Source organism: Rhinolophus sinicus, chromosome 4, assembly GCF_057876585.1.
Source record: "Rhinolophus sinicus isolate RSI-liver-muscle chromosome 4, RSI-T2T, whole genome shotgun sequence".
Classification (NCBI taxonomy): Eukaryota; Metazoa; Chordata; class Mammalia; order Chiroptera; family Rhinolophidae; genus Rhinolophus; species Rhinolophus sinicus.
The window spans coordinates 74,476,109-74,548,197 of NC_142504.1; positions in this window are offsets into that span (position 1 = coordinate 74,476,109).

The following is a 72,089-nucleotide window of genomic DNA, read 5'->3' on the forward strand; positions in this document are numbered from 1 at the left end:
GACAGGGACGGATTCCCATTCATCCCTACAGAGCCTAATATAGAAGTGAGAAATCTTTCAATTGGTTGCCTCCTGAGATTACTTCTAAAAGGAATGATGTATATTAATTTTAAGGCCACATTGTAATTTTAACAACCTCACAGACAAAATCCCATTCTGGCCTTATTATGTTTCATATTCTCTCTGATTGCTCACGCTCTGCATGTGTTTTTTTCCCCCTTAGACTGTGTAGAGAATAATATCCACACATACTCTCTTCTTCTCTATTATATTTAAACCTGTTTAAAACTGTCCAATTTTCCACAAAATCTCATAGTCACAGCAAATACCTTTTAACCCTGTGGAAAGCATTTCTGAAAATGTGTCCCACTGAATATCAATTTTTTGAGATTCTTGGAGAAGGACATTTATGGTCAAACAGTTTGGGAAAAATTAAATTATCTGAACAACCATGTGGCTTTAAAAAATAGCTTAACATCTCTCAAGATTAGCATAGTGAAAAACAGTATGGAGGTTGCTCAAAAAATTAAGAACAGAATTACCATATGACCCAACAATCCCTTCCCTGGGTATCTATCCCAAAAATCTGAAAACATTTATCCATAAAGATAAATGTACTTCTATGTTTATTGCAGCATTATTCACAGTGTCCAAGACATGGGAACAACCAAAGTGTTCTTTGATAGATGATTGGATAAAGAAGATATGGTACATATATACAATGGAATATTACTCAGCCACAAGAAAAGATGAAATACTGCCATTTGCAACAACACAATGGATCTTGGGAATATCATGCTAAGAGAAATCAGTCAGACAGAAACAGTTGAGAATCATATAATTTCACTCATATGTGGGATATAAAACTGAAAGATCAGAGTAACCTGGATACAATTTTAAAATACAGGTCCATGGGGCTCACCTTAGACCTTCTTAATCAATATAACTTTGAGAAATTTTTATTTTTTTTTTTGTAATTTCCCTAGTATCCATGATGTTATCATCCTCGTTGGATTCCAGAGCCAGTGTTTTAGAGTCTCTGGTCTACAAAACCCTCCAACCCTTTTTTATTGATCATCTGAAAGCACCTTTGTAGCACTCTATTAATCAACTAGCAACGATTCTTCATGACAGCATTCTTTGCATTCTTAAGAAAGGTCTGTAATTATTTGGTATATTTGTAAAGATGAGAGATATACCAAAGTGGATGAAAACAGTCCATCTAGGTGGCCATTTCAGCTTTTCACTCTTGAATACTTCTATTCTTATTTGCTTTTTCTCCCAAAGCAATCGCCCCAACTTAATGTTAGTGTGTATCTATGATTTTTCAGAGCTTTAACATTTTTTGTGTACTAATGAGAAACAGGTAAAACACTGTGGGCTTCAATGATAGTAACCTTTGCATGTAGCAATAAGTCATAATTTCTTTCTTAACAGATTCACAAAAGTATATGTTAAACTACTAAAGCTAATTTATCAAAAATGTGGAAAAAATATTATTTTAGAACACTTTGGACTTTTCATCTTTATCTTCACTTTTAAAGAATAATTTTGAAGCTGGTAAATTCAAGTAAGTCTAAAATGTGTAACAAGTAATCAAAATGTGAGTTATAAATTATAGTTTATTGTATAATGAACATTACAAAACAATAACTGGGGAATGGTAGGTTACAGGATGATAAGTTAATGAGAAAAAATGTAATAGAGATTCATTTTGAACTTAAAATAACATTTGCATTGAATCTCAAGTGCTAAATATCTTAGAAATTATCAGAACTACAAGGCAATGAAAAGATTTTTTAATTTAAAAAATATTTGTTTCCTCCTTTATAAATTTACCTTCAAGATTAATTAGAAACAGCAGTTGATAATCTTACGATTTCTGACGTCTCAACTTCCATCTTTTTAATTAAAGATAAATTATGTTTTCACTTGTAAAATCAAAGTTTGCTCAATCAGCAGAAAATGAGCAAAAAGTAGATTTATAATATAACTAAAGTCATCCTATATAAAAAGATGTTTTATTACCACATGACAAAAAATAGTGTTTAGAATTTTCATGTTGGTGTTGGTAAGACAAAGCACCCATCAAGATGTTTAATGCTATCTTTTGCTCATGCCCAAATCCCATTCTGGCCTTTATTTTATTTCATAAAGGACAATGAGTACTTTATATTTTTATCCAAAATCAAGTAATGTGTCAATAAAGAGTAGGACTCCACTATAATTATTTATAGATGGCATTTATTTTCTGGCAGGTCTTTCTGTTAAAGAATAGAGAATTTTGAACAATCACGTCCCTCAATTTAGGAATAAATGATTTTCTGAAAGAGGGAGAAGTTTTGGCTAGATTTCTGCCTTAATACATGGTTTCCTCATGATTGAACCCCCTCCAATTCTAGTAAAAATGATTGAAGATACAGTGGCTGTAACCCATGATAGTGGTAACTAGAAGTTTAAGAAGAAAACAGCTGTTTGACAGAATAAAAAGTACAAGTGGAGAGCGTAGCAGTGGGAAAAGGATCACTGCAATTGTTACCAATGCAGCTTCTGTGTGTGTGAGTGTGTGTGTGTGTGTGTGTGTGTGTGTGTGTGTTCAACTTTTGTCAAGCTGATAGAAGAAAGCAATATATAATTGTTACATTGGCATACCCCTTAGATTTAGAACTTTCTCATATATTTGTTGGCCACTTGTATTTCTTCTTTAATCTAAATTGTATAATGTATATACTTTTTATCTTTTTCTTTTTTGGGTGTTCATCTTTTTTTTATTTACTTTCATTTGTTCTTCATATAGTATGAAGGTTAGAAATTTCTGTCCATTATATGTTGCAAATATTTCTTCTTTATTTTATATAAAGAACCAATAGAAAGTATAGTCTTCTTAATTAACTCCAGCTTCCAAAGTAGCCCCTGAGTTTATTGTAAATCTTTTTCCTGTAGTAGAGAGAAACCTGTTTTTCTGCATAGAGAAAGGAAGGGATCTACTGTGTTTCCCTGAAAATAAGACCTAACTGGACAAAGAGCTCTAATGTGTCTTTAGGAACAAAAATTGATATAAGACCCAGTCTTATATTACATAAGATTGGGTATTATATTATATTATGTATTATTATTATATTATATAAGAACTGGTCTTCTATTATAGCAAAATAAGATCGGGTCTTATATTAACTTTTGCTCTAAAAGACGCATTAGAACTGATTGTCTGGCTAGGTCTTATTTTCGGGGAAACACGGTATAAGTCAATGTCAACTATCCTAACTACTTATATTCTTCCTACAGGCAAGCTCAATTACATGAGAAACTACTGAAGCTGAAGGGTTATTTTTCCCCCCAAGTAATCATGCTAGTGGCAATCTTCGTCCAATAAGTTATCTCCTGTTTCTGACATCTATCATATCAGCTTCTCTATCAGTATATAAGGTGTAATTAAGTTAAGTTGGCTCCTGGTTCCCTGAAGGTAATCTTGAACTAAAAATATAGTAGTCTTTCCCTGAATAAAGCTATAGTAACTCTATAGATCTTTCAAGTCAGGAACTAAATCCTGCTCATCACAAGACATAAAAAATAAGCAATATTACATGAAGAAAACATTTGAATATTTGCTTAGAATAAAAATATAGCATCTAGAGTCATTTAAGATTTTTTTAAATTGGATTATTTGTGGGTTTTATTTTTTCTTCTTGCTGTTATTGAGTTGTATGAGTTCCTTGTATATTTTGGATATTACCCCCTTATCAGAGGCATTGTTTGAAAAATATTCTCCCATTCGGTTGGTTGCCTCTTAATTTGTCGATGATTTCTTTTGCTATACAGAAGCTCTTTAGTTTGACATAGTCCCTTTCATTTATTTTAGCTTTTACTTCCCTTGCCTTTGGAGTCAAATTCATAAAATCTTCTTTGAACCCAAGATCCATAAGTTTAGTGCCTAAGTTTTCTTCTATGCAGTGTATTGTTTCAGGTCTTATCTTTAGGTCTTTGATCCATTTTGAGTTAATTTTGGTATGCAGTGAAATATAGCAGTCTAGTTTCATTCTTTTACATGTGGCTTTCCAATTCTCCCAGCATCATTTATTGAAGAGGCTGTCTTTTCTCTGTTGCATGTTGCTGGTTTCTTTGTCAAAAATTATCTGTCCATGTTTATGTGGGTTTATTTCTGGGTTCTCACTTCCATTCCATTGGTCTGTGTGTCTGTTTTCTGCCAATACCATGCTGTTTTGATTATTGTTGCCCTGTAGTACAAGCTGAAGTCAGGGAGTGTGATACCTCCAGCATTGTTCCTTATTCTTAGGATTGCTTTGGCTATTCAGGGTCTTTTGTGGTTCCATACAAATCTGATTTTTTGTTCTATTCCTTAAAAAACTGCCATTGAGATTTTGATGGGGCTGGCATTATGGCTCTGGGTAATATGGCCATTTTTACTATGTTTATTCTTCTAATCCGTGAACACAGAATGTCTTTCCATTTCTTTGTGTCTTCAATTTCTTTTAAAAATGTCTTATAGTTTTCAGTATATAGGTCTTTCACATCCTTGGTTAAGTTTATTCCTAGGTATTTTGTTCTTTTTGTTGCAGTTGCAAAAGGAATTGGTTTTTTTATTTCTTTTTCTGAGATTTCATTGTTAGTATATAGGAATGCAGTGGACTTTTGTACGTTGATTTTGTAGCCAGCAAATTTACTGTATTATTTCTATAGTTTTTTGGTGGAGTTTTTAGTGTTTTCTACATATAGCATCAGGTCATCTGCAAAAAAAAAAAAAGACAATTTAACTTCATCCCCAATTTGGATGCCTTTTATTTCTTTCTCTTGCTTGATTGCTCTGACTAGAACTTCAAATACTATGTTGAAAAGCGGAGGTGATAGGAGACAGCCCTGTCATGTTCCTGAATGTAGAGCAAAGGGCTTCAGATTTTACCATTAATTATGATAGTAGCTGAGGGTTTGTCATCTATGGCCTTTATTATGTTAAAGTGTTTTCCTTCTATACCAATTTTATTAAATGTTTTAATCATAAATGGATGTTGTAGCTCGTCAAATGCTTTTTCTGCATCTATTAATATAATCATATGATTTTTATCCTTTATTTTGTTTATGTGGTGTATCACATTAACTGATTTGCATATGTTGAACCATCCTTGTGCCCCTGGGATGAACCCCACTTGGTCGTGATGTATAATCTTTTAATGCATTGTTGCATTTGATTTGCTAGAATTTTGTTTAGGGTTTTCGCATCTGTATTCATCAAAGATATTGGTTAATAATTTTGTGTGTGTGTGTGTTATCCTTACCAGGTTTGGTATTGGGGTAATATTAGTCTCATAAAATGAGTTAGGGAATATTGTCTTTTCTTCAATTTTTTGGAAGCATTTGAGTAGGACAGATATTAGATCCTCTTTGAATGTTTAGTAGAATTCATTAGTGAAGCTATCTGGTCCTGGACTTTTGTTTTTGGGAGTTTCGATTGACTGATTCAATTTTCTTACTGTTGATCAGTCTATTTATAATAGCTTTTCCACTTCTGCATGATTCAGCCTAGGAAGATTATATGTTTCTATGAATTTGTCCATTTCTTCTAGGTTAAAAAATGGGCAGAGGACCTGAATAGACATTTCTCTAAAAAGGACACACAGATGGCCAATATACATATGAAAAAATGCTCAACATCATTAATCGTCAGAGAAATGCAAATAAAAACCACAATGAGATATCATCTCATACCAGTTAGAATGGTTGTCATCAACAAGACAAACAGTAACAAGTGCTGGAGAGGCTGTGGAGAAAAAGGAACCCTCATACACTGTTGGTGGGAATACAGATTGGTGCAGCCACTATGGAAGGCAGTGTGGAGGTGCCTCAAAAAATTAAGCATAGAATTACCATATGACTCAGCAATCCCTCTCCTGGGTATCTACCCTAAAAACCTGAAAACATTTATACATAAAGATATATGTGCTCTGATGTTCATTGCAGCTTTATTTACGGTGGCCAAGACTTGAAAACAACCAAAGTGTCCTTAGATAGATGATTGGATAAAGAAGATGTGGTGTATATACACAATGAAATACTGTTCTGCCTTAAGAAAAGATGAAATAGTACCATTTTCCACAACATGGATGGATCTAGAGATTATTATGCTAAGCGAAATAAATCAAACAAAAAAAATAGAGAATCAAATGAGTTCCCTGATATGTGGTGTATATAACTGAAAACAACAAAGGAGCAAGGCAAACAAATGAAGAAACAAAAACTCATAGACATAGACAACAGTTTAGTGGTTACCAGAGGATAAGGGGGGCAGGAGGTGGTAGATGAAAGTAAAAGAGATCAAATATATGGTGATGGAAGGAGAACTGACTCTGAGAGGTGAACACACAATGTGATACATAGATGATGTATTACAGATTGTACACTTCACTAATAATTGTCACCCCAATAGATTTCGATTTTTAAAAATTGATTTTTTTGTTTGAACCCTCAAAATAAATTATGGATTTGGATATTTTATTTTTTGACAGCTTTGAGATATCATTTATATACAATAAACTGTATTATTTAACATGTTCAATTTGATGACTTTTTTTGTATGCATATGTCCTTGAAATCATCACTATAATTGGTAATAAATATATTCATCACCCTCAAAAGTATCTTCTTACCTATGTGTAATGTCCACTCCATGCCCAGGAAACCTCTGATGGTCTTTAATAAAGTGTCTATTCAAATATTTTGCCCAGTTTTTTTTTATTACTTTCATGATACCTTCTTAAGTTTTGAGAGTTCCTTTTAGATTCTCCATATAACTCCTTTATTACATATATGCTTTACAAATATTTTCAACCAGTCTGTGGTTTAATTTTTATTCTCTTAATAGCATCTTAAAAGAACAGGAGCTTAATTTTTATGAAATCCAATTTATCATTTTTTCTTTTATGTATATATTTTTCTTGCCATATCTCAGAATTCTTTGCTAACCCAAAGTCAGAAAAGTTTCCCTATCTTTTCTTTGTAGAAGTTTTATAATTTTAAGTTTTATATCCAGGCTAATGATTTATTTTGTGTTATTATTACATATGATATTGTTATGAATCAATGTTTGTTTGGGATTTATTGGATTTTTTTTGTTTTAGCATATGTTTATGCGATTATTTGACTATCATTGGATGGATGCTGTTCTTTCTCCACTGAAATGACTTTGCACATTTTAAAAAATCAGTTATGTGTGTGTATGTGTCTATTTCTGGACTGTCCATATATGTGTATATCTATTTCTGGATTTTGATCTATTTATCTGCTCTTGCCAATACAAAAGTGTCTTGATTACTACAGTTTTATAATAAGTCTTAACATTAGGTAATATTAATTTTCCAACTTCATTCTTCCCTTTACAAATTTATTTTGGTAAAACTGGGTCCTTTGATTTTCACGTTTTCATTTAGTTTGTCACATTTCACAAAAATTCCTGCTGGTATTTGATTGGAATACTGTAAATTGTTTACATCAAATTGGGGAGAATTTACATCTAAACAATATTGAGTCTTCCAATCTATAGATGGTACATGTCTTCATTTATTTAGATCTTTACTTCCTTTCATATGGCTTCATTTTTTCAGTGTGCATGTCTTTAATATCTTTTGTCAGACTTAACCATACATGTTTTGTTTGATACTATTGTAAATAGTACTTTAAATTCTTTCACATATGCTTATTTGGTATATAGAAATACAGTTGAATTCTGTGCATTGAGTTTATATGCTGCCCTCATGCTAAACTCATTTTCTTAGAATTAGTAAGTTTTTTGGTAGACTTTTTTGGATTTTTCTACACAATCCTATTATCTATGAAGAAAGACAGTGTTACTATTTCTTTCCAATCTAAATGCACATATTGTCTCTTTTTCTTTAAGTGCAATTTATTATGCATTATTTTTGCATTATGACAGAAAAAAATAATGTCATATGAGGTTTTAAAAAAAGTAGAAAATATTATTCTGAATGTTGACAGTAGAATTTGCTGTTGGTAAGAGATAACAACCAAGTTATCTAAATGTACTAAATCTCAGTTCACTTATGAAATGGACTAACACAGACCTTTGTATATTATTGAAATTCAGTTGATATTAATCCACTGATTATTTTAAATTAAGATTTTAATTTTAATCCCCAGAATAACCACTAACAAAACTACCTAAAATTATCTAATAAAAGAAACCAAAAAAGGGGGACTATAGGATCAGAAACCATAAAAAACCTTTTAAAAACTAATGAAATGACAGATGCAAATGCTACATTACCAATAAGTACTTTAAACGTAAATAGAAGAAACATTCCAATCAAAAGACAGAAATTGTCAGACTGGATTATAAAACAATATCCAAATATGCTCTTTATAGGAAATATTAAAATATACAACAGATTTAGTATAGAGGGAAAGAGATATATAATGCAAACAATAACCACAAGATATCTGGATGACTATATTAATATCAAGCAAAATAGACTTAAAAAATAGTTACCAGAGCTGAAGAGAAACATTGCACATTGTAGTTCCAGGATGCAGCGAGCTCAGAGCACTAAGCTAGGTCTGCATGCTGCGCCTGCACGGGCTCTGTCTCTGCTCCCTTCCCTCTTCTCCTGCTCGCGTGATTTGCCGACCTTTAGCTGAATTCAGTAGTGGGCCTCTTTGTCTTTCCTGTCTGCTGTGCAGGGAGTCCTTTGTGGAGTTATAGTTGTTCCATTTGTTGTAAATTCCAGGGGGGGTTGACAGAGGCTCACCTCATGCCGCCATTTTGATCTCTTATATTTATTTTTAAATTTTTAAAGAATTGTTTTTCAGTTACTATTGACATACAATATTATATTAGTTTCAGGTGTACAAAACAACAGTTAGACCTCACAAAGTGATCACCCCAATAAGTCTGCTACCCATGTGATACTGTTCATAGTTATTACAATATTATTGACTATATTCCCTATGCTATACTTTACATCCCTGTGAGTATTTTTTCAATTATAATTGATATTATTATTTTATATTAGTTTCAGGTGAACAGTGTAGTGTTTAGACATTTATACAATCTATAAAGTGATTCCCCTGATAAGTCTAGTACCCACTTATACATGCATGACACTATACACAGTTTTGAAAATATTGCTGACTGTATTTCCCAAACTGAACTTTACATCACCATGACTTATTCTGTAACTACTAATTTGTACTTCTTAATCTTTTCACCTTTTTCACCCAGCTCCCCAACACCCCTCCACTCTGGCAACCATCAGTTTGTTCTCTGTATCTATGAGTTTGTTTCTGTTTTGTTTGTTTGTTTATTTTGTTCTTTAGATTCTGCATATAAATGAGATCATATGGTATTTGTCTTTCTCTGTCTGACTTATTTCATTTAGCATAATACCCTCGAGGTACATCCATATTGTTGCAATGGTAAGATTTCATTCTTTTTTATGGCTGAGTAATATTCCATTGTACATATGTACCACATTTTTGTAATCCATACCTTGGCTGTTGTAAATAGCATTGCAGTAAACATGGTGGTTTCTATATGTTTTTGAATTAATGTTTTGGATTTCTTTTGGAAAAATACCCAGGAATGGAACGGCTAGGTCATAAGATAGTTCTATTTTTAATTTTATGAGGAATCCCCAAACTGTTTTCCATAGTGGTTGCACCACATTATAATCCTACCACCAGCACATGAGGGTTCCCTTTTCTCCACATCAGTGCCAACACTTATTGTTTGTTGATTTATGATGAAGGCCATATTGATATGTGTGAGGGGATATCTCATGTGGTTTTTATTGGCATTTCTCTGATGATTAGTGACGTTTAGTATTTTTCCACATGTCTATTGGTCATGTATATATTTTCTTTGGAGAAATGTGTATTCAGGTCCTCTGCCCATTTTTAGATAGGATTGTTTGTGTTTTTGTGCTGAGTTGTATGAGTTTTTTAAAATAAATTTTGAATATTAACCCCTTATAGATGTATCATTGGTGAATCTCTTATCCCAGTCAGTGAGATGTCTTTTCATTTTGTTGACGATCTCCTTTGCTGTGCAAAAAGTTTTTAGCTTGATGTAATCCCACTTGTTTATTTTTTTCTTTTGTTTCCTGTGCCCCAGGGGATAGATCAGAAAAACATCAGTGAGCAAACATATGTTGTCTCCAAGAGACACATCTCAGCTACAAGGACAAGCATAGACTCAAAGTGAAAGGGTGGAAATTGACACTTCAAGCAAATGGTATCCAGAGAAAATCAGGTGTAGCCATAATGATATCAGATGAAACAGACCTCAGGGTGAAAAAGGTAACAAGAGACAAAGATGGACATTTCATAATGCTAAAGGGGACTATACAACAAGAAGACATAACAGTCATCAATATTTTGCCTCCAATCAGTGAGCACTGAAATATACCAAGCAACTACTAAAAGAACTAAAGGGAGAAATTGACCAAATCACAATTATACTAGGGGACTTAATTACATCATTGACAGCTGCAGATATATCATCCAAACAGAAAATAAATAACAAAATAGCAGCCCTAAATGACACATTAGATGCAATGGACATAATTGACATATATAGAGCCTATATATGTCTGATCCTAAAACATCAGACTATACATTTTTTTCTAGTGTACATGGAACATTCTCAAGGATAGACCACATATTGGGACATAAAATCAGCCCAAGCAAATTTAAGAAGATTGAAATCATACCAAGCATATTCTCTGATCACAAGGCTTTGAAATTGGATATCAACTGCAAAAAGAAAGCGGGAAAAAACACAAATACATGGAGATTAAACAACATACTTTTAAAGAATGACTGGGTCAAAGAAGAAATTAGAGGAGAGATCAACAGATACATAGAAACAAATGACAATGAAAATACATCCTACCAAAATTTTTGGGATTCAGCGAAAACAGTTTTAAGAGGGAGATTTATATCATTACTGGCCCATCTCAAGAAAAAAGAAAAATCTCAAATAAATAACCTCATGTTACACCTAAAAGAACTAGAAAAAGAAGAACAAATGAAACCAACATTTGGCAGAAAAAGGAAATAACAAAAATCAGAGCAGAACTAAATGAAATAGAGAACAAAAAGACAATAGAAAAAAGTAATGTGACAAAGAGCTGGTTCTTTGAAAAGATTAACAAAATTGACAAACCCTTGGCTAGACTCACTAAGATAAAAAGAGAGAAGACACTAATTAACCAAATCAGAAATGAAAAAGGGGAAGTTGATGTAATACAGAATTGTACACCTGAAATTTATGTAATTTTACTAACAATTGTCACCCCAATAAACTAAAAAATAAAGAAAAAAAGGGGGAAGTTATCACAGATGCCACAGAAATACAAAGGATCATCCAAGAATACTGTGAAGGACTATATGCCACCAAATTCAATAACCTAGAAGAAATGGACAAGTTCTTAGAAACATATAGCCTTCCAAGGCTGAACAATGAAGAACTGGAAAATCTAAACAGCCTGATCACAAGTAACGAAATTGAATCAGTCATCCAAAACCTTCCCAAAAGCAAAAGTCCGGGACCAGATGGCTTCACTAGTGAATGAACAAACCTTTGAACAAACCTTCAAAGAGGATGTAATACCAATCCTGCTCAAACTCTTCCAAAAAATTGAAGAAGACTGAGGAATTAGTACTTTTTATTTTGGTTAGTGCTCTGCTGATTAACTGGATTAGCGAAATATGCGTAGCCTTGAGAAAGGGAACAAAGCAGAGCCATTGAATTAGGCAGTGAGGGGGAGAAACAAAGAGAAAACAGCTAAATAGTAAACTGTGAGGTGAATCAAACTGCAGGCTAAGTTATTGATTTCCTAAATTTCACCCTTACATTCTGATCTTTGGCTCAGTGCTGGTGGGTTTCCCTTTCTTTTCTCTCAATTGTGTGGCAGGGGAAAGGAAGTGCCTACCTGAGCCACCCTCTACTTTTGGGTAGAGGGCCAAGAGTCCCAGAGTCTGAGGGCTCTCTGGTTTTAAGTAGTGGATCTAGAGACCCTGACATGGTTTACCTTCTACTACAGGATAGAAAGCTTGGAGACACTGGGCTTGCTGCTGCTGCTGCTGCTGACAGTTTGGACTACTGTTGCCATCCCATGTTGTATAGGGAGTGGATTGCTGGTGCGATTCCATTGTTGCCACCGTTGTGGACCACTGTCATTGGGTATGAGTCTCTCTACTGAGTCACTCCACTGTTTTCCTTTCCAAGGTTTTTAGCCAGACAACAGGTCTTTTTGTTGATTTTCTAGACCCCTTGGAGGTTCTGCATTGCAGGCCTCTCTGCTGCCCACGGTGGCAACTGCTGGAACATATGGGAAATAAAAAGAAAATCCAGGGAACTCAGGAAGATATTGTGATGCAAATATGTCATACTTCAAGTCCATCTTTCAGATTAAGTGATTGTTTACCGAGTTATTTACAGAATATTTAGTTGTGCTTAGGGGAGAAGTGGGGAAAAATGAGTCTTCACCATCTTAACCCAGAACTGAGATTCTTCACTCCTTTTTTAATATCAAATTTGTCAACAATCAAATACCTCTCCAGTTCTTTCTCTTTCCTACCTCATTTTCCACTTTCAAATCTCTTGAAATACTTTAATTTCAGTTGGGCTCTTTTACAAACTCAGACCCCTACTTAATTCCACGTAGTTGGTTTCTTCTGTTAAGTATCCCATCGTATTAGGCACTGTAGTGATTATTTTATGATCCAAATAACACATTTATTTTGACCAAATATAAAATAATTTGGCAGTAAATTATTTGAATAACTACCACATATTTCCAAACACTAATGAATTATTCTGTTTTACTTGATTATTACTACAATTTTATATTTTAGCCTTGTGATATCTTTAATTTAGTTCCCACCCTTCATGTCAATAGACTTATTTTCAAATGAAAATGATAATGGATGCTAATTACACTCAGTTCTTACAAATCTATTCAATTTTTTAAATTTAATTTATTAATTTTTCTCATGATTTAAGAAATATTAAATAGTATATTTTCATTAAATTTATTGGAGTGACATGGGTTAATCAAATTACAATGGTACCTCGGTTTTCGAACGTAATCTGTTCTGGAAGACTATTCGAGTTCTGAAATGTTTGAAAACAGCTGACAGCTAGGCCTCAGGATCTTGCACTCAGCAGAAGCTGCATGACATGTTCGACTTCCGAGGTGTGTTCAAAAACTGGAGCATTTACTTTTGGGTTTGTGGCGTTTGTAAACCGAAATGTTTGTCAATGGAGACATTCAAAAATCGAGGTGCTACTGTATATAAGTTTCAAACATACAATTCTACAATCTATATATCTATATATCTATATATTGCATTGTGTGTTCACCACCCAATGTCAAATCACCTTCTGTCATCACACATTTGACCCCCTTTACCCTTTTCCTCTGGTAACCACTAAACTGTTGTCTGTATCCATGAGTTTTTACCTGTTTGTTTGTCTTGTTCATTTGTTGCTTTCAGTTTTATATCCCACACATAGTGAAATCATATGGTTATTTTTTGTCTGACTTATTTTGCTTAGCATGATAATCTCCAGATCCATCCATGTTGTTGCAAAGTGCAGTATTTCATCTTTTCTTATGACTCAGTAATATTCCATTGTGTATAAATACATCTTCTTTATTCAATCATCTATTGAAGGACACTTTTCTTGTTTCCATGCCTTGGCCACCATGAATAATGCTGCAAAGAACATAGGGATATATATATATATATATATATATATATATATATATATATATATATTCACAGAGAAATATATTTACAGAGAAATATATATATGTGTGATATATATATATATATATATATATATACGATATATATACTCATATATATATCATATATATATATATATGATATATATATATAGCTCATATATATATATCATATATATATATATATATTTACAGAGAAATATTTTCTTTTTAGGGGTTTAGAAGAAAAGAGATTGCTGGGTCATATGATAATTCTATTCTTAATTATTTAAGAAACCTCCATAATGTTTTCCATTGTGGCTGCACCATTCTGCATTCCCACCAGCAGTGGTATGAAGATTCCTTTTTCACCACAACCTCTCCAACACTTGTTATTATTTGTCTTGTTCATAAGAGCCATTCTAACAGGTGTGAGGTGGTATCTGATTATGGAATATGATTTCAGTTTTCTTAAATCTGCTGAGGCTAGTTTTGTGTCCCAACATATGGTCTATCCTTGAGAATGTTCTATGTGCACTAGAAAATAATTTATAGTCTGGTGTTCTAGGATGAAAGGTTCTTTAAATGTCAATTATGTCCATTTATTCTAATGTGTCATTTAAGGCTGATATTTCCTTATTGATTTTCTGTTTGGATGGTTTATCCATAGCTGTCAATGGCATATTTAGGTCTCCTTCTATAATCGTGTTTTTGTCAGTTTCTCCCTTTAGTTCTGTTAGTATTTGCTTTATATATTTTGGTGCTTCCTGCTTGGGAGCATATATATTGATAAATGTTATGTCTTCTTGTTTATTGTCCCCTTTATCATTATGAAAAGTCCATCTTTGCCTCTTGTTACCTTTTTTATCTTGAAGTCTATTTTGTCAGATATAGGTATGGCTATACCCACTTTTCTCTGAATGCTGTTTGTTTGAATTATCATTTTCTACCCTTTCACTTTGAGTCTATATTTGTCCTTGCAGCTGAGTTGTGTCTCCTGAAGGCAGAATATGGTTGAGTCTTTTTCCCACTGTCATGGGACAATGTGGTGGGTGATGGGGTTCCAAGCCCCTGAAATCCCAGTGTTACCTCTGCAGCCAGATGCAATGCTGCACTGTCTAAGCTGTCCCAGGTGCCCCCATTGGGATCAGCTGGAATTGGTGGTGGGGGGGGGGGGGGGCTGAGAAATGCAGCTGGTGTGTTTGTGGCTTTGTTCTCATGCCAGTAATGGCTATTGCCAGAGCTCAGTTGCCTCACCTCTGTATCTTCACCCTTGTCACTGGGATTAGCCACAGTGTGCATCTGCCACTCAGGAACTGTCTCTTCCAGTTCTCAGGGCTGTAGATATTCTTCCTTGTAACCTGACACTCACTGCTACAGTTTCTTCTGGGGCCTTCTGTTCGCTCTTGGGGAGTCCAAGGAGGGTGGGTGGGGGCAACCAGTCTCCTGGCTTTGTTTTCTGCCTGGCAATAGTGGCTGCTCTAACACAGCTATTGCACTTCTGTATTCAGTCTCTGCCTCAATTGCTGGGTTCAACCATATTTATGCCGATCACTCAGGCAGGAGTGCTTGCGGCCACTACAGCCTGAATCCTTCCCTCTTCTGGGACCCACAGTGAGCTCCAGCCTATATCCATGGCACCTGTCTCTGCTCTTCTCCTTTTCCTCCTCCCGTTTACCCAGTTCACCAACTTTCAGATATTTCCATGCTCAAATCTCTCAGACGTGTTTGCATGTTGTGCAGGGAATCCTTTGTTGAATTATAGTTGTTCACTTGCTGTAACTTCAAGGGCAGAAATCAGGTGGGACTCTCATGCTGCCATGTTTGAGAACTAATATTAAACATTTTTTATAAACACATTTAAACACACAGTCATGAGTTTTTCTCTTGTTTGCTTAAGTGCTGATATAATTTTATAGTTAGGTATGGCCCATGAAAATGTATTTTTTTCTCAATTTTATTGTAAAAATAAAAGTCACGCATTCGTTCAATGTCATGTTCCCATCTCAAGTAGATTTATTTTATACAAATTTAAAAAGTGCATTTTGACCCAAGGTTCACATAACAACACAATGTACAGATGGTTATCTTATGATCATATGGTACTGTAATCTCTGACATTCATGTTATAAAGAACACTATGTCACTCTAAGCAATAAAACTGTAACAGTAAGAATAAAATAACAGTTAATAAGGAAGGAAAGAAAAGTTATATGTTTTAATATGCTTAATAACATCAAAATATAAAATTATACACTTGTATGTAAACATAATCTTAGCATAAAATTCAAAGATTGGTCTACAAATTTTCATGTTAACTTATTATTCTGACCAAATGAGTCAGTTAAAATGAGTATAATAATTTAACTAAGCAGATGTTCATCAATATCACTTTTCAAAATGGAAAACAAAGTTAATTTGCCCAACACTTACCACACATCTCATTTTGGACCAGTCACATTTCAGATGCTGAATAGCCACATGGCACTAGTAGCTACCATACTGGGCAGTGCAGCTCTACCCTGTAAATGGTTTGTTTTTATGCACTGAGACTTATTTATCCATGTATCTTCCTTTATTCATTCTCTTGGAAGAAAATATAAATAATTTGGATTCACCTATTCTCATTCCAGACTTCACACTTACACTTCATACTCTTTATTTAATATCCAGATATCATTTTCCTCCTGACTGCTTGCCAAAATACATTTGCATGGATTTCCATGGTCAGCAGCATTACTACTGAATTGTTTATTGAATACTTTTTATGTATAAAACATGTCATTAACTGTTTCTTATGTAATATCTAACATTTAATTCTCACAAAATACTGTGAAATATATATTATGACCCCACTTTTAAAAAGAAGGATCTGAGACTTGGAGAGATGAATAACTTTGACACAGTTATTAAGTGATCAAGCTGGGATTCAACCCCAACCTATGTTCTTCTCCACTATCCACTGGCATGTCAAGAAGCAACATACAGGATTAACTGGATCATTTGTTATGGTAGAGATCTTCCAGAGAGTGACTATAAAAGAGTATTGATATGAAGTTGTTTGACAAGTGGTAACAGAGAAATGAAAAGATGTCAAAAAATGCAGGTATCCAAAGTAACATTCAAAACCATCCTTCCAGAGGGGGTGAAACCTGTGTTAGTTTCCAGCAAGATTTTTCTTCCTTTTTGAAGTTTCCTTCATAATGTTAAATAGTGAACTTACATCTATTGTGATGCTGTGTTTTTGCTAGTTCTCAGTTATTTGATGTCAAAGTAATTCCATGGTTCCATAAATAAATACAAACTATACCAACAAAATAAATGTGATTTTTGTGTGTGAGCTGTATAAATTAATGAATGTACATTTGCATGATCTTCTATCATATTTGAACTATAAATTAGATTAAAAGCTAACATTTGCCAAAATGTAGGTTGTTTGTTGTAGTCTGTTATTTCATTAGTTATTGCTGGATTTTTATATTTAAAAAAAAAACTGATTTTTACTATACTGTAGGAAATTCTAGGGAAAAAATCCATATATCTACTAAAAATTAATGACTGCCTCATAATGTTAGTTTCACATTCTAGTTAAGGTTATATCATTTATTTTTGTTCTGGTTGCTTCCTGATAGTCAAAGTTGCTAATGAAAACTCATTTATGAATTTAGCATTATAGGAACAAATTAAAGATCATGAGATCATGGGTTTTTGCAGGGCTCATTGTGCAAATGTTCTGTAGTAGTTTAAACTTTCTGTTATTAAAAAAGAAAACCCTTTGATGTATCACTAATTGGTTTTAACACCATTGAAGTAGTGCTGAAATCAGTAGGCAAGAAATTTCTAGCAGTAGGTGGAAAAAGGATAATTTTGAGAATCACCATATGCTTGGAGAATTTCAGGCATTACAACACACTTCCAAAAAAGAAGGCAGAACTCAATTTTTCTATTTTTTAATTATATTTGAAACAGACTCATTACAAATGCTATAAAACTACTGAAAATATGCTTGCTAATTCTAAAAAAACTTAAGTTGTTACTTCACAGTTTTTATTTTTGTAGACACAACTCCTTGCTTTGACTACTTGTTGTATGCAATACATTCTGACACTCAATATGCAGTGAAAGATGTAGTAACAAAGATAATTTTTCTGTAGCAATTTGTGCACACTTAAGTCAATATCTGTGTCATAAACTACCATACTCATGAAATAGGAAATTGGGTCAGAAAATTGCCCTCAGGGACAGAAGGTCTTGAATTGGGTTGTTTGATTATTTAATATCTTAGTATATGCCTTTCTAAAATCATGGTTTCTTTCCTAAATTGATCAAATGAATAACCTCTTTCAACTCATGGGAGTAATATAAAACTCTACTTTTTTTTTTTTTTTTTTTTAATTAAATTTATTGGGGTGACAATTGTTAGTAAAATTACATAGATTTCAGGTGAACAATTCTGTATTACATCATCTATAAATCCCATTGTGTGTTCACCACCCAGAGTCAGTTCTCCTTCCATCACCATATATTCGATCCCCCTTACCCTCATCTCCCACCCCCCACCCCCCGCCCCCGTTACCCTCTGGCAACCACTAAACTATTGTCCGTGTCTATGAGTTTCTGTTTCTCATTTATAAAACTCTACTTTTACTACTAGAAACTAGATATATCTTTCTTCATTGACTATAATTTTGGACTAGGAGAAGTCATTTTCTTCCTGACATTCTGAGAACTAATTTGTAAATAGAACATATGTGTCATGTTTCCCCAGTAATAGTAATATTTTTACATTCAGACGAACATATCTGTTCCCTACTCCACTTGGTGACTAATGGATGCATTCATTTGTAATGTTAGGAGTACAGCTTGTTATCCTGGAACTGACCCACCATCTTATCCTCATTTACACTATGTTGTAAAGAACAGTGTTAATTGATCCATTCACACTGTCTTATAATCAGAAACTTCTACTTTAAGCATAAAACTCATATCCCCTCATCTTCCTTCATAAGTAAAAAAATCCAGGTAACACATACAGGTTTAACAGGAAGATTTTTTGTTCATATCAAAATTCTATGTGTGGTTATATTTAATATCAGTATAATTTGTTGCCAGATTATGGTCCTGACGACATTCTAAATTCTCTTTTCCAAAGTTATATCATCCATCTCTCAGCCATCAAATACAACTCATAATTTCACTGGGATTCCTTTTATGTATACCCGTTCATATATTTATAATTTTCCCTCTGTAATATTTTTTTCCTTTCCATTAGCATTGTTAGCATTTCAATTCAGACTTATCACTTTGTATCTAATTCTTTAAAATCATCTTTTATCAAATTTATACATCTTCTCTCTCTTGCTAACCATTCTTCCTGACGTCAGTTAGTGAAATAATGCTCTCTTAAATTCAGAATGGCTCATACTTTTTTTCCCAGAGCCAAACCTTGGCAGTCCTTAGAAACTATCGCATACTCTACATTGAGAAAAATTATAAGAATCTAGAGAAAGGAAAATAATTTTTTTAAAAAATAGATACAAGACAAAGAAAGAAAAGATAAAAACAATTGAAAACAAAAATAAAAAATATGAAGACAGAAATTATTTTCCCCAAAATGATGGTCATATTATATCTAAATACTTCTCAAACCATCCTTCATCAGATGTAAGGATTGATGTAAAATGTTTAAAAATATATGTTTTCCTTGTTCTAAATGCATTATTTGAGACTCCAGACATAACTCCAATTGGTTTGTTTAATCAAGAAATATTTTTGATCACGGACTGTTGTAGGAGCTTAAAGATGGATCATAAAAGCTGAATTTGCTTATTTTAGCACATTTAGCTCTTTGAATATAGACTTTTAGTTGTAGAAGATGCTCATTAAAATTTAAAATATGACCCAGTCCTCTTTCCCAAATTCTAATTCTGTACTTCCAAATGTAAATGATGATCATGTATTCTTTTTATGCTGTTGATCATTGTCTATTCTTGCACTTTGGGGAAAGATATTTTTTTATTTTAAAAGTATATTTACTGATATGAAGTATATTTATTGATTCAGATACTATAGAATTCATCCATTTAAAGTGCAGAATTCATTGTTTTTAGTGTATTTACAGGATTCTATAACCATCCCCACAATGTAATATGAGAACCTTTTCATCACACCAAAAAGAAACCCAGATACATTATTAGCAGTCATTTCCTCCATTTCCAAATCCCATTCTTGCACAACCACTAATAATATACTTTCTGTAAAGTTTTGTGATATGTATGCTATTTCCCTTACTTTCAAGGAGTTTTCAGGACAGTGTCAAAAAGATACACATATCTATGTCAATAACTGTGAATTTTTTTCTACATCTTTTGAATGTAACAGAAAACTGAAAGCAACTGGGACTGAAATGAAAGATTTACTAAATCACATTTTAAAAAAAGTCAAAAGGTAGAAAATCCAGGGATAATTTATCAATTTCATGAAATTATTAGAGACTCCACCTCCTTCTGTTTTTCTTCTCCAATATTGTTACACATGCTTTCCTTTCTAATGGTTATCTTATGATCCAACATGCAAGAACCAGAATCTCAGGAAGAAATAAAAGATGAATATAGGAATGCTAAAGTGCACCTCCACTTGCTTTAGGTAGGCTTCCACCTACAGCTCATTGGACAGCATTTAGTCACAAATCTGGAGGGGAGGCATGGTTATTGAGGGTTTATGGTTAGTGGCATTTCCAATCTGAATTAAAATTTGGAGAAAGAAGAATTGAAGTAAGTGTTTAACATAAAATAATGACTATTACTCTAAAAAAAAATGAAGAAAAACTTCTCTGGGATTTCAAAAGCTATAGATAATACTTCCAGGTAGGTGGATGAGGCAAAGTCTTAATGGAGTCTTAAAAAATAAGAAATATATTCAGATATTGGGGGTAAAGTATCTAATCAGAAGAAACAGTACTAACAATTGTGGATCTAAAAGTACTTAGACTCTACATGGATATCACATCAGAAAAGGTTTCAGTTTCCCTGATTCTTCATTGTATTCTGGCTTACATCATTTCTCACAGTAAGTCTGCTATAAAAGGGACTTCCAAAGTGAAAAATAAGTTGCTCAGAAAAACCCCTATCCTGAAAAACAATAATTTAACTAGAAAAAAAAAATAACATTTTTTAATCACTTCAAAGTTCTAGAAATTTTCCTAAAAGCATATAGAAAACAGACAAATATTTAATCAAGAAAATCTACTAAATTTTGGTAAGAACAGTGGAAGTTATGCTCCCTTCTTTGAAAGCAGAGTATCTATATAAATTATTTAGAATTATTTGGCACAGGAGATCTGCCTGTTCCCTCTATTTATTAATTTATTTAATCATATATGTATATGTATATATATATATATATATATATATAATTATATGTAATATAATTATATATAATATAATATATTATACCGGTATATATGGACTTGCGGATATTTATTTTATACTTGGATTATAATCAAGTACTACATTATTATTATTATTATTATTATTATTATTTATTTTGCTCAAATTGTTTCAGTTTTGGACACTAGTTGATCTTTAAGTTGGTTGCTGTGCCCTTTGACATATCCCTATCAGCTACTTTTTTTTTTTTTTTTTTTTTTAGCACTTTCTTGTTTTCTGGCACTAAAATGTGTTCCATGCTCACATTTTATATTATCCACTGTAGTTCTAGAATCAGCCATTTCGCCAGAAGCCCTGGTTCCTCTTATTAAAGAACAGTGTTAAATAACAAGATCTGTGCACTGGATTGGATTGTTCCTATTGAGGTTGTAAGGTTTGCGGGGAGATAATAAAGCTAAGAGTCAGGCGGGTTGAGAAATGTGAGTGCTTTATTCTGTGCCCCCGGGCGAGGTTCACTCGTCCACAGACCCCGCGGTGAAGTCACACCCAGGGCAGAGCGAGGGAGGCATATATGCGGTTTTTGGGGTGGGGGTTGGCTGAGTGAGGTGGCAGATGGGCAGGCCCCCCCTGCGCAGATCCGGCGCGAGCAGCTGCATCCGGAGTTGTTTATGGCACCAAAGGTCTGCTGTCTCTTCAGGGAAATGCCAGGGGCCCCAGTGTCCGTCATGCGAGGAGGGGTCTGACTTGGCAGAGGGGTATGACTTGGCTCCTGGCCGCTTTGACCATGCCGGTAGCTGACCTAACAGAGGTGTTGTTAGTTTTAGCTTTGTCACCTGATAGAAAAAAGAAATGTGCAAGTGTATACCAACTCATGAATATACACATATGTACAAATATTCCCACATAAAACCAATTATAATCTATACTTAGCTAAATTTGAGTTTATACTGATATTTCTGACTCTAATCAATTACCATATATATTATTCTAACTTTCTTCACTTGCTTATCTGTAAAATCTCACTCCAACAGTGAGAAACGAGGCTCTCACCATCCACCAACGTTTTACTTAAGTGTTCAATTCAAGTATACATGTATAGCAGTATCAAAATTGTTAACTCACACCCCTGTGGAAAATGTTATCAATTACAGTACAGTGTTTTTTTCTTGTTTTTTTTTGTTTGTTTTGTTTTGTTTTTTCAAGTTCTGTTGCCATTAGTTTTACAGATTCCTCTCATTTCCAAAGTTACTTAGGTCGGCATCTTTTCCTGCCATCCTTTTCAGTGAGGTTGCTTCTTATATTTGTGATACAGTTGGATTGCCATATCTTACTCTGTATTCCTTCCTGGGATTCCCTAACTTCATAAATATTTTTTTGAATTGTTATATATTGGGATAAACTTTATGCTGTAACATTCTGAGTTTTGAAAAATGCATTATGTTATGTATCCATTATTAAAGTATCATAGAAAACAGATTCACTGCCTTAAAATTCCCCCATTCTTTATCTAGTCTACCCTCTATCCCTCTCTTCAAACCCCTGGCAATGCCAACCTTTTTATTGTCTCTGTAATTTGCCTTTTCCAAAATGTTACATCATTGAATCATACAGTATACAGTCTTTTCAGACTGGCTTTTCCATTTAATTTATATTATGCTTTTCATGGCTTCATAGCTCATTTCTTTTTGTCACTGAATAATATTCTATTTTCTGAATATAACAGTTTTATTTATCTATTCACCTATAAAGGACATTGTGGTGACTTACAGTTCTGGGTGATTATAAATAAAGCTTATAAAAATATTCATGTGCAGTTTTTTGCTTGGATATAAGTTTTTTACTTAGTTGGGTAAACACCAAAGAGATCACTTATTAGACTCTTTGGTAAGATTATCTTAGCTTTATAAGAAACCACCAAATTCTTTCAAAATGTAGTTCCATACGACATTCCCAGTAGCAGTGAATAAGTTTCAGTTGTCATGAATCTTCACCTGTATTTGGTAATGTCAGTTGTTGTTGTTTTTTCAGTCATTATAGTAAATACGTGTAGTGGTATCTCATTGTCCTTTCAATTTATAATTCCTAGTACCAAGTGATGTTGAACATTTTTATATATTTGATTGCCATTCATATATCTTTATATCTTTATATATATAGCCATTTATATATCTTTATATATATATATATATATTGCCATATATATGTATATATCTTTATATATATGTATATATATACATATATATACATATATCTTTAGATTTATGTTTATATATCTAAATAGATATTTAGATCTTTTGTCCATTTATTAATTGGGTGGTTCATTTTCGTATTGTTGAGTTTTAAGTCTTCTTTATATATTTTGGATACTTCCTCAGATACCGTTTCCCTGAAATTAAGACCAGATCTTATATGAATCCTTGCTCCAAAAGACACATTGGGGCTTATATTCAGGGGGTGTCATCCTGAAAAATCATGCTAGGGCTTATTTTCTGGTTAGGTCTTATTTTCCGGAAACATGGTATGTGTTTTAAAAAATAATTTTTCTCAATCTGCTGCTGTCATTTTATCTCTTAACAGTATGTTTCAGAGAAAAGAAACTTTTAATTTTAATACAGTGTCGTGCGGGAGACCCTGCTCACTGCGCCATTTGTCATGCAGGGCGTCCGGTGGGGTCTCTGCTCCCGCTCCCCATACAAGAACGCAGGACATGGTGAGGCCAAAAAGGAACACCCACGGAGCCATAGGTAGGGGAGTCATACCACTATATTCTCTCTGGCGTCACTATACTCTCAATGGAGGCTGGATTCACACTGTCCTCAAACTGCCATCCACACTTGCCAGCCCAGCCACCATCTTCTTGCTAGCCCCCATTCTTTCTCTCTCTCTCTCCCTCTCTGCTAGCGTAGCCACAGCAGTTATATTAGCGGCTAATTGGCTAACTGGCTACAGCTGACGGCCATCTACTACCCGAGTCAGCACTCCTCCACGTGAGGCCGAGAGCCTGTAAACTACTTTCTGGGGCTCTGTCCCCACATACAGTCTAACATTTTTTTTCTTCCATGAGTCATGCTTTTTGTGTTGCATTTAAAATCTCATGATTAAAACTATAGATATCAAGATTACACAGATTTTCTCCTATGTTTGCCTCTAGAAGTTTTACAGCATTCTTTTTTATATTTAGTGCGGACCACTTTGAGTTAATTTTTTTAAAGGTGTAATTTATCTAGTTTGATTGATTGATTGATTTTGCCTTTTGATGTCCAATTATTGCAGCACATTTGTTGAAAAGACTATCCTTTCTCCCATTGAAATGTCTTTTTTCTTTGTCAAAAGATATATTTGTATGGGTCTGTTTCTGAACTTTGATTCTAATCTATTGATCCATAGGTTTTTCCTTTGGCCAATACTGCACTGTTTCAATTACAGATATCAATTACAATTGATATCCTGAAAATATTGATTCTTCTGATCCATGGATATGGAGAATCTGCCCATTTATTTTGATATTTTTTTCTTTTTCTTTCAACAGAGTTATAGTTTGTCTGTTTTCCACATATAGATCCTACACATATTTTGTTCAACATGTAACTATTTCACCTTGTTTTATTCCAACAGTGTTTTTTTGGTTGTTGTTGTTTGTTTGTTGTTGGTTTTTAACTCTAGGATTTTCCCCATATGTAATCATGTCATTTGTGAACAAAGAAAATTTTTCCTTCTTTTTCCCCCATTTTTATACATTTATTCCCTTTTCTTGCCTTACTGCATTGGTTAGGATTTACAGTATGATGTTGAAAAGAAGGGGTGAAATAGAACATCCATGCCTTGTTTCTCAGAGGGGAAAGCATTTAGTTTCTCACCATTAAGTATGATATTAGCTGTAGTGTTTTTATAGCTATTCTTTATCAAGTTGAGGAGTACCCCCTCTATGTTTCATCTCTTTTTGCTATCAAAAGTATCTAATTTTCTATATTAAATCAGAAAGTCTTCCTTATTATGTCATAATTATATAAGAGATTTCAAATAAAATATCCTAACTTTGGAGACAATTAATATATTTTAATGTCATATTTAAAGTTATATTCCACTAAATGTAATAGTAAACAGTAGGAAAGTTAATAGAGTTTCTTACTGAAATAAATGACAGAAAGCCACATATAATTAATGGTGCTATCATTCTTTTACCACAAAATAATTTTTAAATGGATGAAACAATACACAGGAAACAATACAGTAATAAACTAAAATACATTCATTTGCCACCAAATATTGTTTAAAATGTATTCACAACACTTTAGAAATTTGAAAAAATAATGCAACAAATTACTTGATGTGGGTGGGTTGCTTGAGATTAATGAAAGTACACATTTTTCACATTTCTCAGTTTATGGATCTGTTAGATTTGTTTTATTTTTTTATTTTATTTTTAATTAACGTTTACTAGGGTGACAATTATTAGTAAAGTTACTTACATAGGTTTCAGATGTACAATTCTGTAATACATCATCTATATATCATATTGTGTGTTCACCACCCAGAGTCAGTTCTTCTTTCATTACTATATATTTGATCCTATTTACCCTCATCTACCACCTCTCTCCCCCCTTACCCTCTGGTAACCACTAAACTATTTTCTGTGTCTATGAGTTTTTGTTTCTTCATTTGTTTATCTTGCTCCTTTGTTGTTTTCAGTTTTATATACCACATGTCAGTGAAATCATATGGTTCTCGACCTTTTTTGTCTGACTTATTTCATTTAGCATAATAATCTCAACATATAACATTTGTTTTAAATAAAATTAGAGAATCAGAGCAGATGGGTTATAGAGAAAAACTGTAAGTGTAATCTTGATGGAATGGCTACTTTGACTAGAATACAAACGTATTCCAAACAGAGAACATCACACACCAAATCTATTCACTGAGTCAATTATAAGCAAGCTATGGCAGGAAATGAGTGCTTCTTCCATTGGGTCTATGCATTTCTATTGCTATATTTTTCAAGTATAACTGCCAGTAAAATTAACTATTGTAATAAAGAGGACATAAATTAAAAATTGATTTGTCAAATAGTGTTTATGATACCTTTAAAATTTTCCCATATGTTTATATTTTAAAGTCTAAATATTTCTTAGTACAGTGGGATGTAATTTGAAAATAAATAAGTGTACATATGTTGTTGAAACATTGTGCTCATTTTTTTTTCCTGATAGGTGTATGCAATCACAAAAGTTTGGAGACCAATAGTTAAGACAAGGCATGCATCTCCTAATCTGTCTGATTTTAATTAACTAACAATAACAACAAAAAATACTCACTTTAAGCTTGTAAACTTTAAATCCATATAGGATTTTTAAATTTATGAAGTGGTCTACATCGTTTTTCAATTATTTTGTTTACTACTAGGTGTAAAACAGATATTTTTACCATTTTGTGAATGAGAAATTTAAAAATTGGCAGAGCCAAGAGCTCATATAAGACTAACAACTGACTTTTCTACAGAAACTTTGCAGACCAGAAGGGAGTGGCAGGAAATATTCAAAGTGATGAAATATGAAGGTCTGCAACAGAGATTGCTCAAGCCAGCAAGGTTATCATTTAAAATTGAAGGAGAGATTAAGAGCTTCCCAGAAAAGAATAAGCTAAAGGAATCCATTACCACAAGCCAGTATTGCAGGAAATGTTAAGAGGGCATCCTTAAGCAGAAAAAAGGTAAAAACAAACTAACTAATGAAGACCAGAAATATGAATAATAAAATGGCAATAATTATGTACCTATCAATAATCACTTTACATGTAAATGGATTAAATACTCCCATCAAAAGACATAGGGTGGCTGAGTGGATAAGAAAATAAAACCCATGCATATGCTGTATACAAGAGACTCACCTCAGATCAAAAGACACACACAGACTGAAAGTAAAGGGATAGAATAAGATATTTCACGCAAATGGAAATGAGAAAAAATCTGGGATAGCAATACTTATATTGGACAAAATAGGCTTTAAAATGAAGGCTAAAATAAAAGACAAAGAAGGGCACTACATAATAATAAAGGGATCGATCAACAAGAGGACATAACCATAGTAAATATCTATGTACCCAACATAGGAGCACCTAAATATATAAAACAGATATTGACTGACATAAAGAGAGAGATCATCAGTAACACTATCATAGCAAGGGACTTCAACACCCCACTGGACAGATCCTCCAGACAGAAAATCAATATGGAAACAGAGGCCATAAAGGACACATTAGACCAGCTGGACTTAATCAATAATTTTAGAGCATTTCACCCCAAAGCAGCAGAATATACATTCTTCTCAAGTGCACATGGAACATTTCCCAAATTAGACTACATGCTAGGCCACAAAATAGGTCTCAATAAATTTAAGAAAATGTAAATTATATCAAGCATTTCTCTGACCATAGTGCTATGAAATTAGCAATCAGTTACAAGAAGAAAACCAGAAAACACACAAATACAAGGAGGCTGAACAACGTACTACTAAATATAAAATAAAAGGGTCAAAAAGAAGAACAAGTAAGAAATCAAAAGATATCTTGAGACAAACAAAAATGAAAACACAATGACCCAAAATCTATGGGATGCAGTGAAAGCAGTCCTAAGAGGGAAACTCATAGCAATGCAGGCCTACCTAAAGAAACAGGCACAATCTCAATTCAGCAGTCTATCTTTATGCCTAAGGGAACTGGAAAAAGAACATAAAAAAGAAAAAAGAAAAGGAAATACAAGGAAGGAAATAAAGATTGAAGCAGAAATAAGTAAAATAGAGACCAAAAAAAATACAAAGATCAGTAAAACCAAGAGCTGGTTGTTTGAAAAGATAAACAAAATTGACAAACCTTTAGCCAGACTCATCAAGAAGCAGAGAGAGAGGACCCAAATTAATAAAATCAGTAATGAAAGAGAAGTGACAACAGACATCACAGAAATACAAAACATTTAAGAATATACTATGAGCAAGTATATGCCAACAAATTAGACAATCTGGAAAAAAATTGACAGTTTTCTAGAACCGTACAATCCGCCAAGGCTGAATCAGGAAGAAACAGAAAATCTGAATAGGCTGATTACTACCAAAGAAATTGAATCAGTAATCAACGAGCTCCCAGCAAACAAAAGCCCTCGACCAGATGGCTTTACAGGTGAATTTTATAAAACATTCAAAAAGGATTATCGCCTATTCTCCTCAAACTATTCCAAAAAATCCAGGAGGAGGAAAGGCTCCCAAACTCTTTTTATGAGGCCAATATCACCTTGATCCCCAAACCAGACAAAGATATTACAAAAAGAAAAAAGAAAACTACAGGCTAATATTCCTAATAAACAATGATGTAAAAATCCTCAACAAAATATTAGCAAACCAAATTCAGCAACATATTAAAAAGATCACATACCATGATCAAGTGGGATTCATTCCTGGTATGCAAGGTTGATTCAATATCCACAAGTCAATTAACGTGATACACCACATTAACAAAATGAAAAATAAAAATTATACAGTCATATCACTAGATGCAGAAAAAACATTTGACAAAATCCAACAGCCATTTATGATAAAACCTCTTAGCAAAGTGGGAATAGAAGGATCATATTTCAACATAATAAAGACCATATATGATAAACCCATAGCAAACATCATTCTCAAAGGAAAAAGCTAAAACCATTCCCCTTAAGGTTAGGAACAAGACAAGGTTGTCCACTTTCACCACTTTTATTCAACATAGTTCTGGAAGTTCTAGCCACAGTAATCAGACAAGTAAAAGAAATAAAAGCATTCAATTGGAAAGGAGGAAGTAGAATTGCTGTTATATGCAGATGACATGATACTATATAGAGACAATCCCAAAGACTCCACCAAAAAATTATTAGAACTGAAAAATTAATTTAGTAAAGTAGCAGGATACAAAATTAATATTTAGAAATCAGTTGCTTTTGTATACACCAATAACAAACTATCAGAAAGATAAATTAAGAAAACAATCCCATTTACAATAGCTTCAAAAACAATAAAATACTTAGGAATAAATTTAACCAAGGAAGTGAAAGATCCGTACTCAGAAAATGATGACACTGAAGGGAGAAATTAAAGAAGATACAAATAAATGGAAACATATACCATGTTCATGGATAGGAAGAATTAATATATTCAAAATAGCCATACTACTTAAGACAATATATAGATTCAATGCAATCCTTATCAAATTACCAATGACATTTTTCACAGAACCAGAACATATAATCCTAAAATTTATCTAGAACCATAAAAACCCCAAATAGCTATGGAAATCTTGAGAAAGAAGAACAAAGTGGGAGGCATCAGGCTACCTGACACCAAATCATACTACAAGACTATAGTAATCAAAACAGCATGGTATTGGCATAAAAACAGACATATAGATCAATGGAACAGAACAGAGAGCCCCAAAATAAATCCATGCCTATATAGTCATGTAATCTGTGATGATGTAAGCAAGAATTTACACTGGGGTAAAGACAGTCTATTCAATAAATGGTGCTGGGAAAATTGGACAGACACATGCAAAAAAAAAAAAAAAATGAAGCTGGACCACCTCTTTACACCATATATGAGAATAAATTAAAAATGGATTAAAGACTTAAATGTAAGACCAGAAACCATAAAACTCCTAGAAGAAAATGTGGGAAGTAAATTTTCAGACATTATCCTTAATAATATTTTTCTGATGTATCCCCTCAGGCAAGGGAAGCAAAAGAAAAAATAAACAAATGTGATTACATCAAACTAAAAATATTTTTCACCGCAAAGGAAACCATCAATAAAACAAAAAGCATCCTACTGAATGGGAGAAGATATTTTCCAATGATACATCTGACAAGGGGTTACTATCCAAAATTTATTTAAAAAATTCATACAACTCAACACCAAAAAAGGACACAACCCAATTAAAAAATGGGCAGAGGACATGAAGAGACATTTCTCTAAAGAAGATACACAGATGGTCAACAGACATATGAGAAAATGCTCAACATCACTTATCATTAGAGAAATGCAAATAAAAATCACAATGAGATGCCACTTCACTCCGGTCAGAATGGCTATCATCAATAAATCAACAAACAAGTGCTGGCAAGGATGTGCACTGTTGGTGGGAATTGCAGATTGGTGCAGCCACTATGGAAAACAATATGGAAATATCTCAAAAAATTGAAAATGGAACTATCTTATGACCCAGTAATTCCACTCTTAGGTATCTATCCAGAGAAATCAAAGCAACTATTTTGATATAATGTATGAACCCCTATGTTTATTGCAGCACTATTCACAATAGCCAAGACATGGAAACAACCAAAATGCCCATCGATAGACACCTGGATAAAGTAACTGTAGTACATTTAAAAAATGGAGTATTACTCGGCCATAAAGAAGAATGAAATCTTACCATTTGCAACGACATAGACGGACCTAGAGAAAATTATGCCAAGTGAAATAAGTCAGATGGAGAAAGACAAATATCATATGATTTCACTTATGTGTGGAATCTAAAGAACAGAATAAATGAGCAAACTAAACAGAAATAGGTTCAGAGATATAGAGAAAATAATAATGGTTGATAGATAGGAGGGGTGTGGGCATGGGGGAGAAGGTAAAGGGATGAAAAAATACAAACTAGTAATCACAATATTGCCATGAGGACATGAAAGACAGTTGGGGAATATAACCAATAATGTTGCAAAGATTTGTATGGTGTCAGATAGCACGTGTCTTATTAGTGAGACCACTGCATAGACTGTGCTGTACACCTGAAGCTGAAGCTGAATAATATTGAGTGTCAGTTATAGTCATATATATATATATATATATATATATATATATATATATATATATATATATATATATATATATATTCACAGGAAGTGGAGTCCAGCATAAGGAATAGAGTCATTGGAATTGTAACATTATAACAGCTATCTATATACGATGTTAGAGGGGTAGTAAATTGGGAGCAGAGGTTATCACATTGTGAGAGGTGTAAATGTCTATTACATCGTTTTGCACACCTGAATATAATAATAATAATAAAAAATTGGCAGAGGCAAGAGACAAACTCATTTTTTTGTTTTGTTTTCATTTTTCTCTTTAAATTTGAATTTAGAAATTTAAAAGTAGAAGTTAGAGCAATAAAAAGTATATTTATGACTTTGCACAAAACATTTGTTTCTCTAATCTGAGAAGTCTTTCTGGATCAAAATTAAGAGAGGCCAAGGCAAAAATGGGAATTAGTGGATACTATTTGGTCCTACAGAATGGTGAGCAGGGAAGAATGGATAAAAGAATATAGTTCAAAAGAGTTAGAGGACTAAACAAGGGAGTCAGACTATAGGGGCAATTGGAAGAGATGAGGAAAATGTAGATTAAGGGTTTTGAAATCATAGTAATTAACAGTTATTTTGCCTTGGAACAGTCGCTGAAATAAAACTTTCACTGCAATGATTTTCTCTTTAAGCACTCTTATCTGGAACTAGTACATAGCCATTACCCATTTGGTGGAATCAGTTTAGAGATAGTGATTGCATTGATTTGTGACAGGAAAACAAAACAAGAGCCATTATATTCTTCTTTGATCAGGCAGGAAGCACCTCTTGCCAGTGGGCCTTGATTACACATTCTGCAAGGTCGTCTTCCACCTTGTCCATGGATTCCATAATGAGTAGAATAAATATGCCTTCTTGGTTTTCTGTTAAGGGATGAATAAAGGAATCTGGTTAGCAGCTCACTGGAGCAAACAGCTTTGTTATTTACCTTTTGTCTAGTGATTCAAAGTGTCATTAAGTTACAAGAATAGAAGAAAAGCTGCAACTGAAAGCATCCTTCTTGACAATTTAACATAAAAATACTTTAAAAATGTCTCAGAAATCCAATAAACGTTCTCCAGTATCTACGATCATATATATATGTATATATATATATATGTATATATATATATATATATATATATATATATATATATATATATATATATATATATATATATATATTCACACACACATTCCAGCCTAATTTCCAGACATGGTGGACCTGAATGCTGTTAACTAATGCTATCTTTCCCGATATTTTGAAGTAAATTCAATTTATTGCTGGTATTCCAGTTTTCATCATCCCTAGATTCCAATAAAGAATCAAGAAATCACACTTTCCCAACCTGAGTGCTTTTCAGTTGTGTTATCAAAAAAGAATATCATAAATGTATCCACTCTAAAGTGAACTGCAATCGAATAATAAGGTTAAAAGTGTAGTGTCATAATTGCTAGAGGAATTTTTATTTTAACATAACTGAAAGTGTTAAAACACAAGAAAAATTCTCTAATAATATGAATGAATGTCAAAATGTAGACCTCAAATTAATTATCACATTCTGGAGGTATGCTTGGGGCACTAATATTTTTCATGGTCTTTGAGACCACTTAGGGCTCTGTTTTTTTGGTATTCATGATGTGCAGAACACTGAGCTGTGTGCTGGCTGTGCATCAACTCTCTAGTTTATTCCAGTTCATTCACAAACTCAAGGCCACACACTATTGCAGACGCTAGAGAGCTAGAAATAAAATCCAGGTGTAAAGTTGTAAATTTTTTTGATTTGTTCCACACCATTCCTAGACTCTTTTGCTTGTGCTTTCATTGTCTTATGTTTTTCTGTCTTCCTACCAGGCGGAAAGTGACCAAAATACATGTGCTGATTATTTACCTGATTTCCTTTTTCATAACTTTATTCCATCAAGCTTTCATCTGCATTTTCTGAAGGTGACCATGCATTCATTTGTTTATTATTTTACAGTCTTTATTGGTAGAAGTGCTTGGTCTTGTCCTAGGTGCTGGGGATACAATCCATATGCTATCTAAAATAACACCTCATCACCCCACACTCTTAATTCCTTTATCCTGCTTTACCCATAAACCTTATCAGTACTTGGATTACTATGTAATTATTTACTTATTTTCTGTCTTCTCCAACTAATACATAATCCCAAAGGAGTCAGGACTTTGTTTTGGTAATGTAGGCATTATCTCTAAAGCTTAAGATAGTGCATAGCATATAGAAGATGCTGAATAAATATTTGTTGAATAGTAAATGAGTGAACAAATTAATGCCACCTTTATTGTTTCATTTTATAGATGGTAAAATATTATAAGAGTTTTATAAGTGAATTTGTAATCTAGATCAATCAATATAATTTTCCCATTTTTTTGTTTTAATTAAAATGAAATTTATATAACATAAAATTAAGCATTTTAAATTATACAACACACTAGCATGAATCATCTTCAGAATGTTTTGCAACCACCACTTATCTCATGTTCCAAAACACTTTCATTACTCCCCAAAAAAACTCTGTACCCAATAGACTGTCACTCCCCATTCTTTCCTCTCCATAACACCAGGCAACTGCCAATCTGTTTTCTGTCTCTGGATTTACCTACACTGGATATTTCGTATAAATGGAATCATATAATATGTGACGTTTTGAGTCTAATTTCTTTCATTTAGCATAATGTTTTCAAGGTTAATCCATGTTGTGGCATGTATCAGTACTTCACTTCTTGTTATGGCTAAATAATATATCATTTTATGTATACACTACATTTTATATATCCATTTATCAGTTGAGGAATGTTTAGGTTGTTTACACCTTTCTTGGATATTGTAAACAGTACTGCTCTGAACATTCATGTACAAGTATTTTTCAAAATTGAGTTTTCCAAATTGAGTTTCAAAAAGAATTGAGTTTCCAGTTCTTTATGTAAAAATTTTATTACTTAAGTAAAAATTGTATATTTTAAATGCATACAACATGATGATTTGATACATATATATATATATATATATATATATATATATATATATATATATATATATAGTAAAATAGAGCTAAGTTGAGTATATGCTAGGAGTGGAACTGTTGGGTCTCATGGTATTTCTATGTTTAACTTGGAAGAACAACCAAACTATTTCCAACAGGCACTGCACCATTTTTCATAAATGTGAGAGGGTTACCTTACATTTTACATTCACACCAGCAGTGTATAAGAGTTACAATTTCTCCATATCCTCCCCAACACTTGTTTTTGGTTTTTATTTTTTTATAACCATCAGAGTGGGTGTGAAGTAGTATCTCACTGTAGTTTTGATTTGCATTTATTTAATAGTTATAATGTTGGACATTGTTTCATGTATTTTTTTTTGGCAATTCATATATCTTTGGAGAATTGTTAGAACACTGTAGGTGTTGTGGATAAGATAAGATGCCAGGAGCCCACAGAAAGAACATTAAGAAAACTATTATTGAAGAGGAACGTCAAAAGCCACCCATCGCCTTCCTCTCCTGCTTAAAAGCCTGTCTTGCTAAAAGCTAAAACAATACTGTGGAATATGGGTATTGTGGTAACACGGAGGCAAGCAGAAGAAGACATTACGAAGGTATGACAATTAAGTTCATGATCTCATCCTAGAAAAAGTGCTACATATCACATTGCTGAATATCACTACAGTCACCTTCGAAGTACTCCCCTTGGGAAGCTATGTACTGACGACAGCACCTAGTCCACCCTTCAAAGCAATTTTGGAACTCTTTTTCTTGAATGGCCTTCAGAGCTGTCATCATATTACCCTTGATGTCCTGAATGGCATCAAAATGTCTTCATTTCAATATTTCCTTTATCTTCTTGTAAAGAAAGAAGTCATTGGGAGCCAGATCAGGTGAGTAGGGAGGGTGGTGTTCCAATCCAGTTATTTGTTTACTGTCTAAAAACTCCTTTACACACAGTGCCATGTGAGCTGTTGCATTGTCGTGATGCAAGAGCCATGAATTTTTGGCCAAAAGTTCAGATCGTCTAATTTTTTTACACAGTCTTTTCAGCACTTCCAAATAGTAAACTTGGTTAACTGTCCAGTTGGTACAACTGTTTGTCCAGTTGGTACAAATTCATAATAAATAATCCTTCTGATATAAAAAAAGGTTAGCAACATTGTTGCAACAAGTTCGTGACCTTAATTTGTAGTTGTTTTACACATTATTCAAATTATAATATTGAAGATTCCAACTATTATCATAGAATTGTGTTTGTCCCTTCAATTCTGTCAAGTTTTGTTTCACATATTTTGGGACTATGTCATTATGTGTGTATATGATTGTTATTTATTCTTAAATGATTGTCCCTTTTATCAATGTATCATGTCTCTCTTTGTCTCTTGTAACAGGTTTTTTAATTAAAACCTATTTTTCTCCCTGATATTAATATAACTATTCCAGCATTGTTTTGATTGCTTTTGAATGGAATATATTTTCCATCTGTTTACTTTCAACCAATTTGTGTTTTTGGATCTAAAGTGAGTTTCTTGTAGACAACATATGGTTGAATCATGTTTTTTATTATATATTCATTTAGCAAACAGTGCCTTTCATTTGGAGAATTTAATCCGTTTAACTTAATTAATGAGAAGAAAGAACTTACCTCTGCAATTTTTCTATTTGTTTTTTATATGTCGTATCTTTTTTTATTCCTCAATTCCTCCATGATTGCCTTCTTTCACGTTTAAGTGTTTGTTTGTTTTTCTGGTAGATTATTACTTTGATTACCTCCTCACTTCTTTTTCTATATATTAATGTTAATAATTTCCTCAGTGGTTACCCTTGGAATTGCAACTAACCTCTTAAACTTATGACAATCAAGTATGTATAAAAAATTTGTTTCTATATGGTTCTTCATGGTACTGTCATCAGAAAGTTCATCTTTAGACATTGTTTTTCTATTGGCATAGATCTATAATTATTGTTTTATGAATTTGTATTTTAAATCTTAGAGTTAAAGAAATTATAAACTAAAAATACAGTACTGGCTTCTGTATTTACCTATATAGTTAACTTTATAAATGTTCTTTATTCCTTTATATACCTTTAAGTTACTATCTAATGTTCTTTAATTTCTTCCTAAATGACTCCATTAGCATTTTTTGTAGGGCAGGTCTACTAGCAACAACTTCCTTCTATTTTGTTTGTCTAAGCATGTTTTAATGTCGCCTATTTTTTAACAGATATATCAGATATAGAATTCATGGTTGAGTTTTTAATTTTCAGTACTTTTAATATATCATCCACTGCTTTCTGGTATCTATGGTTTGTGAGGAGAAATTGACTGATATTGGGAATCCTTTCTAATGACAAATTGCTTTTCTCTTCCTGCTTTCAAGATTCTCTCTTTGCATTTGTCTTTTGACAATTTGATTTTAATTTGTCCTACAGATCTCTTTGAGTTTATTCTTCTTGGAGTTCTTTGAGTTGCATGGACTTGTGGATTAATGCCTTTCATCAAATTGTTGAAGTGTTTGTCCATTATTCATTCAAATTTTCTTCCTTCTCTGTTCTCTCTCTTCTTTCCTTCTTGGACTTCCATTATGCAAATGTTAGTCAGCTTGATGGTATCCCACAAGTTCCTTTGGCTCTGTTTATTTTTTCCAGATTCTTTTTATTTCTATACTTCAGACCAGATAATTTCAGCTTACCTATCTACAGGTCCACCGATTCTTGTTTGTGCCTACTGAAATCTGTTTTTGAAATACTCTAGTGAATTTTTCATTTTAGTTAATGTACATTTAGCTCCAAAATTTCTATTTGTTCTTTTTTTAATTTTCTTTTTATCTTTTTATTGACATTTTCTATTAGTTCAGGTATTGTCCTCCTAGTTTCCTTCAGATCTTTGTCCATAATTTGTTTTCTTTAGCACTGCTTCAATACTTAGCCAAGCCATTTACAACTTTGCTTTAACCTTCATTTTCTGCTTGCACTAAGCTGGATAGTTCGGTTAAAGTCAAAGAGTAGTGTCTTCTCAGCAATTTCCAGAGCCTATACCCTGATCTGGGCATAAGAAAGGCTTTCTAAATTCCCCTGCCTACATAGGAGATTTTCAATGCTTTAATTCTTCAAAGACTATATCTCCCAGACTTTTATTGTGTCTATTGTTTGCCTCAATAGATGATGATGATGATGATGATGATGATGATGATTAGCCCCAGGTAAGAGAAGGTTATCTATTTACCTTTTGATACTTTCATTGAATGATCTCTGCAGACCATTTTTCCACACTAAAAACTATCCAAATAAGTGAAAAAAGGAAGTATCTTGAAATAATCCTTAAGGCAGCCATCAAGCAGGTCAAAACTGACAAACACACTTCTTTGAGGACCAGGTCTACTTTGATCTGATCTCTTCTGAACTAGGAACCAGGATTCCACACTGGGCATGCAGCCTGCTCACTTCAATACCACTACCAAGCCAGACAGGGGATGGGACAAAGGCAAGTAAAAATGCTGCAAAGTTCTCTTAGAATTTGTAAAGTTGTCTCTCTTAAATGAGCATTTGCTTGGTTGCTTTAAACCTTTGACTATTTTTCAGATAAAGCTGATTCTGACAGTTTTTGCTCCTTCAACATTTCTGTAGAGGGGCTTATCATTTTCACTGATGCCATCCCATGTGCTTTTAAGTTTTTAAAATTTAATTTGTTCTACTGAAGATGTTCTCTGAGGATCATAACTAGAAGTTGAAATGAACTTATTATACTTTTCTGTATTCTTTATAAGTCTTAGAATATTGTTGACCCTATGTCAGATTCTCAATAGAATATTGGATAATTGCTCAGACTCCTTATTTTATGTTTTCCCTTTAAAATACAAACTTAGTAAAAAAGACATATTGCTATTTTTATTTGTTTCTTAATTAATGTAAGTCAGAAATTCCTGGAGTCTGTCTTTTCTTTTTAATCATTAGCCTAAGTCTTTGAATGATTCCTATATATTTAGAGTCAGAAAAGAAAAAGTTAAAGGGTCAGATATTAAATATTGTAGTTTGTGTAGACCATATGATCTTTGTGGCAACTACTCAGCTTTGACATTGTAGTGTGAGAGTAGCCATGGAAAAATACATAAATTAATGAACATGGTTGTGTCCCAATAACTTTATTTATAAAGACAGATTGTGGATTGAATGTTGCACACTGGCTATAGTTTGCCAACTGCTGCTATAGTTCATAGATACATATGGTCCCAGCTCAGCTGATGTTTCAGTTTTGACCCATTTTCAACTATGGCAAGTTAAAATCTCAAAAAATATATTTAAGTGGGGGAAAAACAGAAACTTGTATCAATCCTTTCCTTTGATCTATTTAGTAACTTTATGTCAGAGTTGCCTCCCATAATCTAAAGAAATATTTTTTTCTATATTTTTGGGGAAAGTAAGGTAACCCTCTCACATTTTATGAAAGAAAATAAAAAAATCCCTCTTTATAAACTACATCATATGATGGTGTTTTTCTTTTAAATATATTTATTTTGAACAAAGCATTTTTTATTAAGTTAAGTTGCATATATGAAAAAATTTGAGACTAGGTGATTTGTTCAGAAATATTTAATTTCATAGAAAATATTTACATACTTTAAAATATTCTATCTTTATAAAATTTAAAGCCCTTCAGAATTATGTTTACATAAAACATAAGTTCTACTAATTCTGTCTTATCTATTCATACAAAATTTCAAAGACTGAATATACTGAAAACACCAATCATTAAAGGTTCACCTTAAATTGTTAAGTATATCTGACTTACTCTATTTTCCTATGAGAAATTGCATTCTTTAAAAAACAGTCTTTTTATTTCAAAATATATTAATTCTAACTAATGGAGGATTTGAAATAAATACATCGTAGGATACTAGAATTACATGCAAACTCAAACTGACCATTATACATTACATATCTACTCATAACTACTGATATCTACTCAGCTTCATAGTTTATAGCTTCTTGGAGGGCAGGTCACAGAGCATTTACATAGAGATTTTTTTAAAGATAAATGTTGGAAGTCTAACTTCTTGTGTTATTATTCTTAAGAAAACAGAATGATAGATTTTTGTCTCAGAATAACTCAAAAATTAAGATATTGTTGATTCCATATACTAAATATAAATTAGAAAAATAGACACAACATCTGGAGACATACAATGAAACTTAAGGTTAAAGCTTCTAGCAGGACTTGTTATTTTAGTACAAAAAGCATCATCAAGAGTGTGATTAATCATAGCAACTATTTTCTCTGATGATGTTTGAAGATATGCATAGTGGAAAATGATATTACTGAACTACAAGTCCTGATTCTGTTTTTGCTATTAACAGCACAGCCAGCAGGCTTCAGAACTCTACATTTTCCCAACTATCCTGTCTTTCATCCTACTACATAAGGCAAGAAAATAAGGCAGGAAAAGAAACATTTTCTCAGGCTTTAATTGGAAATACTATCTTTTTATGTGTGTGGCTTAAAACAACAGAACTTTATTCTCTCCCAGTTTTGAAGGCCAGAAGTCTGAAATCAAGGTGTTGGCAGGGCCGTGTTCCCTCCAAAAGCTCCATGGAGGGTCCTTCTTGTCCTCTTCAAGATTCTTGGAGCTCCTGGCATTCCTTAGTTTATGGCAGCATAACCCCAATTTCTGCATCTGTCTTTGCACTTCCTTTTTTCTGGTTTCTCTGCATGTTCAAATCTCCTTTCCCTTTCTCTTATAAAGACACTAATCATGAGATTTAGGGTCCACCTTAAATCTAGGATGAGAAAATACTATAGATTTGAAGAGGAAAAATGAGGGTGGCTCGTTTAAACTGATTCCACTTCCGTTTTTGGTTTCCATGATAACTCTTCTCTACTAGCCCTCCCCAAAGCAGGCTCTGCCAACTTGAAAATTTCCATACTTTGATGTATCAATGAAAGTTTACTCTAATACTATTATCTTCTTTGAAATGAAGATGAGTTTACTCGTTGAGTTTCATAATAAAGAAAAAAAACTTGTTTTGATTTTGACACAAGAGCCGACATTACTTGTTTTCAGAAACCCTAAAAACTTTTTACCTGTCCTCCCTCTAGTTCTTTCCATGCTCCTCCCAGCTAGTATCTCCTGCTGCTAGAAAACCTCTAGATCTACTTACATGGAACAATAACCACAAACTTTTGGTTTTTATTAAATCCCAATTCTTAAAATACAATAGTGTCTTATTTATTGATGACTGATAGCTAATTAATTTGATAAAAATAGTTGGTGGTCATGGTAACAATCAACAATGGTTTCAAGGATGGCTTTCTACCAAGCAAATATAATTTTATTGTGGGATATTTGACACAAAAATCACAATCAAATTAATTGAATCTATTGGGGAAACAAATAAGCACTAGAGTATATGAGAGCTGGCATTTTGTTTCATAGTTCACTTAGAGCACACAAGCCAGGTGTCTAATGCAGTCATTTTATCATAGTACTGATATACTAATAATCTCTTGAATAAATTTTTGTCTTGCAGAAAATAATCACAATATCACATATTCAATTTACTCACCAATAGGTTCACAGATAAGGATATAATTGAATTCTGAATATTTTTTTGCAAGAAAAATGGGTAGAAGAAAAAGCAGTCTAAGGTAAGAAATACAAGAAGCAAAGAAAGAAATATTGTCTTCCTGAAAGACTATTCCAAGGCCTTCAAACTGATCCTATCAACAACAAATCAGTCAATCAATTCACTTTTCTGTCCATGCATTCTAAAACCTAACATTTCTATTATTTTTCCTCTATTAAATCACAATATGCAATCTCAGTTTTTTTAAGTAAAAATATCTATAACAGCATCCAATTGAATGTGTAATAATTGTTTTTGAAAACCTAATCATTGGGAAAGAAAAAACATTTGGGGACAGTTTGCATGACCTGTAAGACAGTCCTAGAAGATAGAAGTGAGAATCAAAATAATGAGCTAATTGGCTGCCCAACACTGTTGCAGAGAATATTCTAACTTTAACAAATCATTATTAGACTACACAAATTATTGCAGGGGTTGGCAAACTACATCCCACAGCCTGTTTTTGTATGACATGAGAATGGTTTTTAAATTTTTAAAGAATTATAAGAAAACATGGAGAAGACTATGATCAGATGTTATGTGGTTCTCAAAGCTTAAAATATATGTTGTCAGGCCCTTTACAGAAAAAGTCATTGACCCTTACTACATAGTAAATAAGAGTTTGAGAGACGTTTGTTTTCATTTAATTCCTTCTTTTATAAACTGCTAAGAAGCAATGGAGAATAGTGCCTTTATAGCCTTACTCAATTTCCACTTTATTCCCAGAAGAATTACTTACCTAGTTGGTGAAAACATTTTACTAATTATAAATAGTTTGGTACCACATAATTGTGATATGCGAGATGTGTATTCTGAAGACATTATTAAAGGATAATTTTTTAAAAATAAAAAGCGTGGCTTGCATACAAAGATCAAGTAAATATTTGTAAAGATTTTATTCAATTAATTAATTAATGAGAGGAATAATATGTTAAAATGTGTTTAAAGAGTATTTCAGTGGTTAGATATGTATTGCAAATTTAAAGAAGGAACTAAATAAAGTTTAACTGAGAATAATATTTCTGAGTTATATACAAAATTGATTAGTTTTCTACAGAGCAAAAACCTGTAAGTTTCAGGGCTACCTTTTCTACCAGAGAACAATTATTTGTATCTCAGTTTCGCAGAAATCTATAAGTTGACAGATAACTTATTTTAGTCTGAAACCTTGCATCAAGACTCTTAACAGTATCCCCTGCTTGTGATCACAAGCAATCTTCAAAAATATAATAAATATAACCAATCTTACTGAATGGTTTTATTATGTTTAGCCTAATTATTTATTTAGGTACAACAAGAGTCTTAATTAATCATAGTAGACTCCTTGATCTTGCCCTGCAACTCTTATAGCTAGAGAATTAACTGCCGTCGAGAAATTTTCCTCAAGAATTTTGGATTGCCCTTCTAAAATTCTCTATTATTTGCTCTCTTATCCCAAGGTTGTAAAACCAAGCCTAAAAGACTCTTCCCATTAGACTTCACCTGCAGTACCTATACATTTTCATAAATTTTTCTCTTCTTCAGATCCACACAATTTGTTGTGATTCCTGGCTTGCCAGAAAGTGGAACCCCATTAACATCTATAAGACTGGGACCCTGTGAGCCAAGTACAAAGCCCCCCATTTTTGTTAGAAGAGGTTTGTAAGCACTAACTCTAACATGTAAAATCAACATCTTTCTTAATAGTAGGCCTGGCTTACCTTACTGAATGAGAATCATTCTTAAATACGATCCTCCAAATATGGCCTCAATTGTACAATTACTTTTTCTAATTATATCCTGGTTAAAATAAGAACAGGTTGTTATAGAACCTATACAAAAATATACTACATGAAAGTAAAGGAACTGGATAGAAGTATTTGTTTCTAAATCCCGGGGACAATGTCAATGAGAATTAGATATCAGTAAAATTGTTTCCTTCCATCTTGCAAAAACAGAATATAGTAAATTAAAGATTAGAGGCTGGCCCGGTGGCTCAGGCGGTTAGAGCTCCGTGCTCCTAACTCCGAAGGCTGCCAGTTCAATTCCCACATGGGCCAGTAGGTTCTTAAAAACAAGGTTGCCAGTTCAATTCCTCGAGTCCCGCAAGGGATGGTGGGCAGCGCCCCCTGCAACTAAAATTGAACACGGCACCTTGAACTGAGCTGCCACTGAGCTCCCGGATGGCTCAGTTGGTTGGAGCATGTCCTCTGAACCACAAGGTTGCCGGTTCGACTCCCGCAAGGCATGGTGGGCTGTGCCCCCTGCAACTAGCAACGGCAACTGGAGCTGAACTGCGCCCTCCACAACTAAGACTGAAAGGACAACTTGAAGCTGAACAGCACCCTCCACAACTAAGATTGAAAGGACAACAACTTGACTTAAAAAATAAATTAAATAAATAAAAAAAAAGAAAAGAAAGATTAGAGACAGCTTAAGAAAAAAAATGACTTCCTCATGTATTCATAATAATAAATCCTTGGAAATAATAAAAACATTATTTTGAACAAACAACCAAAACAAAATTTTTATCAATTCATTCAGTTCAGTTTAATTAATTCTTATTCTGGTCAATCTTGAGTCAGAAGTCTCCTTTTATTAAGCATGTCTGCTTCAGAACTAAAGGGAACCCTGGAATTCTAACTTGATCCACTGATACAATCATAAAGTTGTTTGAGTGATGTCAGCTTGAACGCCAGTACTCAACCATTCTTACACGAATGCATATTTCAGAGTAGCTAGTGCACTCCTTTTCATGAGGCTCTGAAATTCTACATCGTTGTTAAAGAGAAAATTTCTAGCTTGTCACTTATGGCAGAGTCTTCAACAAGCATCAGAGGGGAGCAGAAAACTGTTTGAGAATGAGTGAAGGGTTGTTTTTACTTTATGAAGTAAGCAGTAATATCAGAATGGAGGAAATTAAAATTCCTTATTGGGATACAGGACATGACTATTTCATAATGCTTCAATCAATAGTTCCCCTTAGGGTAAAAACTACAAACAGCAAGCTCATTGGCAAATCTCCATGACCTTTCTAGAAAAACATACAATCACAAATATTTTTATTAGTAATATTTTATGTGGTGGTAGGTTTAATTTATAGCTGGCTTGGAAAAGTTCTTCTTTTATCTGTTTTATTTTTGAGGATGTCTGGATGGCGGGGTCTTTTTTCTTTCTTTTTTCTTCATGTTAAGCAAGATAAAAGCAGTCAAATCTCTGATATCTATCCCATTTAAGATTCCAAACTTCCCTGGTAACCTCCAGATTTGAAATTGGCCTAAATGGTTAGATAAGCCTTATTTGACTATCTAAAAAGTCACCCAAGAGTTTTCTCAGTGAGCTCTGACAAAACCAAAATTCCTCACACTGATCTTGGGAGTTAAGCTTGAGACTCAGCCTGGCCCTTTGTACTCATAGAAAGGACACTGGGGAAATTTGAGTTTCAGAATGTTCTTGGACATCTGATACTTTCCTGTATCCTTTTCCTCTAATTGACCACTGCACCATAGCCTTTGCTTTAAACATAAGCCTCATATGAATGTACTCATGTGAGTATTTTCATATATTTAAATTGGAGAAATTAATACATTTTATATAATATTTTATCTACACAATCTTATCTTACAGAAAGCTGAAGAAATGTATCTTCTGAATTGATAACTCTTCACATACATGTATTACAATATTGTGAAACTAACTATGAAATTTGCAGCATACCCAGCATTCCACATTATTTCTAGCATCGTGCTTTTAGAAAATGAGATCTGTATGATTTCCCAGAGAACTTTTCAGAAATCTCAAAATATTTTTAGGTGTAAAAGATATTCTTGATACCTTTTTCTGGTATTAAGGACTGGTCTTGGGAATGCAAATGGACTACCAAATGAGAACTGGTATTTATTTGAAGTAGGATCCATACTGTTTACCTATTAAATCAAAGTGTTATTTAAAAATAAAATATATAAGACCATTACATGGTTGTAAGGAATATTAGCCCTTTCATAGCTGAAGACCATTTTTTAAAATAATCAAAACATTTATATGGAACTATAAAAGACCCTGACTAGCCATGGCAATCTTGAGAAAAAAGAACAAGTTGAAAGTATCGTACTACCTGATATCAAACGATGCTACAAGACCATAGTAATCAAAACAGCATGGTTCTGACATAAAAACAGACACATAGATCAATAGAACAAAATAGAGAGCCCAGAAAGAAACTCATACCTATGTGGTCATTTAATCTATGACAAAGAAGGCAAAAATATACAGTGGTGTTAAGACAGTCTATTCAATAAACGGTTTGGGGAAAACTGGACAAATAAATGCAAAAAAATGAAACTCCTTACTCCATATAAAAGAATAAACTCAAAATGGATTAAAGATTTAAATGTAAGACCCAAAACTATAAAACTTCTAGAAGAAAACACAGGCAGTAAACTCTCTAATTTTGCTCTTAGCAATATTTTTTTCTGATGCATCTCCTCAGTCAAGGGAAACAAAAAATAAACAAATGGGACTACATTAAAGTAAAATGTTTTTTGCACAGCAAAGGAAATCATCAACAAAATGAAAAAACAATCTTCTGAATGGGAGAAGATATTTGCCAATGACACATCTGAAAAGGGGTTAATATCCAAAATTTATGAAGAACCCATACAATTAAAAAATGGGCAGATGACCTGAATAGACATTTCTCCAAAGAGGACATAGATGTAGCCAATAGACATATGAAAAAATGTTCAATATCACTAATTATCAGAGAAATACAAATTAAAACCACAATGAGATATCACCTCATACCTTTCCATATGGTTAACATCAGTAAATCAACAAACAACAAGTGTTGGCAAGGATGTGGGGAAAAGGGAATCCTCCTGACTGTTGGTGGGATTGCAAATTGATGCAGTCACTATGGAAAACAGTATGAAAATTCCTCAAAAAATTGAAAACAGAACTACCTTATGACCCAGCATTTCCACTTCTGGGTATTTTTTTCAAAGACATAAAAAACACTAATTTGCAAAGATATATGCACCCCTATGTTTATTGAAACACTATTTACAATAGCCAAGATATGGAAGCAACCTAAGTGCCCATCAACAGACAATTGGAAAAAGAAAAAGAGATATACATATACAATGGAACATTACTCAGCCATAAAAAAATTAAATCATACCATTCGTGACAACATGGGTGGACTTAGAGGGGATTATGCTAAGTGAATCAACTTAGTGAGTGACAAATACCGTATGATCTCACTTATATGTTGTATCTAAAGAACAAAACAACAACGACAACAAAAACAAAAAACTGACAGATACAGAGAACAAACTGATTATTACCAAACGGGAGGAGAGTTGGGGGGGATGGGTGAAGGGGAGAGGAGATTAAGAAGTCCAAATGGATAGTTACAATATAGTCATGGGAATGTAAAGTATAGCATAAGGAATATAGTCAATAATGTAATAACTATGTATAGTGCCAGGTGAGTACGAGACTAATCAAGGGGATCACTTCATAAATATATAAATGTCTAACCACTATGCGCACCTGGAACTAATATAAAATAATACTGAATGTCAACTATAATTGAAAATAAATAAATCAAAACATTTCAAAGTCAATTTAAAGCAGAGAAAATTGTTCTAGTGAGAGATGGAATCTTGTTACTAAACCAAAGAAAATTCTATTTCCTTCCTTCATATCTTTTAAAACTTGGAACAAATAGTTAAGTTTTGTCTTTTACTATGATGTTTTATATTCTATTAGGTTGGTGTAAAAGTAATTGTGGTTTTTGCAATTAATTTTAACCTTTTGAACTGCAATTATTTTTGCACCAACCTAACAGAACAAACAGATAATTTGATCAGGACAAACTTGCTGTCTGATTCCCTGAACTCAAAATCTCATTCACATCCCTAAGAATATGGTTGTAATGTTTTGTCAGTATTGCTCTTAGATGCAAATATCCATGTTAATTATAATTTTAAACAAAAGTAACTAATATTTCACAAAAATTAAGAGGATGGTAATTGAAAACTTTCATATACAAGTATTTTAGAAGACTAGCAAATCTCACAATTTTCTAGTCACACACATTACTTTACAAAAATGACCACATTTGTTAACATGTTTCAAAGTGTACTATATATTTAAAAAGGGGCAAACATATATACACATTATTATGCTTAGTGATCAGTGTTTCTGTATTACTTAGAAATTACGTATCAAATAATTAGCTGTTAATTAATTCAATTCAATATTATTACAAGATTTTAAGATCTAAACGTTTTGGAAATGATGTTCAAGCTGATACATAGAAAACATAACTACTTTTGTTATAAAAAGTAGTCAGACTTATTATTCAATTTATTTGGATACAAATTTGCATTTTAATAGAATTATATATTACTATATATTATTTTATCAGAAAATGGTATCAGTAGTTGAGGGAATTCCAATTAACTAGTCTGTTTATGAGAAAATAAAAACAAACCTTATTTTAAAAATAATAAAATGTATGCTTTTTTTAATAAAATGTATTCTTATTTAGTATTTATATTGATAAAAATAAAGGAAAAGACACAAGTATCATTTTTAACTAAAACTATTAAACTACACTAATTTGTTCACAAATTGACCTTAACTTAATGAACTTGGATTCTTATATTAAAATATTCCTGAACTAGCAGTTTCTGTAAGAAAAATCTTAATCTCAAACTTATATGTTATTAGAAGTTCAGTTCTCTTATTTTACGGAGTTTATGGATATTAGATTTATACAAGTAGCTATTTATCATTACCAGAAATCAACCAGAACAAGGCATTTTAAATTTGAGAGATGTTAGTTTATTAATAGCCTCTAGAGGTAGGTATATTAATTATCCATTACTGCTTAACAAATTACTTCAAATTAAGCAGCTTAAAACAATAAACATTACATCACACAGTTTCTGAAGGTCAGGAATGCAGAAACATATGGTGGTTCTGGTCAGGATCTTTCATGAGCTTGAAATCTGGCTGCTGTACAGGGCTGTAGGAATCTCAAAGCTCAACAGGGGTTTCCAAACATCCTCACTTGGAGGCCTAAGGTCCTCCCTGAATGAAACTGGCTTTAATTTCTCACCACATGGGTCTCCGCACTGCACTTCGTGCAACACGGCAGTTTTCTTTTCCCAGAGCAAGTGGAGACAGAGAGAGAGAGAGAGAGAGAGAGAGAGAGAGAGAGAGTTGAGATGGAAACCATGGTCTTCTTTTTATAACCTAATCTGAGAAGTTGCAATACTACCACATCTGTCATAAACTATTTGCCACCTAGACCAACCTGGCACATTGTAGGAGAGAACTATATAGAACTGTAAATACAGTCAGAGGTGATTAGGGTCACCTTGGAGATTATGTACTATGAAAGGAAAACATCTTGTACTCACCCCATGAGATTTCAGGGCTTCCTTACTACAAGACGTAGAGAGACAGACACAGACATATAGTACACGTTTAAATTTAGTTCTACAAATTCAGCCATAAGACAAAGTAAACATGGAAACAGAAACTCACCAGTCTGGATTCCAAGAAACTGCTACGAATGAAATTCTTAATTGATCAAAGGTCACAAATAAACCAAGAAACAAAGAAAGATAATCTTTCCTCCCACCAAAAAAAAGAGAATCAATCTTTATGATCTGTCTAACAATGATTACCAAGTGATTGGGAAAAAGTAAAATTCTTAACCACTGCTGCCAACAGTGGAAAAGAATGGATTGGCCATTTATGAACCAGTGACAAAAATAAAGAATAAAATCAGTAGGAAGGGGGGAAAAAAATCTAGAGAAACAGAATGTTGCTAAATTAAAGCTGTATTGCTGTGTGCGAATTTCCCTGGGCCAAGGTTAAGCCGCCCGTGAGGAATATTTCTCAAGAAATGTAACTTTATTACCTCTTAAACAGATCAGTCCACTTGAGCATCTCAGAGAACATCCTCCAAAACTGCTTAAGTATAATTTTTTAAAAGTTTAAAAAACATGACTCATAAAAATATAAAATAAACACACATCACAGATTTGATTCAACTAGGCATTTATCAGAAATTTAATAAAGTTAGGATAAAGTTGCTGCATTAGATACAAAACTGATTAATGTCCACAAGGAAATAAACTGCTACCTTAGAGTAAGCTACATATTTGTCTAGTTCTTGTCAGGACTAACATTAGAAAATCCTGAGACAGCTGATTGGTAATTAGCATAGAGTTAAATGAAAGTAACACTGTAGCAGAGTAAAATAACACGTGGAGAAAAGAAGTATTTAGTTATTTTTAAGCAAGAAGTCATAAATTATAAAATTTACCCCACAAAGTTTCTTTTAAATGTTGGCATTCTATGTTAACGTTCTTAATATCGGGGTACTGAGCTTATTTTTAAGGACAAGAAAAGAAGCAAAGAGAAATGGATAATATCTGCTACATTTTTAAAAATTATAAAACATCACCACCACTTTAGTTGAAACATTTTTGACATGATGGAATGTTAAATTTTCTCAACTGCTGAACAAAGGTTAAGAATGAATAGACAATAGTTTAGTGATTACCAGAGGGTAAAGGGGGAGGGGTGGTAAATGAGGGTAAACAGGATCAAATACAGTATATTACTGTATTTGTACTGTTGAAAGGAGAACAGACTCTGGGTGGCGAACACACAATGTGATACATAGATGATGTAATACAGAATTGTACACATGAAACCTATGTAACTTTACTAACCATTGTCACCCCAATAAATTTTAATTAAAACAAAAGCAAACAAACAAACCAAAATCAAAACAAAACAAAAGAATGACTAAGCAAGCTCAGTAAATCTTAAAGATGAAGATAGTAGATGAGTTTACAAATAACCAAGAATATTTTTCCCTGTAAGAATGTGAAGAGTTTACGGCAAATGCCAAAGGAAATAAAAAGCCAGTGGCTCCACCCACTCCCAAGCTGAGAGCCAACCAGTAAAGAAACAACCTAATAATCAAGCACATGAAAGACCTTAAGAAGTAAGAGTAGAACTGACTCTGGGTGGTGAACACGCAATGTGATCTATAGATGATATATTACAGAATTGTACACCTGAAACCTATGTAACTTTACTAACAATTGTCACCCCAATTAAATTTAATGTAAAAAAAAGGTTATAATTAATATTCTTCAGAATCACTATGATGCTTTACAATAAAGGATGTAAAATAACTGGCAAAAAAAAGTAAGATTAATGCTGTTAATTTTGGAAGCTGACTCAGTACATGAAACTGAAGAAATACTATATACTTATATGAAAATATAAATTGAATATAAAAGAAGAAAAAAATAATATAGAGAAGTAAATGTACCTTAAGGTGAAAATTAAGATTTATCTGCAAATTGTATTTTTTTATAAAAAGAATCTTTTTGCTGGACTTTGAACACATTTTTCTTCTTCCTCCAACTCAACCAGACATATTTCTGTTCCCTTAAGATGAAAGAGAATTGAAAAATGAAAATCAGGCAGCATGGTCTAATGGAAAACACCTGTGACTAACAACCTCTTATTTCTCTACTGGACCTTTCCTTTAAACTCCAAATCTCTATGTTTGATACTGTATTTGATATCTCCTCATGAATGACTCAAAAGTACCAAAACCAAATCTAGTCCTTTTCGTACCTAGTCCTTAAAATTAACATTAGTTAATACTTACAACATACTATTATCCATTCTATTATGCAAATTGGAAACCTAAAACTTTTCTTTGATAGTAAATTTCTTCTAGTTGGTCTCTTTATTTACCCATCAACAATGTCCTATTGCTATTATGCCTTATACACTTTTTAAATCTTTCCATTGCACCATCTACTCCACCACCATCTCAGTCAAAGCTAATGTCAGGAGTTACTTGAATAACCTCCTAATTTGTCTACTAATATTTACTCAGGACCTGTCTCCATTCCTACTCCATACTGTTACCAGAGTTTTCTTTTTGAAACATAAATATAACCATGTCATCACCTCTTTCCCCACTGTTAAGATTATTTGTTGATAGGCCAGTGGTTGCCTGGAGACACAGGAGTCAGGGCAGAAGATATGGGCATGTGGAAACCTTTGAGATGATGGACATGGTCATTATTTTGACTTCGGTGATAGTTTCCCAGGTATATTCATATGTCAAGTTCATCAAATTGTATACTTTCAATATGTATAGTTTAGGACAACTATATCTAATAAAGCTAAAGAAAAAGACAATGCAAAACTTTGCCTATTTCATTAGCTCTCAAGTTCCTGATTACTTTTCAGTTAGCAAAATGCTTTCAAGATTCTTCCATGTCTTTTTGTGGCTTGATAGCCAATTTCTTGATTGTTGCTGAATAATATTCCATTGTATGGCTGTACAAGAGTTTGCTTATCCATTCACCTATTGAAGAACATCTTGGTTGCTTCCAACTTTTGGCAATTATGACTAAAGGTGCCATAAATATTCACACGCAGGTTTTTGTGTGAACATACATTTTCAAATCAGTAGGGTAAATGCTAAGGAGCACAAATTGTTGATTCATATGGTAAGAGCATGTTTAATTTTTAAGAAACTGCCAAACTCTTCCAAAGTGATTGTACCATTTTGCATTTCCATCAGCAATGAATGAGAGTTATTGGTACTCCACATCCTTGCAAAAAATTGGTGTCAGTCTTTTGGATTTTGGCCATTCTAATAGGTGTGTAGTGATATCTCTTTTTCAAAAAAAAATTTACAGTTCCCTAATCACAAATGATGTTGAGCATATTTTCTTATATCATATATTCTTTGTTGAGGTGTCTGCTAGGTCTTTTGCCCAGTTTTTGATCTGATTGTTTGTTTCTTTATTGTTCAATTTGAAAATTCTTTGTGTATTTTGTATACCAATTCTTTATCAGATATGTCTTTTGCAAGTTTATTCTCTCAGTCTATGGCTTGTCTTTTTATTCTTTTAATACCATACTTTGCAGAGTGGAAGTTTTTAATTTTAATGAGTCCAGCTTATCAATTATTTTCTTTCATGGGTCACACTTTTTGTCTTATATCTAAGAAGTCATTGCTAATGCAAAGTCACCTAGATTTTTCTCCTATGTTATATTCTAAGAATTTTATAATCCTGTGGTTTATATTTAGGTCTGTGATCCATTTTGAGCAAACTTTAATGAAAGGTATAAGGTCTGCTTTTAGACTTTTTTTTTTTTTTTTTTTTTTTTGCATGTGGCTGTCTCATTACTTTTCAGTAGTCATCTTGAAAGCATGAAATCCAGAATTCTGGGTAATAATCTATGACTCTGATGCTGGCCTCCTTTACAATAAGTACTCCTCACCCACTTGTTGGCAGAGCCCCAATTTTGTTCATCTTCCACTATAACAAAATAAGCCAAAAAACAAAACAAAAAAACCCCATAAATTTGAAAAAACAATTGATTAACTCATAAAATGGTAGTAAAATAGGGACAAAGCTCAGAGGGGAACAATTAAAAGCAAATAGTAAGAAAGTTTCATATGTACAATAGTACTTCTTCTTCTGAATGCATCTTATCTCCATGTCCTTTTGCAAAATCAGACATTTACCCCCTCCCTTTTTATGTTTTTGTTATACAAATTATTTCTATTTAGGCTGTGAGTTCATTTCTGAGTTGCAGTAGCTATTATCTTCTCTTTTTCTTTTTTATGTTTTTACCTCCATTAACCTTTATGTTACATTTAAGGGTATAGTGCCCTGTTCTGAATAAGGGTTGCAGTTTCCTGTTTCTGTCTGTTAGTCATCTTACTTATAAGTTTGTATCCTTTTGTTATTTTGTTTCAGGTAGAATAACCCTCTCCAGTATTTCCTGTAATGCAAGCATTATGGTGGAAAATTCCTTCAGCTTCTGCATATCTGGAAAGGTCTTTATTATTCCTTTATATCTAAAGGATAACTTTGCTCGATTTATTATTCTTGGCTGGTAATTTCTCTCTTTCAATAATTTGAATATTTGATTCCATGCCTTCTTAGCTGATAGAGTTTCTGCTGAAAAATCCAATGAGAATCTAATGGGATTTCCTTTATAAAGAAAAGACAAAAGGGGTCAAATATATGGTGACAGAAGGAAATTTGACTTTTGATGGTGAACACACAATGCAATATACAGAGGATGTATTATAGAATTGTACACTTGAAACCTATATAATTTTATTAACCAATGTCACTACAATAAATTTAATTTAAAAATCTATAAACCTAAAAATAGCAAATAGTGATAGTAGAATTAAAGCACACTGCATCTGTGATTACATTAAATGCAAATAAACTAACCACTCCAAATAAAAGGCAGGTATTATCAGATTGGATAACAGAAAAACAAAAAGCAAGCTCCTGTCATTTATAAGAGATAAATTTACAAATTAAATCCCAAAACAGATCGAAATTATGTAAAATAATTGGAAAAAATGTACCATACAAGTAGTGTAAGAAAGTTGGTTTATAGTAGAAAACAAACAAAAAAACTCCAAAATCGTTAATACTGGACTAATCAGACTATAAAATAAAGGGTTTGTCAGAGTTAGTAAAGATTAGTTTATAGTAATAAAGTGTAAATTCATGAAAAATATGCAAAAGTTCTACATGCATATGCTCTTGATAATGAGGATTAAAAACCATGACGTAAAATTTGACAGAACTGAACAGGGAAATAGACAAATCCACAATCATTATTAGTGATTTTAATTTCCTTCTCTTGGTAGTTGATAGGACAACTGGACTGAAAAATCAGCAAAAAAATAGAAGATCTGAATAGCATTATCAACTAACTTGAATCGATTGATATTTATAGAAGAAATAGACCCAACAACTGCAGAATACAAATTCTTTTCAATGTACATAGAATGTTCACCAAGAAATACCACGTGTGGGCCACTAAACAAGTCTCACTAAATTTTGGAGGGCTGTATCTATCCATAATACATTCTCTGAACATAGCATAACTAAATTAGAAATTAAAATAATGAGATATCTACAGAATCCCAAACTATTTGACACAACATATGTCTAAATAACCCATTAGTCAAAGAAAAAAATCACAAGAAAAACTAGAAAATATTTCAAACTGAATGACAACAAAGGTACAATGTATTCAAATGTCGGCCACAATATAACAAACCACACTCAAAACTGTGGCATAAAATGACCGTTTTATTACCCTGATGGATTCTGTGATTCACGAATTCAGACATGGAATGTGGGGATGTTATTTCTGCTCCACAATGTCTGGTCCTGGGCTGAGAAGACTGGAACAGCTGGGGCAAGTCAGTGACTGGGGTTGGCATTGTTTGGTGACATCTTTATTCATGTTTGGGCCTGGGTGTAGGATAACTGAAGGCTCAGCTCATTGTGGCTGTTGAACAGAACACCTACACATGACCTCTCTTTCAGCCTGAGATTTCTCACAGCATGGAACCTTCAGTGTAGCCAGATTTCTCGCATGGCCTCTAGGGGCTACAAAAGCCAATGCTGCCTGTGTTCGTAAAGTTGTAGACCAAGTGAAGCACTTACACATTGCTGATAAGAGTGGAATATGAGGCAATCACTGTGTAAAAACTTTCTGACAGTTTCTAATAAAGTTATACATAACAATATGAATAAATTTGAAAAAATATTATTTTAATGAAAGAAGCCAAATAAAAGAATACATCTGTATGATACCAGTTATGTGATGATAGGCAAAACTAATTGATGTTGGTAGAAATCAGAACTATTGTTGCATATGGGAGGTGGAGATTACCTGGAAGGTGGAACAAGAGAACTTTCAGAATCAATACTATTGAATAAACAATAGTTATTTTTGATGTGATAATAGTATTGTGCTTACATAGGCAAATCTCTAATGCTAAAAATATGCATGCTTCATGTGTCATGATGTCTGTCAATTACTTTCAAATAGCTCAGTTTTACACACACACACACACACACACACACACACACACACACCACACAGACACGCATACACTGGGGGTGCCAAAAAATGTATACAAGTGGACACACTTTGATTAACGTTGTTCAAGCAGTAATTTGCCATAATCAGAAGTGTCTGGATGCTGACGATAGCCACTCTGAGTACCTCTTGTAATTGCAGAAGACATATGTGACTTGTACTCATCTTTCGTTATCAGTATATATTGAGTATTACAATTTTAATAGTTTTTTTTTCCTTTCTTAAAATGTGTATACATTTTTTTGGCACCCTCTGTGTGTTTGTGTGTGTTGTGTGTGTGTGTGTGTGTATGAGAAAAAAGAAAGATGTACGTACTGATATGGAGAACAAGGTAAACACTTTTTTTAATGTTAATAATTAATCAATCTAGTTGAAGTGTGTGTGGATTTTCCTCTTCCAGTTATTTCATTTTTTTCTATAGATTTGAAAATTTGAAAAGATAAGACATTAAATACATTAAATTCTGAGTGACTTTGAAACAATTATTTTAAACATTCTGAGTGACTTTGAAACAATTATTTTAAAAATGTTTAATCTCATATGTCAGAATATTTTGATGGTTCAAATATAACTATTTGCTTTTTATTTTTTAAGATTTTTATTAAAATATAGCTAAATCTAACATTATATTAGTTTCAGGTGTATACCATAATTACTCAACATTTATATACCTCAAGAAGTGATCACCATGATAAGTCCAGCAACTGTCTGACACTGTACCTTGAGATCACAATATTATTGCTTATATTCCCTGTGCTGTACATTACATTCCCATGATTTATGTGCTTTATACCTGGAAATGTGAACCTCTATTTCCCTTCACCTTTTTTCATCTCTTCTTTACTTTCTCAATTACAGTTGACATTCAGTATTATTTTATATTAATTTCAGGTGTACAATGTAGTGGTTAGACATTTATATAATTTACGAAGTGATCCCCTGAGCAGTATAGTACCCACCTGGCACTATGCATAGTTATTACCATATTATTGACTATATTCCCTACCCTTTACTTTATATCCACATGACTATTTTGTAACTACACATTTGTACTTCTTAATCCCTTCACCTTTTTCACTCTACCCCCAATCATGATCCCATTATCACCCCAATAAATCTAGTACCCATCTGACACCATACATAGTTATTATAATATTATTGACTATATTCCTTATGCTATACCTTACATCCCCATGACAAGAATATAACAACCAATTTGTAATTCTTAATCCCTTCCCCCTTTTCACCTACTACCCCACCCTTCCCCTCACCTAGTAACCATCAAAATGTTCTCAATATCTATAAGTGTGCTTCTGTTTTGTTCATTTGATTACTTTGTTCTTTAGATTTCACATATAAGTGCAATCACATTGCATTTGTCTTTTTCTATCTGAAATACTCCAATCAGCACAATACCCTCCAGGTCCATCCATGCCATTACAGATGGCAAGAACCCATTCCCTTCCATGGCCAAGCAATATTCCATTGTATATGTGTACCATGTCCTCTTTATCCATTCATCCATCGACAGACACCCAGGCTGCCTCCACATCTTGGCCATTGTAAACAATGCTGCAATGAACATATGGATGTACATGTCCGCTCTAAGTATTGTTTTGTGTTTCTTCAGAGAAATACCCAGAAGTAGGATTACTGGGTCCTTCTTTGTCTCTTGCTATAGTCTTTGTTTTAAAGTCTACTTTGTCTGGTATAAGTATTGCTACTCTAGATTTTCTTGTTTGTTTGTTTCCATTTTCATGAAATATCTTTTTCCATTCCTTTACTTTCAGTCTATGTGTGTCTTTCAATATAAAGTGAGTCTCTTGTAGGCAGCATATGTAATGGCCTTGTTTTCTTATCCATTTAATCACTCCGTCTTTTAGTTGGAGCATTTAACCCATTTGCATTTAAAGAAATTGTTCATAAATATGAATTTATTGCCATTTTGTTATTCATATTTTTTATCTTTTTTTTCCTTTTGTCTTAAAGAAGTTCCTATAAGATTCCCTGTAATACTGGTTTGGTGGTAATGAACTCTTTTAGCTTTTTCTTGTCCTTCAGTTCTAAATGATAGCTTTGCTGGATAGAGTAATCTTGGTTTCAGGTCCTTGTTTTACATCATTGAATATTTTGTGCCAATCCCTTCTTGCTTGCTAGTTTCTGTTGGAGAATCAGCTGACAGTCTTATGAGAGCTCCCTGATTGTTAACTAACTGCTTTTATCTTTTTGCTTTTAAGATTCTTTCTTTGTCTTTAGCCTTTGCCATTTTAATTATGATGTGTCTTGGTGTGGGCCTTTGGGTTCATCTTGTTTGGGTCTCTGTGCTTCTTGGGCTTGTATGTCTATTTCCTTCACCAGGTTAGAGAACTTTTCCATCATTATTTCTTCAAATAGATTTTCAATTCCTTGCTCTCTCTTTTTGCCTTATGGTACCCCTATGATGCAAATGTTTGTACACTTGATGTCCTGGAGGCTCCTTAATCTATTTTCAGTTTTCTGGATTTTTTTTTTCTGTTCTGATTGGGTGTTTTCTGCTACCTTATCTTCTAAATTACTAATTCAAGCCTCTGTTTCATCTAATCTACTATTGAATCCCTTTAATGTATTTTTCATTTCAATTATTATATTCTTCACTTCTGACTGGTTCTTTTATATGTTTTCTATAACCATTTTTTTATGTTTTCTGTCTCTTCATTGATGGTCTAACTGAAATCATTGAGCATCCTTATCACAAGTGTTTGAACTCTGAGTCTGGTAGATTGCTTGTCCCTATTTTTTTTTTTTTTTTTTTAGTTATTTTTCTGGAGCTTTGTTCTGTTCTTTCATTTGGAACATATTTTTTTGTCTCCCCAATTTGGCTGCCTCTCTGTGTTTGTTTGTATGTATTAGGTAGAGCTGCTATCCTTCCTCAGCTTACTAGAGTGGCCTTATATAGGAGGTGTCCTGTGGTGCCCAGTGGCACAGACTCTCTAGTCAAAGGGCTGGGTGCTCCAGACATACATGTCCCTTGTGTGGTTTATGTGTGCCCTCCTGTTGTAGTTGAGCCTTGGTTGCTGTTTGCATTTCAATGGGAGGGACTGACCCTTGGTTTAATCAGTTATGAGGAATGGCCAGATTACAGTGGATTAGTTGTGTTACAGGGGCTGACCCTACACAACAGGATATCCTTTAACAGGGCTCTGGTGCCTTCCCAGTCTTCCCTTTGTGTGTGGCATCCTTGGAGGCAGCCCGGTAATGATCTGGCTCAGATTGAAATTGGTCATCAGGTGTGTCATCCCTGTGGCCTCTTGGGAGGGGCCCTGCTGCAGGCAAAGTTCAGGCCCAGAGTGTGCCCTGCCCAGGGTCATCTGGTATGAGCCACAAAGCAATCTGCAGGTGGCCACTGCCCACGCTGGGCTTGGAGGCACCTCAAGAGGCTAAGCCATGGACTGAGGCCAGCTGCAGCTAGTACCTGGCTTGGGGCTGTTCAGCAAGAGGTACATGGCTGAAGCCAGATGCTACTTCTTTGGATTTTGTTAACCTTTGGGAGCTTTTATAAAAGTCCACAGCATGAGCAAAGACAGGCCATTTGTATGGAAAAGCCACTGGAAGTGTGCCTGAAAGTTGTGTGGGGCGGGGTCTCAGGGAATCACCAAGGCAGGGTGGATGAACATTGTTAGCTAGGTTGATGAAGACTCAGATATGGTGGCTCCCTGTATCTCCACCCTGGGAACGGGGAGGACTCAACAAAGAAACAATGGATTCTGATAGCACTTCCATCTGGGAGAAATTTGTTGCTTCAGCCTTTGCACTGAAGCCAGATAATTCAGTTTCTCCACATATGTCCCTGGCACCTTTTGAGCTGCTGCTATTGCTGGAACTCAGAGTGTGTGAGTCATCAGCAAGTAAGTTCTTGTATGGGCCCGTTAAAAGGAATGCCTGGGCTCAAGCTACCTTTGTGTCACACGGCCACAATCTCTACTGGTTTTCACAGCCAAAAATTATGGGGACTTCTCTCCCCAGCACTTGTACCCTGGGCTGAGGAGACTGGCACGGGAATGGGATCCATTGCTCTTTTCAGAAGTGGGGGATATTCACATATGAGATATCCCTTCCAATTTTTAATGGCCACATGTGGGGGTGGGACCAGCCCTTGCCACATCTCCGCCTCTCTTGACAGCCTTGAGGTGACTTCTTCTGTACATTCTTAGTTGTAAGACTTTGGTTCAGCTAGACTTCAGGTCATTCTCAATAATGGTTGTTCTAGAGTTTAGTTGAATTTTGATCAATGAGAGTAGGCAAGCACATCACTTACCTACTCTGCCATCTTGACTGGAAATCCTGTTTTATTTATTTTTTTCAATTACACTTAATGTTCAATATTATATTAGTTTCAGGTGTACAACATTATAGTTAGACATTTATATAACTTACAAAGCAATTCCCCTGATAAGGCTAGTACTCACATGGCACTATACATAGCTATTACCCTACTGACTATATTCCCCAATGCTTTACTTTATTGACTATATTCCCCCATGCTGTAATTTACCTCCCCATGGCTTTTTTGTAACTGCCAATTTGTACTTCTTAAACCCTTCATCTTTTTCACCCAGGATCTTAACCCCCTTTCCTTCTGGCAACCATTGATCAAATTACTATTTGTTTTTATTTTCATGTCCAGAAATATCACTACTTAATCTTCACAAGCATTTTCATCACTTCAAATAGGCTATAATTTTATAAATAAAAGTTTCAAACTAAATTATAAGAAATATATTATTTAACAGAAGTAAACAATTATGAAACTTATATTCAGACAGTTGTAAGTATACTAGCAAAATTATTTGACACAAAATAAGAACATATTTCCCCCTAGGGATAAAGAGAATATTTGGCAATGAGTAGGTTCAGTCTTTGAGCTTAATGGTGGGAGCATACACTTCCCACCACCTAATCTATCTTGAGGAATGCATGTAGTATTTTTATTTAAGAAACCAAATTTGTATATGAGTTTATTTTAATTATCTAAAATAAAATATCATTGCAAGGATACAGGTAATCTTACAAACAAAAGTTTTGCAATAAATTATGCATTTAACCACAAAATAATTCAGGAAAGCTGGGAAACAGTACTCTATGTTACCTGTTCTAAGAATATTTGCACCCTTTGTTCTTAAATCCATGTGAGAAAGCATCCAGTGTTTCTCATTAAAATTCCTGAACCGCCACTAGCCAAATTCTAAGAGTGAAGAGATGTTAAAAACGGTAAATAGTGAAGGAATTCATTACGTACAAAGTTTAAAATTCAACCTAGAAGTAGGGAATCACAATTTAATATTGTGGGAACTCTCTCATTCTGCCGTTAGATTTTCTAGGAGGCAGTAAATTTTTCTTTGTGTTGAAATTTCTTTTGACCCATTATGGCGAAAAAAATGTATCTATCATGATAAAAGACTATACCATAAAATTTTAGATGAAGGATCAGCTTATTTTTTAAATGATAAGTAATACTTACTAGAATGCAGAAGCATAGAGTTCCTCCAGGTTCCCTTTGCCCATGCCTCTACTCCAGACAGCAGACACCAGCTTTTAACAGACAACAAAAGGGAAACAATAGATTTCAAAAAGCAGAAGACATAATATACAAATAGAATTAAGTTTGAAAAATATTCTATGTACAAGTAAAACTGAAGAAAAACAACAACAAATAAAGCAAATTGAATTCATTTGATGAATTTGTTCTCAGTAAATTGGGAGCATTACATAAAGCAATAAAAGAGTACTTTGAAATAATGGTAAATTTAAAGTTAAAACACCGAAACCCTGGTGTTTTTTGTTTCATACATGTACATGTAACAACAAAATGATTATATTTTCACCATTAGTTCAAATATTCATGTCTACCATATTTTTGTTTCTTGTTGCCTATCAATAGAAATTCAAAATTTTTTTTGAGGTATAAGATATCTTGTTACACCAAGAAAAGCAGAGTAAAGTGTTTGGAGACATGAAAAGAACACCTGTATTTTACTTTCTCCATGAATAAAAAAGCTGATCTACATTCAGAATCACCTGTAAAATGTTATGAATCTACTTTATAGTCAGCTGCAGGCAGGGTGGAGAATGAACAATGTGAACAATGACTTGTGATATCTTTGAGGGAGAGAAATCAAACTTATACAAGAGCTGAAAAGCAAAATAAATAATTCTGAATTACAGAGTTGAAAAAATTATTATGCTCCATAACCTTTGATTATCTTTAAAAATACACGTATGTGTTATTTTGGCTTTCTTGGAAAGGTCCTCTTTCTTATTATTTGAATATAATTAGAAAATCCAGTAATGAGAAGAGACAAGCTTAATTAAAAATTACATTTAAGGCATATAAAGTTCTAAATGTCATCCCTGGTTCATTCTGTGCCAATCTATCTGAAATATCAGAATTATAATATTCTGCCTCTTAAGCAGAAATCATATTAGCTATTTTGGTTAAAGAAGGATATTATTAAGTCAAAAAAATAATTAAGGCCTGAAAGCAATACTGATGGAATCAAGATGACATACATATTAAGAAACACAAATCATGATACATGTAATCATTTCAATGTTAAATTTATGTGGCGCATTTAAGAAGTGTTCACTTTAAAATTACTCTACAGGCCATTGTGTCTTTTGACTTGGCCCATTCTTCCCTTAGAACGTATCCTAATAAACTTTCCTTATTCTATACCTTCATGTTTGGTGATCTGTAATTCTTTACTGCATAGGCAAAATGCTGATCTGTTACTCCAGTAACAGACAGATCACAAATAGAAAAATAAATGAACAAATATATAATGATCAAATAAATAAACAAAAAATATTCAGCTATGACAGACATTTTTATTGAATTGATTCATTGGATTAACTGACATACTCTTTTTTTTCAGTTAACAAGCACATGCCCATGGCATATTAAAAGCTATTCTTTGGCCCATCTGCATATTTCTGTTCCCATCAGTTGTTTAATGCTTACTAAAAGTGTGCATAAAAAGTTGTGTTTGCTCATCAACCTTTTTATCTTTATTGCACTTTTTATTGTAAGGACACATTTTAAGTAAATATTTCATTATGAATTAAGTACAAATTTTAAAAAGGGGATTTTTTATTCTAAAATGATTGTTAGTGTTTTGGAAATAGTTTATAAAGAGAAGTTGCATAATTAAATGTTGTCAAATTGGATATGGGTAATATAATTTTGAAAATGGATAAAATGGAAAAAAGTAAAAGTCTAATAAACTCAGAATTTGTTGTAATATTGCACTCTAAATTCTGACTCTTTTAAAATTTGAAATTATAAAAAATTCATTAGGGGTGTTGTTTAGGCATTTAAGATAATCTAAAATTTGTTCAAGAGAAAACCGCAGGCCCGAAATGGTGTCACTCATGCTAAAAAGTCCATGATGCCAAACCCAGATTTAATACCTGGTCTAACTGCAGTTTCAACAGCCTCCCAGAAACACAATCTTAATCAACCAATCTAGAATTTTCTGGTCAAGCACCAGTAAGGTAATCTTTCATATAGGCCCTTTCCATCCCTCCATAGAAAGAAAAGGCAATCTGCATAATGAAAACCCTTCCCAAAAAGATGTCCCAGCCCAAAATAATCCTTTCTTTTCTTTGGTTAATAGATCCTTTCCCCCATCCTTCTCCCTATGAAAACCTTCCATTTTGTAAAAACACTTGAGGCATTCTAGTTGCTAGATGGGATGCTGCCTAATTCATAAAAGAAAACAAATAAATAAATAAATTAAATAAATAAAATGACTCTACAATCATGATCCTAATTGCTTAGCATTGTTCCTAATGTTAGACTCACAAGAGCAATGCACACTTAGAAACAGTCACAACCTGCCAAAGTATTTTCACATAGAACCACCATGAAAATTTGAGGTCATACAATTATAATTGAATAACAAACACACTTCTTTATGTTTCATATGGAAAATAAGAAGATGCCAAAAAATTGATAGATGGTCTCTCTCATCAAATAAAGGGAATTATTTTCCTTGTAGTTTATAGAAGAAAAGTGTATGTCCAAAAATATGTCATCTAGAATTTAAAGTCCTAATGATATTATAAGAATTTCTTCCATTTTATTTTGGTTTAAACATCTACCAATTACTTTTTTCTAGGTTTAATCTAAGGCCAATATCAATATACTACAAATGCATAAGCTTTAACATTTGAATTAAGGTTTAATACACTGCCACCTTGTGATTATTTGAAGAAAGTTCAATTATTTTGGGAAATGTATGTAGAGCTGAGATCTGAAGACCATATTTACTTGAACTTGGGCAGGAATTTTGGGCAGAAACTAGTGCTCATTCATTTAGTGTGAAGTTAGCTTGTTAATCGTAGGACAGAGCAGTTAACAGGGTACTTCCAATCTCTTCTCCACTTACACTGGGATCTTGGGAAAGTTATTTAGCACCTCTAAGCCTCAGTTGACTTCTTCATGAAGTGCAAATAATTACATGATTACTTCAAAGGGTTGTCTTAAGAAATGAGCATGATAGGACACACTGTTGATCACAGTACATGGCATATCATAAACCCTGTTAGTAATCATACCATTATTTTGAAAAGCCAGTTTGCAAGTGATTTCATGAGCAAGGCCAATTCTATTTTCTCTAAAATGGTGCTGGTGGTATTTTTTGCTTCTTTGGCAAAAAGAAATATTGGATGATTTACAATGAGATAAGTGACATTTATAGGTACTGTTTCAAAATGGAAAGAATACATGAAAATTCTAGGTTTGAATTTTTAATTATTAAATTTATTGGGGTGACATTTGTTAATAAAATTATATAGGTTTCAGTTGTACAATTTTATAACACATCATCTATATATTACATTGTGTGTTCTCCACCCAAAGTCAAATCTCCTTCCATCACCATATATTTGACTTCCTTTACCCTCTTCTACCTTCACCCAACCCCCTTACCCTCTGGTAACCAATAAACTATTGTCTGTGTCTATGAGTTTTTGCAACTGAAGTGTCCTTCAATGGATGATTGGATAAAAAAGATGAGGTACATGTATACAATGGAATATTGCTCAGCTATAAGAAAAGATGAGATACTGCCATTTGTAACAACATGGATGGATCTTGAGATTACCATGCTAAGCAAAATAAGTCAGACAGAAAAAGTCAAGAACCACATGATCTCATGTGTGGGATATAAAACTGAAAGCAACAAATGTACAAGACAAATAAGCAAAAACTCATAGGTTTGAACTTTATTTCTATTATTTAAGAGTGCAATCATGATGCAGTGCTGAGTAAAATTTCAATGTGTACTTTCCACTACATTAGCAGCTATACTCTTGTCTTATACTCTTTTTATACATCAAGTACATAATTATAGTGCTTAGCACATAGTAGGTGTTCAACAAATAATTATGTAAGATTTGAATAGTATATTGCCAACATGCTAGATTTAATTCATTGGGTATTGAGTCCCTATTATAATTCAGTAATTGAAACAGATACTTACAAGAAAATAACTGAAACATAGTTCCAAATTAGTAAAGGAACCATAAATACAACTAACTAGGATACAAGTCAGAAATATATGAAAAGTGCAACACATTTATAAACAAAAGAAGAAACAATTCTTATTAGAGGGGAAAAGTATACAGGAAACGAATACTAGAAACACATTCTATTTCTCTCCAAGACACTTTCCCTTGGTTCATTTGGCAAAAGTGGGATAAAAAACTTATATTTGCATAAGCAAAATTAATGTCATCTTAAAAAAAAAAAAAAAAAAGTACAGATGAAATTACATGTGAGTGTATTCCCAGGTCCAAAACCATCTTCGTAAGGCAAAAAACTATTTGGAAGTTTTCATCATAGAGTGGTGTCCTATTCCTGCACTTTTTAAAAGAAATTATTTGAATCTTAGATGATCAAGAGAAGAGCTCTTTATCAAAGAGCAGAGCAGCTGCTTTTGCGTCATCGTGCCTAGCAGCATAAAATAAAAAGGCAAAGGCAGCCTGAAAACATCCTCTTTCTCTATGATATTTATGAAGAGGCTAGTGCCCCTGAGTCAACAGATCTGGCCATAAATGGATTTTGATAGCGGAGAGAGGATGGCAGACAAGGAGACAGATGAGGAAAGAGTCTAAAGATGTCGGTGAAATTCTCACCGTAGCCAAAAAATATCAAGTTGCTGTCAGAGTACATCTTGATTGATGTTATTAAAACCTAGTTGGATCAATAAAAATTGCTTCGAGGTCACAGTGTGGCTCCCAATTCTACTTTTGAACTTGATGTGCCATAAATTGTATTTAAGTTGAACTTTACTAATTCTTTACAGACATCCTGTGATATATAGTGTAAAACTGCTCCTGAAGGAGAGATGCCAACAAGGACCATCATATGTAGCATTATCAACAGTGCCTGCTACAGGCACAGGAGAGCAGGGAGAGAGTAATCCTTTATACACTCTAGAAAACGTCCTTTTGCCAATAATTCAAATTAGTAATCAACAAAATATAGCCAATTCAGTAGAAGACACATTTTAAACTACACATGTCTTCTACTGAATTGGATATATATACACCAGGGGTGGGAAAATAATATATACATATGACTTGTATTCATCTTTTGTTATCAGTAAAAAAATATTACAATTTTAATACAGTTTTTTTTTTCATTTTTTAACATGTGTATACATTTTTGGGGGCTCTCTCTCTCTCTCTCTTTCTATATATATATATATATATATATATATATATATATATATATATATATATACACACACACACACACACACACACACATACACAAACACACACACAATGTTGTGGGAGCTAAAAACATAAATATAATCCCTACTTACCATGAATGAAGAGAAAAATAATACATGTATAATGAAACAGAAGGCAGCCCAAAAAGACAATATGGGAAACGCCAAGAGAAAATGATAGCCAAGGCTTTTCCATGCATTACTGAGAAGGTCATTCTCTAAGGAGCAACAGAATGAACAAAGAAGAGAGGTAAGATTCATGCTTCACTCATACATTCACTTAAATATTTATTGAATGTCTGATTTATGACAGGAAGGCACTGCTGTTGACCTTGGAAATATAGTAGGGAGCACAAACAAAGAGCTTACATTCTAATGAGAATAGATTAACAACTAAAATAAATAAGCATAGAAAGAACAATTTCACAAAATGAGAAACACTAAGAAAAAATAAACAGGGCGATGCGACCGACTGTGATGTGATCAGGGAGGGCTACTTATATTTTATAATCAGGGAAGACTTTTCTAAGGAATTGACATTATTTGTGTTGAGACTTTGACCATAGATGAAACCAGACCTGTGAAAATCTGAAGGAAGAGTATTTCAAGCAGAATTAAAAGTTGGAAGTATAAAGCCATTGCTGTAGCATCTCAATAATTTTCTGGAGCCTGAAGATGGAACTGAACCATATATGTTCTGTGATTGGGTCTGAGAAGCAAAAGCTAGAATAGGTTGGATCTTCGAGGACATGGTAAAGAGTTTGGCTTTTATTCTAAGTAAATTGAAAAAATCCTGTAATGTTTTAAGAAATGGAGTGAAATGATGAGATTAAAAAGATTGAACAAGAAGTTTGGAAATGGATTATGGAGTGTCTAAAATGACAAGTTAAAAGTGTTAGTACTTGTGAATAATATGCATCTAAGGGGAGAACAAGTGGTTCTACAATTGTAACCTTAAATAGATGGATGGGATAGAAATAAAGCAGGAAAACCATACTTTTCATAAGACTCTAATTCAATCTATATGCATCACCTGTAAATAAGGGCCTTTATTGTTTGACCCAGCCTAACCTGAAGTGTCATCTGGAGCATTCTTCAAATGACTTTGTATCTTAGTGAAACTCTTTCCCCAACCTAAAATCTCCATGACTCCTGTTGTTCACATCTGCACTTTTGCTTATCCTTCAAATTGAGTTCAACTGTGACCTCTAAACGAAGCCTTTCCTCATTGCCTCACACTGCTTTTCAGAGTTGACAACATTTTCTCTCTGCGTCTACATTCTTTGAATATATCTCCATTATATCAATTTCATATTGTACTCTAATATTGGCGTTATATCTCTTCCTATTAATTAATGCTCTTCCAAGGTACATAGTCATATTCTCTGTAATATCATCAGCCCCAGTACTTCCATCATAGGAGGATCTCAAAAAATATTTGTTTGATGAATGAATTGAAATAGACCAGTGTCAGAGAATAAGGTCTGACAACAGAGAGAAGTAGCAAATTACTCCCTCTTCATTAACACTACTGTATGTTTATGTGTATGAAAGATCGATTTCTTCCAGCCAATAACCAATAGTATTATGTGGAAAACTGAAGAACATTATCCCTTTCCAGTGTGAATAGGATTATTGTGGTAGGCAGGATTTTAAGATGCCTCAGGAGTCCTTCCCTGTGATATATATGCTTTATACTCACATATACATGGCATCCTTTGAGTATGGGCTGGTCCTGTGAATATTATGGGATATATCTCCCTTGATATTGTTAGAGTTTATGGCAATGGTGAAGGGATTTGGCAAGTGTAATTAAGGTCCCAGATCACTTCATTTTGTGTTAATCTAAAGGGTGTTATTGTGGTTGGGCCTGACCTGCTCAAGTGAGATTTTCAAGAGTGTTTACAGGTCAGAAATGGAAGAAGTAGCAAAGATGCTTATTTGCTGCCCTTGAGGAAGAAAATTGCTGCTTATTGTGGATAGGGTCACATGGCAGGGAATAGTGAGCAATCTTTAAGAGCTGAAGGCCTCAGTTCTACAACCCAAGAAAGTGAATTCTACCACCAACCAGTGTCTGTGGAAGAAGACCTCAATACTCAGATGACATTACAGTCTCAGCCTATGCATCGACTGCAGTCTTGTGAGAACATAAGCAAATAACCCATAAACTGTGCTCAGTCCTATAATCCACAGACTATGGTTATTATTTTAAACACCTAAGTTTGTGATAGATTATTAAGTATAGAAAAGTAATGAATTTATAATTTTAAAGTAATGTCAGCTTGGGACAGACTAGCAAGCCAGCATGATTGAACTCTGAAACATGCCCTGTTAGCAAGAGCTGCAAGGATGCTCTCTACATACCTAGAGCTGGAAGAGATGAAACAACATTAGCAATTTTGTTGTTTAACCTGCTCATTGTATTTTAGCAGAAACTGAATCTCAAGGAGATTAAATACTTGCATTCAGGTCACATAACTATGATCTGGAGATGAGGAGCAGACTTTAGTGGTAGGTGTTATCATGGATGCGGGAGCATAGGCAGTAGAACCAATGGAAGGGTAATTGGCATCAGGAAGAAACAAGAACAGAATCCGCACCAAAACTGCTGAAATTTAGGGTAGAACTAGCCCCCCAAACAAACTTGCGAAAATATGTTAGAACCACTTCAGAAACACTGCAAAATATTTAAGGAACCAAATGATAGTTTAAAGCATTGAGGTAAAAAGGCACCGGTATTTTTACCAGAATTGCAAATATAAACTGTGAGCTTAGTCATAGAATAAAAGTCTGCTTGCTAGAACCAGAGCACAAATTCAGTGAAAGGCACTAAATGATGAATGATAACAAGCCAATAGGCTTTGATGGGGAGTTTTAGAATTCTCATGCCTAGAAATAGATTCAGTCCTCAAAGAGTGAAGTAGGAACAAATCAGATAAGAGGTCTTAAGGGTAAGATTAAGAACCAGCATGAGAGAGGGATCTATTGCACATTTTCTCCTCCAATGTATCCTCTGACAAGAAACAAAATGACCTGTATTTGAGGGAATGACACTTTTAAACTAATGACTATTTTTATTCTTCTTGTCTTTTTTATCTACATCTGGAATTTTGTATTTCTTTTTATTAAAAAATGAGGATTATTTCTGGGCAGAAGGCTCATCTAGCTAACTCTAATTAGAACACAGCAGTGATTTCAGTTTCCCTGATGTTTATTTCCTAGGAATATTGACTGTTTATGACTCACATCTCTTGGGTACCATCTTTGATCTCACTGGGTAGAAGACTAAGATCTCCAGTTATACTGGGGCCTAAAATTAAGCTTTGTTTCTTTTTATAATTTACAAAGGGATTCTTCATCATAGGGCCTTTAGGTAGGGGGTGAAGTTTTCTTGGAGTTCTAAATTAACTTCTTAAAGACCCCTCCTGCTCATAACAGTAAAATTCAGCATTTTGACACACCTTTAATAATTCCAAAGGAACCAAAGTAACAGGTCCTAAATTCTTACTACCTTAATACCTGGGTATACCCTAAAGTATAATCGGATAAAGTTTTAGTAGCATATCCCGCTCACACTTGTTTTGGAATTTCTCTGACCAAACTTCTGACAAAGCATATATATATATTTTCATATTCATTACCACTGAGACTATTGTTACACAGATTTGGAATATTTTTCCCTTGTCTAGAAAAGTGCTTCAGCTTTCTTCCTATCTTTTCTGCTATTTCTACATGGAATGGAATAAATGCTCAATAAATATTTGCTAAATGAATGAGTAAAGAGTGGATGAGATATTAATGCAATTTATGGAAACCATACAATTCCATAGGTGAGAATGGTTCTTAGCAGCAATCAGGCAAGGAGGCCAAAGGCCAACATGCCAGTCTTTCTCCATTGTGATTGATGCTTTTGGACACCTGGTTAATAATGTCCAAAACAATTACTATATGTAGTCTACATTGCATGACTTCTCACTAACAACTTTTAGCATAAAACAGACAATGTTTATAGACAGGGTATTTGCTAATGGTAATTCAGGGATAGTGACAGTTTAACCCATTTCTTCATTCTTTGCTAATGTATCTATAACTATATATATTACCGACAGAGAATCTTCTCTAACAATAATTAGTCCCTAATAACTTTTCAGATCAAAAGAGATTTTCACGGGGTTTCACCCTCTTCTTTTAGGTTTCAAACACCTGGGTCAGCCCTTTTTATCACTGGTCTGGAGACTATTTCATTCAGGGATGATGTCATCTGGATGAGTTCTAGGTCCTTTGTAGATGTCTCAGCCTTACAGTCAGAATAGTGCTCCTGTAATTCACAACCTTGTTTCCAAAGATCAACCTCTCCACCTAATACCCCGGTTTCCATACACCATACATGATGAGTCCTTGAGCTTCCTTCCATGATGAAACTCTAGGTATGCATCTTTAGTTTCTCTGAAAATAAAACACTTACTTGTATTTTTTCTCCCTTTTGGACATTTGCTCTAAGGAAAGCAGGTCATCTCTAGAACCTCATTGTTAGTTCTTCATTTCTCTATCCAATAAACATAAGCTATAAAACCACAGAACACATTGAGACATCAATGATAAGATAAAATGATGAAAGGGATAAAATGTGGCTAGAACTAACTAATCAAACTGTGAATCTGGTTCACAATTCAGGACCTCCCCACTTCATGCCTAACCATGTTTATGGCCATTGACCACCAACTTGATTGTTAACTAATGGATGGTAACCCAGCAGCAGAAACACAGATTTTTAATAGGGAATTCATCATCATGGTCCAACCCCTGAGGAAAAAAATTGGGTAGGATGTCAATATCCAGTTAACACAATTGGTTCCCAAATCCTAGAACAGTGATGTAGATTCAGCAGAGAACTGGAGAATAAATAAAGGTTAAAGCTAGAACCCCAGTTAAATTGACTGAATAAACACCCTGGATAAGAGGACAGCTTTGTGATTATATTATCAAAACTTTATATTGGGTAAGATTATAGATTTGTGGTCTCATTACCAAGAATCTTAGAAGGTAACACAGCGTAGCTAAGAGCCAACCTAAAGATAATAAAGTAACCCAACCCCTCCCCACATACACACTCACCAAAAAGTTGTGATGTGTATACTAATAAACTGTCAGATTTAGTTATCAAATCATGCCCTGCAGAGTCATAATTGAAACCCAATCTCCTGATCTATAAAGTATTTTTTATTATTATTCCATACAATCAACAGGTGTAGAAATGGAAGCTAGCACATTTATTGTATACATACTGAACTTATTATTCTATTACAGGCAATTTTTTGAGTAACAAACACAAAGGCAAGAAAAACAAGATTTCTTCACTAAAATTCACAAGCTTGTAAAGACAGAAAAGTAAACAATTACAATACAATGTTAAAATACATGCAAAAAGTACTCTATGGACCCAAAAGAGAAAAATACATACATAAACATTTGAACAAAGGAAGTAACCCTTGAAGGATGATTGGGAATTCAATAAAAGGAAAGTGTAATTATTATTTAAAAAGTAATAGTAAGCTTATACTAGAAGGAAACTTAGTTTGATAAAGAATATCTACTCAAACACTGCAGCAAACATTACCCTTAAATGAAACCCAAGATTTAGGATGATCATTATTACATTCATATATATATATATATATATATATATATATATATATATATATGTATATATATATGTATATGTATATGTATATATGTATGTATGTATATATGTGTATGTATATATATGTGTATGTATATATATACATTTATATATATGTGTGTGTATATATATACATATATATATATATATATAATATTTCCAGAGGATGTAACAAATAAGACATAAACTATAGAATTTAAAAGGAAAAACAAAATTCTCATTATTAGGTTATATAATATTAGAAAACTATTAGGGCAAGTAAGTCAGTAAGATTGCCAAAAACAATAGATAAGTGATAATTTTAAGAGTTTGGGCAAAGATGAATTTAATAGTCAGGAGAAAGGAAATAATTTAGAGAAATCTGATGGTTTCTAGCTTAGAGATGGTGTCAACAACCTGTTAAAGGTTACCAGGTTAAGAACATATTTCGGGTGGGTGGAACGTAGAGGTTGAAGAGAATGAGTCTCATTTTTGAACACAATGTGTTCAAGGTGATTAAGGCATTCAACTGGAAATCCCAATTAAAAGGAAAGATTATACAATGCTGAAATAATAGATAACCCCCAATCTTGGTGGATTGTACTAAACAAGAGTTATTTCCTCACTCACAAAACCTAGTGCAAGTTGCAAAGTAGAGACCACGCTCATCTTTCAGCTATACCACCTGGGGGAGTATGAGAAGGAACTGACAGGCGACATGACATGTTTTTAAGGACAACGTCTATATATACCTTACATCATTTTAATCCACAATTCATTGGCCAAAACTTAGTCGTATGACCCAATTTAACTATAAGAAATGTTAGAAAATGTAGTCTTTCCATATTCCATGAAGAGTAAACAATACAATAAACACAGAGGAGCTTCTCTACCAAAAGAGGACTGACAGAAATAGAAGTTTGACTTTAGGGATGAGATTTTTGTTACATTTATTTGCTGTGTACTTAATATTAAGTTCTCAAATTGGAACTCCAATTTCTTCACATGGAAAGTAAACATAATAGTATCTACATT